Here is a 72089-nt window from a genome sequence, read left to right on the forward strand (position 1 = left end):
TTGGTAAAGTGGATGAACTGTTCAACCTCCTCGTAGGAGCACGAGGCAGCGCCGATACAGTCATCGATGTAGTGGAGAAAAAGGTGGGGTTTGGTGCCAGTGTAGCTGCGGAAGATGGACTGTTCCACATATCCTACGAAGAGGCAGGCATAGCTGGGGCCCATGCGGGTGCCCATGGCTACTCCTTTGGTTTGGAGGAAGTGGGAGGATTGGAAAGAGAAGTTGTTCAGGGTGAGGACCAGTTCAGTCAGTCGAAGGAGGGTGTCAGTGGAACGGTACTGATTGGTACGGCGGGAAAGGAAGAAGCGGAGGGATTTGAGGCCTTTGTGATGGGGGATGGAGGTGTACAGGGACTGGATGTCCATGGTGAAGATAAGGTATTGGGGACCGGGGAAGCGAAAATATGGAGGAGGTGGAGGGCGTGGTGTCCCGAACATAGGTGGGGAGTTCTTGGACTAAGGGGGACAGGACCGTGTCGAGGTATGCAGAGATGAGTTCAGTGGGGCAGGAGCAAGCTGAGACAATGGGTCGGCCGGGGCAGTCAGGTTTGTGGATTTTGGGCAGGAGGTAGAAATGGGTGGTGCGGGGTTGTGGGACTATGAGGTTGGAGGCGGTGGATGGGAGATCCCCTGAGGTGATGAGGTTATGGATGGTCTGGGAGATGATGGTTTGGTGGTGGAAGGTGGGGTCATGGACGAGGGGGCAGTAGGAGGAGGTGTCCGCGAGTTGGCGTTTAGCCTCAGCGGTGTAAAGGTCGTTGCGCCAAACTACTACCGTGCCTCCCTTGTCTGCCGGTTTGATAGTGAGGTTGGGATTGGAACGGAGGGAGTGGAGGGCTGCACGTTCCGAGGATGAGAGGTTGGAGTGGGTGAGAGGGGTGGAGAAGTTGAGGCGGTTAATGTCGCGGCGGCAGTTGGCTATGAAGAGATCGAGGGCGGGTAAGAGGCCAGCATGGGGTGTCCAGGTGGATCTTCAGTCCCTTCCACAATGGAACAAATGGTCACCAAATTCAATCTCACATTGTGTAAGGTTTAGGTGTTTTGAGGTATTAAATCTTACACTTAAATCTCCAAATTCCTAATTCTTAATTTATAATAATAGAGTTCTCAGTTGTGTTTGACCTAGCAATGTACAAGTAACATTCATGTACTTGTGAATCAAATGACCAGTTTTATCCTACAAGGTCAAAGATCCTTTGAAGATTGTCAGCACAGGTGATACCTTTCTCCTCTATCTGAACTGGTGTTACATTAAGCTGTATCAAAGAAACTGAAGATGTAGAAGATGGCAAACTACACCAAAAAAAGAGTTTTCAATCTCATTGCTAATTCTGAGTGTGTCTCATTGCTTTTTAGGAAGTGATCCAAATTAACTTTCCCCATTGGCCTAAGAATGAAGATCGGGCAAGGGATGTCACCACTTCTGTAACCATAGTCATGTAGGCTAAAGAAAAGTCCAAACATTTATTCCTTAAGCCCTAGAAACTAGCACTTCATTATGTGAGCAAATCACACATCCCTGAAGAGACAGAGGAGTTGTCCAATGTTACATCACCTTATCAATCCTGCAAACTGTCAAAACTGTTCAACAGTGAAGAGATCACCAGCTGGAAGGCATATTGTTAGCCCTGCTCCTGAACAGAAAGCGTCCCGAGAACCCTGGGTCCAGGTTAGTGAGCCCTGATATACTCTCCAAACAGTACCTCCCAACCTTGGCCTTGTTACCTGGAATATGAAAACAATCAAGAATAAACATGGACAAAAGAAGTGAATTCCAGAGGTGAGGGGAGAGGGACAGCCTTTCACATCGAGGCTGCATTTGACTGACTGTGGCATAAAGGAGCAAAACTGGAATCAATGTGAATCTGTGATGGAAGATATCATCAACAGGGCTATCAACCAGCACCTGCTCAGCAATAGCCTGCTCACTGATATCTATGTTGGTTTCTGTCAGGACCACTCAACTCCTGACCCCATTACAGCCTTGGTTCAAACATGGACAAAACAGCTGCATTCCAGAGGTGAGGTGGGAGTGACAGCCCTTGACATCAAGGCTGCATTTGACCGAGTGTGACATCAAGGAGCCCGAGCAAAACTGAAATCAATTGGTTTCAGAGACAAACTCTCCATTGGTTAGAGTGCTACCTAGCACACAGGAACATGTGATTGATGGAGGTCAGTCATCTCAGGTCCAGGATAGCTCTGCAAGAGTTCCTCATGTTCGAGGCTAAACCATCTTCAGTTGCTTTATCAATGACCTTCCCTCCATCGTAAGATTAGAAATGGGGATATTCACTGAAGATTGCACAATGTTCAACATCATTCATAACTCTGCAGATACTGAAGCAATTTTAGCTGACATATGGCAAGTAACATACACAACACATGAATGCCAAGCACTGAATATCTCCCTTGTCATTCAATGGCATTTTTGTCACTGATTCCCTAATATCAGCAACCGTTGACCAGACCAACCTATAAATATGTGGCGACATGATCAAGTCAGAAACTAGGAACTTGGCAGCAAGTAACTCATCTCCTGACACTTCAAAGCTCATAGATAGATAGGATAGTGAAGAGGCATTTAGTTTGCTTGCCTTTATTGGTCAGTGCATTGATTATAGGAGTCGGGAGGTCATGTTGCGGCTGTACTAGTCATTGGTTAGGCCACTTTTGGACTTCTACATGCAATTCTGGTTTCCCTGCTATCGGAAGCATGTTATAAAATTGAAAGGGTTCAGAAAAGATTTACAAGGATGTGGCCAGGGTTGGAGGCTTTGAGCTATAAGGAGAGAGGCTGCGGGGTGACCTTATAGAGGTTTATAAAATCATGAGGGGCATGGATAGGGTAAATAGACAAGGTCTTTTCCCCGTGGGGTGGTGGTGGGTGGGCGGGGGGTGGGGGGGGGGGGGGGGGGGGGGGAGTCCAAAACTAAAGGGCATAGCTTTAAAGTGAGAGGGGAAACATTCAAAAGGGATCTCAGGGACAGCTTTTTTACACAAAGGGTGATGCATGTAGGGAACAAGCGGCCAGAGGAAATGGTGGAGGCTGGTACACTTACAATGGTTAAAAGAATCTGGATGGCCATATGAATAGGAAGGATATAGAGGGTTTGGGCCAAATGCTGGTAAATGGGATTAGGTTTATTCAGGATATCTTGTCAGCATGGACTGAAGGATCTGTTTCCGTGCTGTATATCTGTATAGCTCAATGACTCTACCAGACACAAGTCAACATTGTGATGGAAGCCTTCCCATTTGCTTGGATGAATATAGCTCCAAAAACACTAAGAAGCTGACACCATCCTGGAAAAATCAACCCACTTGACTGGAACTACCATAAACATGTATAGCCTCCATCATAATTACTCTGTAGCAACAGTGTGTTCCATCTATAGAGTGCACTGCAGAAATCTTCCAAGGTTCCTTAGACATCACCCTCCAGATCCACTAACATTATAATCTAGAAGGATAAGGGCTGAAGATACATGGAAATGTCACCACCTGCAAGTTTTCCTATAAGATACAATCATACTGACTTGGAAATATATTGCCATTCCTTCAGTGTCACTGGGTCAGAATCTAAGAATTCCCTTCCTAATTATGATCTGGCACATTTCATCCAGAAGCAATGGAATAGGATCAAACTGGAGATAATGGAAGTGACTGATGTTGATTTGTTGGTTATGGAGGCTGGTGGGGAAGAAGGTGAAGGCATGGGAAATCCTATCCTGGTCTGGAAGGCAGGGGATTAGTTGAGGAACAAAGTGAGAAAAATGAGACAGACCTCCAGCATGGTGCCACTCGTCCACACAAAATTCCTTCACACCCCTTTCAGTGTGGGACCATTCAAGAGCCAACTCCTCAATTCACCCCAAAATGCATCAAAGGGGCCAGGGGAAGGGAAAGGAAGTGCAGGAGATGTAACATCTGGTCTGAACCTTCCCCTCTGCTCACTGACCAAGGGCCAAGATTCTCCTGCCAGTGATTCATGTCTGCTTCCTAGCCCACAATTAGGAAGACCAAACACAAAATTACTGATTATTTTGTGGAACATTTCCATTCAGTTTATAAGTTCAATTCAGTGCATTAGGCAGCTTAACTCTCAAATGTGTCTGTTACACACTGACCTCTCTGACCTCCATCTACTCGACAATTCTTTAGATGAACCTTAACATAATGTGAGCAGAAGAATCTCAAGATTAAGCATTATACAGCATTGTGGACTCAACAATTTCAGACTGTGGTGTTTGTTATCGTTTATTTTTTAAATGTTTGCATTGGTTTTGGCTTTATTCTTGAATTTTCTTTAATTTGTCTTCAAAATCCCTACTAGATACATCTTTACTCGTCCCATTTCCATTCCCTGCCCTTCATGAAATTAAAGGCTTTTGCCCGAAACATCGATTTTCCTGTTCCTCAGATGCTGCCTGACCTGCTGTGCTTTTCCAGCACCACTCTGATCTAAACTCTGGTTTCCAGCATCTGCAGTCCTCACTTTTGCCTAATTAATTCTTTTGCCTTTTGAATTCTATCATCAATGCATCATCTACCTCTAAGAGCTGACCACTGATGCCCATAATTGCTGCTGAAGCTACTGATCTGCCAGCGCTCTGAGTGGGCAAGAACTTTCAGAGTGATGGCTAGCACGACAGGACATTGCTTTTAATTGAGGGGTGATAGGACAGATGTCAGAGGTAGTTTCTTTATTCAGAGAGCAGTGAGGGCGTGAAATGCCCTGCCTGCAACAGTAGTAGACTTGCCAACATTAAGGGCATTTAAATGGTCATTGGATAAACATATGGAAGATAATGGAATAGTGTAAGTTAGATGGGCTTCAGCTTGGTTTCACAGGTCGGCACAACATCGAGGGTTGAAGGGCCTGTACTGGGCTGTAATGTTCTATGTCCTAAGTTAGCAATGGCTTGGCCATTCTGAATCACACAAAAGCCCTGGCTTGATTAGCTGCCACCCATCAATCACAGCTCCAGGTTCCTCCATCCATCAGAGTGGTATGCCTCTCCTCTCTAGCTACCAGCCCCAAAGGCTGTGATTCTGCCACATTAGATAACAAATAACATCCCCTATTTCCACAGAGCTCAGTCTTTCATTTTCAACACTTTTCAAAGTTCGAGTAATATCTTGCTTTTGTTTTCAGAGGGCGTCACGGTGGCGCAGTGGTTAGCACTGCTACCTCACAACACCAGCATACCAGGTTCAATTCCAGCCTCGGGTGACTGTCTGTGTGGAGTTTGCGCATCCTCCCCATGTCTGCGTGGGTTTCTTCCGGGTGCTCCGGTTTCCTCCCACAGTCCAAAGATGTGCAGGTCAGATGAATTGGTCATTCTAAATTGTCCGTAGTGTTGGTGGGAAAGGGGTCTGGGTCGTTACTCTTCGGAGGGTCGGTGTGGACTTGTTGGGCCGAAGGGCCTGTTTCCACACTGTAGGGAATCTAATCTAATCTAATCTAATAACAATAAAAGAAGAGAATGTCAATTGACTGAGAAATACACGGTCAGGCAGGGAATTTACTGCTGCTTAAAATGAACCAAGAGCATAAAACTGAGCCTAGTGGTAAACACAGTCACAGACAGAGATTCAGAAAGATGATCCTGGCTGAAGGTATAATGGAGGAGGTGGCATTTCCTCATGGCAAGCTACACTCATCTCACACAGAGCCCCTGAGACTCTTGTAATCTGATCAGCAATTTACTTTGGAGAGAGGACATTTTCTCCTCAGTTGATACCTTACCCTTCCATGCTCCATCCTGCGCTACTACTCTTACAGGACTGATGAGGAATACAGTGACTTTAACACAAGTTGTTACACAGTAATTCTGGAGAAAATAGCCTGACGGTCCCATAGGTTCAAAGATTGTGCAAAACAAGACCAACTCAATTCAGGAACAACTTGAAGTATATTGTCACACACTACCTTCGAAGTCGTCATCAGGTTTCTCTTGGTTGAGGCTTAAAGGCTGTCAGAAGGAGCTAACTTTAGCAATGATTCTTTAATTGGTTTGTACTCATCTTAGGGTGTATTATGGATGAAACCATTGCTTTTGGCCACCTCCTTTATTGGTCTTCTCCATCAGCACTTATTAAAGTGATTTGCAGATAACACCGTGACACATTGCAGCAAGATCCTATTGGTAATGTAGCTATTAAAGATTGAATCTGGAAAAATGCTTTCCAAATCGATTTAAATGTTGAAGTGACGTTCTTAGTCCAAGTATGCACTGGAGATAGGTTTTAAACTAGAGGTCAAGTTCTTTTATCTCTTGAACAGAAAAAAGTTAAGAAGGAATTTAATCCAGATTTTCAAGATTACAAAAAGATTTTAACACCTTATATTCTTCCAGCTATTTGACAAATTTGTAATAAAGGAGTTTAATCTCAGGATTATGAAAAGGAAAATGAATGAAAGAAATCTTTATACAGCGGGATATTACAACATGAAAAGGTTTACCATAAGTCAGTATTGAGGAAAAAGCTGTAAAATTATTTAAAGGGCAACTTGATAAGTCTTTCAAAAGCAAACAAAAAGAAACAAAGATTTGAAGAAAGCAAAAATAAATAGGATTAGATTAGGTAGCAAGTTGTTTCTGAATGTCCTCCTTCTGTCTAGTAATTTAAATCACTTTATGATTCTACGATACTTTTTAAAACTGACCTCTAAATGGCCAATGTAGCAATGGCTTTGGAAGGAGTTACTTCCCTAATGTCTAAAATCGTGCCTGGCAGATATCTTATTTACATATTTCTATACAAAGAGAGACATGATTATGTATAACGATTTGAAGGGATAACATGGGAAACAATTACATCGTTTAGAATGTGGAAAGGGCAGAGATAATGTTAAGAAAACTTCTGGGTAAGACTAAGGGGCATATTTTTAAGGTGAAAGAAAAAAGATTTAAAAAGAACTTGGAGGGCAATTTAATTCTTTTTACAAAGAGAGCAGTTCATGTGTGGAATGAACTGCCAGATGAAATGGTGGATGTGGGTACTGTTACAGCATTGTAGTCATTAAAGATTTAACCTGGAAGAATGCTTTCCAAATCAATTAAACTGTTGAAGTGGCATTCTTACTTTAAGTATGCACTGGAGATAGATTTTAAAGTTTCAAAGACATTTGGGTGAGTACATGAATAAGAACTGTTTGGAGGGATATGGGCAAAGGAAAGGCAGATGGGACTTGTTTAGTTTGGGATTCTGATTGGCATGGACTGGTTGGACTGAAGGATCTGTTTCTGTGCTCTATTACTCAATGTCCTCTTCATCCCCTTTACTTACAGGTTTATAAAACAGGGTCTCCTTATGGTTAATAAATGAAAACAAAATTAAGCAAATAAACAGTGCGATACTGACTCATGCAGACATAGAAATGAAGTTTGTTTGTACCCCTTGTACTGTATTTACCAAAATAAATTTTCAAAATGCAGTCCATGAAACGTGCTCCTATTTTGAGTTTGTCGGTATGTTTTTTTTGAAAGTGAGATTTACTATATCCATTTCACCATGGCTAACAGCTTTATTTTTCCTCTCTTTACCTCACTCGTTATGCAACAAAGACTCTTGGATGCCTTTTGCATGATAAGGTGAAGTGTTCAACAGTATCAGGATGTTCCAGCATTCGCATATATTTAAAGTACAACTCCACACTACTTCAGATGCTGCAGTCCAGGAACTGCCCCTGACACTGTGGAGATCGTCCGTTATCACTGAGGAAGGAGAACCTGCTCCTGGTTCGCAGACAGGGACCTGAAGATCCTGTTGGATGGAGTGGTGAAAACAGGGCCAGTCCTTTTTCCTGTGAGTCAACTCCCAGGATGTCTGGCACAGCATGGATCCAACTTTGTTTCACTGAGTGAGAATTGCAGGCTTCATTTGCTGCACATGATTTTCCTTATCCTTCACCAAAGGGAGCAAACACAATGTTCCCTTTTATCTTGCTGGCCCTGTAGCACCTCTGATCTTCCAGTCTCTCTTGATTTCTTATTAGTCCCTTTATGTAACTATTGACAGGCCCACTTTATTCAGAGCACATATCTTTGGAAATGTCAATGCCCTTGATGGTCAAAAACCCAGCTCATTTAAAGTCCAGAGTTACTGTGACCTGTATGAACCTGCCTCCTCCATTCCCTCCCATTCAATAGGAGATTGCACCCTCCCATCTACAACTATCCCTTACAATTATCTCCTTACATTGTAATCATGCTCTTCATGTCCCAGCACAATAAAGCTCATCCCTACGCTGGGGTTACCTGCTCTCTCCAAAACTTAGTGGCCTGCCCCCTAATAAGGCCCTCACTGTTACTGAACGAATCCACAAAACTGACTACAGCTTGTCCTTTGAATGGACTTGGCAAGACAGACCACAGAGCAATCCCCACACCTATCTCAACAGGATCCCAGCTGTACCTGTGACTACTGTACTGGGTGTATTGACCTGCAGAACTGATCATCATCCTATCCCCAATTGAAAGGATTCTGAGGTTGCCATTTACGACCTGAAGTGGGAAAAGAAATGGGAAAGCTTTCAAGATGTCAAGAATCTAATTTTTTTATGCTTACTGTATTTTCCATTATTTCTTACCATTGTTCACAGCGCAGCAGGGATGGTAGGTTCTGTGCATAATGTTCTTACATAGATAGATTGCTGTGTATCACATCTACTTCATCATATAACAAGTAACAAAAGATTGGAAGAGCATTAAAAAATGCAGTGCATCAGAGAGTATCTAATTAAAAAGGGTTAATTCTGGAGGCCTGGAATCCCAATTGTAAAACTGCCACAAGGCAGTACATGTCTGATTTAAGCTACCAAACATAAGATCTGATTCTCTGACTGGTTGCCATCTTCCCAGTGGGCAAGTAATGTCATGGAGTGAACTAAAAATGCACAAAGCATCTGTAAAGAACCAGAAATAAATTCCATTAGATACAGACGTGTGCTACATTATGGAGATATGTTTGTGTCAAATATTAATTTTTAATTCGTCTGAAGACAGACACTGGACTTTAAAACAAACCAGCTTTAAACCAAACAAAGAGACTGATGGTAAGTAAAATTTAATACTGCAATTTGCATTACCATGTGGTCCACATGCCAGTCCATTGGGATAGAGGTGGACGGTCTGTGGAGATCCATCAGAGACAGTAAACCCTTGGCAAAATATAAACAGCTTTCTACTTGCCTTATAAAAATGGAAATATTCACAATATTCAACCATGGAAGAAGGTAGCTTTCAGAAGTTAATCCCTTGGATATTAATAATAACCACCTCGACCATAACAAGCAATGATAAAGATATAGACATGAGCTAATTAAAGCTGCTTTTTATAATACACAATGGATTTTTCAATGGCTGATGGTAGAGAGAAGCTATGTGACCAACTCAGCTTTGCGTATCTACATGAAGTGGGGCTGGTAAAATGAACTAGCAACAATAAGGAAGCGCTGCTCCCTTCTGTCAGATGGGGCCTGGTTTTGCTGAATTGGATTGTGGACAGCAAACAGAGGTATCTACAGAAGGACTTCAATTTCTATAGCACCATTTCCAAAAGGAGAGGGACATACTAACTAGAACTTTAATAAGTGCCTCAACTGAGAATTAAGCCTTTGGGATCTGTAACCAGCTAACTTTTATGATTTATTTGTCATTTGAGTATGCACTTGGTTAAAGTAAACCTCCTTTAATTCTATCGTTTGTATCTTTGTGCAATTCGTTTGAGTATGTGTATTTGCAAAAGATTTGCAGAAGTCAGGACGTATTTTTATCTGAATGGATGTTAGCATAATAGAACCACACCCTTATTTAGTTAACTCAAGAAATTCTGCCTGGTAAGTTCTTTATCTTCTGTACATGAACAGATAAATACAAAATGAATTGGCAACTGTGACTCTTAAAATTCTAAACACCTTGTTACAATAAAATGAGGAGTATTATGGATCAGATCAAATCCCTCAAAATGAATGAAGAAGATAGCCTAACTTCTTATTTTAGAGGCAAGTGCCAGGTGTTGTGTTCTGGATACAATTCGATTGGTCAAATACCAGTTTTGAAGCAAAAGATAATATAGTCATACACGGTTGTTAAAATACAACGAAAGAAAGAAGAAATTGGAATGACTTAACTCTATTGGAAAATTTTGGTGCATTATTTAATACTAAACAGTAACTGTTCCAATATAGTAACATCACATAAACACACCTTTGGCAAAGGCAAATTCAGTAAAATAGCTTGTGTCACATGCAATTTTTTTAGATTAGATTATTTACAGAGTGGAAACAGGCCCTTCAGCCCAACAAGCCCACACCGACCCGCCGAAGCGCAACCCACCCAGACCCATTCCCCTACATATACCCTTTCACCTAACACTACGGGCAATTTAGCATGGCCAATTCACCTAACCTGCACATCTTTGGACTGAGGGAGGAAACCACATAGAAGTGGGGGGAATGTGCAAACTCCACACAGACAGTTACCCGAAGGTGGAATGGAACCCAGGTCTCTAGCATTGTGAGGCAGCAGTGCAAACCACTGTGCCACCATGCCATCCATTAAAGAGAACCCCATCTTTTAGCTGTAACACAGAGAGGAACAAAAGCTTCTACATCCAGCTTTAACACTCCAGCAACAACTACTACTAAAAAGCTAAAGCTAAATATTCTGGTTCTGTGGGAGATTGACCCGACCCATTCAGGCTTTTATTGTTCCAACTTCAGAAAAAAATTCCAAAGCTTCACAAACTGTTCAAATAGACAGCTCAGTGTCTCTGTCTTAAAACTTTTCTCAAAAATAAACAGGACAAAATACACCTTTTAAAACCATAGCATCATCACATGGGGGGAAAAGTAACGGAATTGTTCCATCCTCCTTACCTGGTTGTTACAGGTAACGAAATTTAAGGCAAAACATTTATTGTATTCAATTTTCTAAAAGCCTACGTAAGTGTATATTCAATATCATTGTAGCTGGAGTATCGGGCTCCCACAGTATGGAATAAAATGACAAACTGTTACTGCCCAGCCTTGATCTCCTTGTGTCCATGTCTCAATGATACCCACATTGTAACTGCTGATTTCAATCTGTGCTACAGGCTCATTTACCCTGTTCCGTATACTGTGAGCATTTATTTACAACTTCCTTAGTCTTACATTGACTGCCTCCCTTCTCATCGCGTCCCCTCATCTGCTGTGCCTGAAGTTAGATTCCTGAGTGTTTTCACACTGTCTATCCTATTACCTAGATTGGGAACTTTAATAAACTCTGCTGAGTCTTCCCCTCCTTTAATTTCTTCCATAATTTTCCATGCACCAAACTCACCTTCCTATGCCTGACCTGATGCCTGATGACATGAGACTTCATGGACCTATATACCCTAGGAAGACTCCTAGGGTATCTCCCTCCTAACACTATACCATTGTGCTGTTACCTCTGCTGGGCCAATCCCAATGGTGGGACAGGACAGACCCAGTGATGGTAATGGTGTTGTTTTTCTGAGACTTTGAGTATAAGGTATGATCCCATCAGTTTGACTGTGTCAGGCTGTTGCTTTACTGATCTGTGAGACAGCTCTCCCAATTTTGAAACTAGCCCCAGACATGAGTCAGGAGAACTTTGGGCTCAGCAGGGCTGTTGTTGCTATTGTCTTTCCCAGTGCCTTGGTCATTGCCAGACACTATGTCTGGTTTCATTCCTTTGTTAATTTGACAGTGAGAGAGCGAGAGAGCAAGAGAAAGAAAGAGATGTCTATCCTGGCCAAATACTGTTGACTGAAATACAATTAATTTTTGCAATCCTACATTTGACTTTACTTTTTTTCAATCTGGATCATCCACAGACAAGTCTTTCATCCCAGCATATCCAATTTCTAGGAAGGTGTTAAATCAAAAGAGCTACAGGTATGAGTGACGCATTTATTCATTTTGATAAGAAATTAAGTTTAGTTTCCACGGCTCTTTGTCAGTCAGGCTCACTGTGTGGTGTACTTGCATATACTGGAAGCTACAGGTATTATTATACAGGATCTACTTTTTGCAGACAGAAAGAACATAAATACATCCTGTTTATGTCAACTCAATAAAATGCAGAACAGCTATTGTCTAATCATTTCTGAGGACAATTGCTTGACCAATCAAGGGCAACTTGCCTACTTTAAAATGCTAACAAAGCTTGGCAGTTAAATGCCAACCATCATCATTGATGCACTCTCTATGGCAACAACTCTACCAACCACTTGTCAACCAATCAGCACTCATCTCTCACTGTGTAAATTTTGTTTACACTTTACTTTGGTTTTTCGTCCGAATTATCCTGATGACTGCCAGATGAAAAGGTTTGACAAAATGTGTCTTTTTTTCAGATGAACTCAACACCACCTTAACTGATTGCTATGTTGTATTGATACTTGTCATTCTTCCTTCCAGTGGAAACTTTCCGAGAGTAAAATTAATTCTGGCCTTTGGGAAATCATTTCTGAGGAACGGTGCTGGAATGGCAATTTTTGTTTGTAATGCCAGGTTCATACCAATAAGTCTGCTGGTTTCTGTATCAATCTGAACCTGTCTACAGAAAACTATTTACGCTGAGGTACTTGTCATAGAGCTTCCCTGACACTATCATTAATTTAATTGCTCTTTCGAGTACAACCAGTGCCTAGTGACACAGAATATTCTACCTTGTGTTTTATGTCTTTCGAGCTATCTTTACAATGATTTATATCCCCTTTTTCCCACATCTATCACTACGACTATAGTTGAGGTACAATATGAAGTGTCTTTGCAAGGCTTAACATTATACAAGATTAAAGAATTTAAGAAACTCAATTCCAGATCCAACTGTGTTCACTGGTATTGAAGCCATCCCCACAAAGAAAGACAGTTGAGATTTAATACACAAGCAACAAAGTGGCTGAAATATCGCCACAGAGGCCAGTGTCTCATCACCAAATTGCCTTTTATTTACATGCGCAGAGTCTTTGACACTGATTCAGCTCCCTCAGAGCCAGCAATCAGAGTGAACAGAACCTCTGACACTTTTGATTATCTGTCAGCCAGGGCTCCATGATTGGGGAGGTTAACCTGGTCCTATCAGGGAACCCATTCTATGATATCCATCTGGCTAACCTCATTACAATCACTACAGTGGTCATTTGGATTCACATTGCCAAGTGGGAACGGAGCATGTTTGCAGTTAAAAGCCTGCAATGTCTTTGCACCATTTTCCTAAAGGTGCACCATGCTGACGTGGATCAGTAGTGGCCTCAAGTGTCGCAGTTTGATAGACATTCTGCATGTCCCAGTAGGTTTTTAAATATTAGGTCCTTTAGCCTTCACCTTTCATGTCCATTCACCTGCCCCATACCCTTTCCATACTAACTCATACCTGTGGCTGCTCATGCCAATACCAAACTCATAACACATATGTACTCAGTCACCCAGAAACTGTAACAAACACTACATTGGACAAACAGGCAGAAAACTATCCATCAGGATACATGAACATCAACAAACCACAAAAAGACAAGACCCACTCTCACGAGTATCTCTACATACAGATGAGGAAGGACACCACTTTGACTGGGACAACACATCCATCCTAGGACAAGCCAAAGAGAGGCACGCACGAGAATTCCGAGAAGCATGGCATTCCAACCAAAACTCTATCAACAAACATTGACTTGGATTCCATATACCACCCCTGAGAAAAAGAACAGGAAATGACATCACCACAGGAAATGACATCACCACAGGAAACAATGCCGCCAACCCAAGGAAACATAAATACATAAATTAAAAGCAGGCCATACCACCAGTGCTTCATCCAGAGGCTCATTGATGATGTTATCTAGTATGGTGATGAAACGTCTGAAATTGAACCTTTCAGCTCAGCGAGCAAACCTACATCCAGAGCCTCAACCTGAGCTGCAAATCTTCTCAAAACTCGTTAACCTGGTGTGGTGTGACGTCTGTCAATGGGTTACAATGTAAAATAAAGAAAATGTTCTACAGATCCGAATAGACCCTGGGTTGAATCTTCTGGAGGCCTGAATGAAGTGGCCTATGACCAGATGTGTGGCAGGATCAACTGAGATCAAATAAATCTCTTGAAGAAGAAAAAGGGCGTAGGACCATTCTTAAGAGTGAAATCAAGAAAGAGGCATGAGATAGAATAGATTACTTACAGTGTGGAAGCAGGCCCTTTAGCCCAACAAATCCACACCGACCCTCTGAAGAGCAACCCACCCATACACTATGGGCAATTTAGCATGGCCAATTCACCTCCCCTGCACATTTTTGGACTGTGGGAGGAAACCCACACAGACACAGGGAGAATGTGCAAACTCCACATAGCCAGTTGCCTGAGGCAGGAATTGAACCCAGATCTCTGGTGCTGTGAGGCAGCAGTGCTAACCACTGTGCCACCCAGATATGATGACAAATAATCCAGAGATTCTACAAGTTCATTCAGAGCTTCTACAAGTTCATTAGGAGCAAAAGAGTAACAAGGGAGTGAATGGGGCCACTTAAAGATCACCAAGGTCACCCATGTGTGGAGCCACATGAAATGGGAGAGACACTAAATTACTATTTTGTGTCAGGTTTTACTTTAGAGAAAAACATGGAGGCTAGGGAACTCGGGAAAATAGATAATGTTATGTTGAAAATATTCCACATTACAGAAGAGGTGGTGCTGAGGTCTTAAAAAAAAAACAAAAGTTGATAAATCTCTGGGACCTGATCAAGTGTATCCTGGACATTGTGAGAAGTTAGGGAAGAAATTGCCAGGCTCTGAGCAGAGATATTTGTATTATCTGCAGCTACTGGTGAAGTGACCGAAGACTGGTAGGTGGCCAATTTTGTGTTTTTATTTAAGAAAGGCTGTAAGGAGAAGCCTGGCAACTATCGAGTGGTGAGTCTGACATCAGTCATGGGTAAGTTGTTGAAGAAAATTCTGAGAGATAGGATTTACAGGTATTTGGAGAAGCAAGGACTGATTAAAGATAGTCAGCATGGCTTTGAGAAATCATATATCACAAACTGGATTGAGCTTTTTTGAGGAAGGTATCAAAAAAGATTGATAGGGGCAGAGCAGTCGACGTTGTCTACATGGACTTTAGTAAAGTCTTTGACAAGATTCTGCATTAGTAACATTAGATCACATGGGATTCAGGGAGATCATGTCAATTGGATTCGGAATTGGCTTAACAACAAGAGACAAATGGTGGTGGTGGAGGGGGTTGTTTTTGAACTGTGACCAGTGGTGTTCCATAGAGGTCAGTGCTGGGTCGATTTCTGTTTAGCGTTTAAATAGGCAATTTAGATGAGAATTCAGGTGGCATTGAGGTGAGTAAGTTTATCCATTAATTGGTGGTATACTCATCAGTGAAGAACATTATCTAAGTTTTCAAAGGGCTCTTGATCAATTGGGCTAATGAGCTAAGGAATGGCAGATGGAGTTTAATTTGGATAAATGTGCGGTATTGCATTTTGGTAAAACAGACAAGAGCAGTTATACAGTTAATGTTAGGGCCCTGGGTAGTGTTATTGAACTGAGAGAGACCGAAGGGTTCAGGTACATAGTTCCTTGAAAGTTGCATCACAGGTAGACAGGGTGGTTAAGAATGCATTTAACACACTTGCCTTTATTGCTCAGACCCGGAGTTGGGACATCATCTTGAGGTTATACAGGACATTGGTGAGGGCAGTTTTGGCATACTGCATACAATTCTGGTCAGCCTGCTGTTGGGAGGATATTATTAAATTTGGGAAGGTGCAGAAAAGATTTACAAGAATGTTGCCAGGGCAGGAGAGTTTGATTTGATTATAAGGAGAGGCTGAGACTTTTTTCACTTGAGCATGGAAGGTTGAGGGGTGACCTAATAGAGTTTTTTAAATCACGAGGGGACAGATAAAATGAACAGAAAATGTCTTTTCCCCCAGGTGGGGGAGTTCAAAACTAGGGGACATATTTTTAAGGTGACCGAAGAAAGATTTAAAGGAACCCGAGGGGCAACCTTTTCACACAGAGGTAGTTCGTAAGTGGAATGAGCTTGCAGAGGAAGTGTTAGAGGGTGAGCACAATTGCAACATTTAAAAGACATTTTGATAGGTACATGAATAGGAAAGGTTTAGAGGGATATGGGTCAAATGCAGACAAGTGGGACTAGTTCAGTTTGGGAAACCTAGTCGGCATGGAATAGTTGGGCTGAAGGGTCTGCTTCTGTGCTGCATAACTCTATAACTCTATGATTGGGTGATTAGTCTGACAAGGCTATCTCAACATTGGCAGCAGGTTGTACCACCTTTTATGCTTTTCACAAGTAGTGTGGCAAGGTTCTTGCCAGGTAGAGGTAAAATGCTAATTGACTGGGACGAATGCTTGTGACACGCCTTGTTAATGTCCACAATGTACCTCATTAATATAGAGCCACCCATGTTACCAAACTCCCCAAACAAGTCCAATGCAAGAAAACTCAACAACAAAAGGAATAATCTGGCATATTCAGCTCAGCGCTTGCTTTGTACAAACTCCTTGTTGGACACTGGGTACCAACACCTCAGGACATGGTCCCCTGGCACTGGCTGGATACAACCCACATCCATGAACATGGGTATTATGTTCCAACCTCTTATGGTATTTCTCTGATCTATTTAAGGACCATTTCTGCACTTCAATGCTGCACTGGCAAACAGCAGTGTAATAGAAGTGGTTGCTGAAAATCTGAAACAAAACAGAAATTGCTGGTGAAACTCAGCAGGTCTTCTAGCACCTTCGCAGAGAAAGCAGAGTTACTGTTGAGTCCAGTGACCTTTCTTCAGAACTATCATTGTAATACATCTACAAGGAACCTTGTGAATTGAAAATGCTGCATCTCCAGTCTTTTCACTTGCTGTCATCGTGCTCACTCACTCTCAGCCCAGCTGGATGGTCACAGCACCCCTGTCATGCATTGCCTTGTCTGTTTGCACTTTGCCATCTTAGCCAGAGATATTAAGCTCACATTATTGCTGTCTTCTGTGCCACTTACAGCAGACACAAAGCCAGGAAGCTTCTCATACATGTTCGCAGACCTCTGTCAAGTAAAGGGGAAAACAGCCTTCACTCAAGTTTCCTCTCACAGTAGGAAAGGAGAGAGGGGTCAGTATTACAGGAGATGAAAGTGGATGGTGCAGCTATTACTGTTGTTTGGGAGGTGACCTCAGCGAGTGAGTGGGAAGCACAGAGGATATGCAGGGTGAATGGTGCCAGGGTAGGGATGGGTGAGGGAAATCTTGCAGGCAATTAGTAAAGCATAAGCCCTGGTGGCAGGAGGTCCCAGTAGCAAAGATAGAGTGAGTGAGTGGGTGTGAGATATCAGAGAGAAAATGGTGACACTAACCCCTGTGGAGTGGCGAGGGTCATTAATCGTCTTCCTACATTGTTGGGAATTTCTCCAAACTACTGGCACTGCTCAGGCAGACCCATTGTCTCAACCTGTTCCTGCTCACAGAACCTGTTTCTTCCTCTCGAGTCAATTTTCTAGTCCCCTTGTTCAGTCACTTTGCACTTACACCCCTGATTCTCCTCATGCTATCTGTCAATTGTAAAAGTTCCAGTTTTCTGGCACCAACTACCTCCTTTTCACCATGGTCTTGCAATCCCTCTCCAGAATCCCACATTACCAAGACGAAACATCCTCACATCTTGCTTCTTATAAAGGACCCTATTCCATTCCCCCAGTATCTCTGGCTCCATTGCGTCTGTTCCAATGATGCCACCTTGCACAATGGGGCCTCAAATATCCATCTTTTTCTTCAGCTGAGGATTCCCTGCCAGCATCAATGGCTCTCAGTCATGTCCAATCCATTTCCTGCCCATCTGCCCATACCCCTTCTCTTCCCCAAAACCTGTAGGGTCCCCCGAACCTCATTTCCTACCCTACCATCCCACCATATCCAAAGGATCATAAACCGCCATTTTTGCCAACTTCACCTGGATGCCACCATCACTTCCCCTTCACTTCCTGTAAGCATTCCACAGGGAACAATCCCAATGGGACACCCAGGTCCACATTCCAGACATCGCACCAACCGTCCTTGGCACCTTCCCATGCAATCACTGAAAGTACAACATTTGGCCATTTACCTCTTCTCTCCTCACTATCTCAGACACACCTTCCAGGTGAAGCAGTGACTTATCTGCTCATCATTTATCTGGTCTACTGTAATTTGCTGCTCACAATGAGGTCTCCTGTACACTGGGGAGGCAAATCACAGACTGGGTGACTGTTTTGCGGAACACCTGTGCTCCAGCTGTAAAAATGACATCAAATTTCCAGTTGCCTGCCTCTTCAGCACACCACCATGTCCCATTTTAATGTTTCTGACTCAAGCCTGTTGCAGTGTTCCAGTGAAGCCCAACACAAGTTGGAGAAACAACACCTCATTGTCAGTCCTCCGTTCTAACATTGAGTTTAATAATTTCAGAACATGAACACCCACCACGTTCACTACCCACCCCCAGGTCCTGTTCTGCATAGGTTGCTCCAGCACAGCCAACCCAATTTCGACCATTCACACTTTCCCTTCGCATTCATTCAACAGTTACTTCTCTTCTGTATTACTGCCAGCAACCACATGGACCACTTCACTTTTAATCTTCTCTCCCTCAAGGCACCATCTGATTCACTTGTTCTCTCCCTGCCCCAGTTTGTTCAAACCTTTAAGATGGCATCACCTACTCAGAGCTCCACAGTTCCATCCCGTTTGTCATTTCCAAATTCCACAATTCACCAAATAATATCATGGCTTCCTTGGTGCCCACTGCTCTCCCCCAACTTAGTCTCTACACATACACACACACACACATACACATACTCTGATGCTTCAATTTTAAATTGACCACTCCCACTCCAATATCTCCAACACTCCATCTTTAAAGTGTTCTGTTCAGTTATCTGGTCCGTCACATTCCTTCCTGCTTTCAAGGACTTCCTCATACTACTCTTCCAATGATTATGTTTAGCCTCACTGTCTTTCTTATTTTTTTTCCTGTGGCTGATAGTCATAGAATCCTTTCTTTCCTTTTCAGAAGGAATTCTGAGAGATCATGCTCAAAAAAGAAGCACGTTAATGACTTCACTTGGTAGCAGCACACACAATCCAGGTGATTTGATCATTCAGTAGATCATTGCTGGAAGACCAGCATTACATTCTTCAAGCATTGCTGATGGTTCCAGAGTAAAATCTCCACAGGTAGCAGCTGGTAACTGTTGTATGACCGATGTCGCTATGAAAATTATTGTGCAACTCACAGGTAGGATACTAAAGCAAAGATCTGGATAGCTCAGTTTGGGTGTTCATCTAACATAGTTGTCCATAACAGTCTTTGATATGACTTGACAATATAAAAGAAAGTGCAAGCATGCAAGAAGATGAATAACAGGATGGAATAATCGAAGCAGAAAGAGGTGGTGTAATGTATCAACTGTTCATTTCATTTAATTGGAGGTCACATTGAGTTTGCATGTCAAAAATACATAGGCTTGTTTCCTTAGCCTTCTTGTACAAAATTGGCTTTGATTCTCTTTCAGATAGGTTCATTGGTTTGAATTGCAGATGTTTTCATTGAAGTAATTATCGGGGGTTTAGTGTGCATGAACTCTGACAAGATGAGACCTACTGAATATCAGAGTAACAAATCTCAAACAGAATTAATAGTTGACTTCTCCATGTTTTATAACTCAGCAGAAATAGTTCTTTCCTATTTCGTGCAATCAATCAACTTCCTTTAATTGAATTTCTTGTAGGAAAGTGTGTGTTTGTTTACAAATTATGTTTTAAATACTGTTCAGTATCAAGAAAGTTGTGATGTTGACCTGAAAGAGCAACTACAGAGAATTTCCCAAACAGCCGATTTCAGTACCTTATTAGGAAAAGGTTGGAGACCACAACATAATTGAAGTTCTTCTGAATTCCTGGTATTTGATCAGCTGGAGTGATGTTTTGATCTCTTGAGGGCAATAGTATCGAATGATACAGAAAGGTGTCAGATGAGGATGAAGGCTACTAAACATAGGTATAACAATAAACAAAGGATTCACAGCAGAAAGCAGTGAGTAAATAGAGAGAGTTGCAAGGTTATGGAATGCTTCTTTTTAACTATGGTCTTAGCTTATCCTGCCATCTTCAAAGATTTGTGTGCATGTAACTTGTTATGGACCAGATCAGACCCCTCAGTATATTTGAAGAAGATGGTGTAGACCCTAACTGTTTCTTACTTTAAAGGTAGATGTGAAGTGCCATGTTCCAGACACAATGCAACTAGTCAAACTACAATTTATTCAAATACAAACCAAAGAAAGAGGGATTCAGAAATGCTTAATGATTGGAAAACTTAACTGAATGATAGATACGTACCTGTAACTAATTAACTATAGTAACATCTCATCAACACATCCCTTGGAAAAAAATGCAAATTCAGACACAGGTTCTGACATGCAGTTTTCCAATTCAGGAGAAAAAAAAATCAAAAGAAAATTCAGAGAGAGTAGCAGCAAGGAGACAGTCACTGAAGCTTCCCACTCAAGACCCAAAAGGCTTCTGCTGTTATTCAGAAATCCTGATATGTGAGAGTTGGGGTGGCGTGGTGGCTCAGTGGTTAGCACTGCTACCTCATAGTTCCAGGGGACCCAGGTTCGATGCCAGCCTCAGACAACTGTCTGTGTGGAGTTTGCACATTCTCCCCGTGTCGGAGGTGGCTTTCCTCCAAGTCCTCTGATTTCCTCCCGCAAGTCCAAAGATGTGCAGATTAGGTGAATTGGCCAGACTAAATTACCCATTGTGTTCAGGGATGTGTAGGTTAGGTGCATTAGTCAGGGGAAAATGTGGAGTAATAGGGTTGGGAATGGGCCTGGGTGGGTTACTCTTCAGAGGGTCAGTGTGGACTTGTTGGGACAAATGGCCTGTTTCTGGACTGTAGGGATTCTAAATAGGGTAAAAACAATGACTGCAGATGCTGGAAACCAGATTCTGGATCAGTGGTGCTGGAAGAGCACAGCAATTCAGGCAGCATCCGAGGACAGGCAAAATCGACGTTTCGGGCAAAAGCCCTTCATCAGGAATATGAAGGGCTTTTGCCCGAAACGTCGATTTTGCCTGTCCTCGGATGCTGCCTGAATTGCTGTGCTCTTCCAGCACCAGGGATTCTAAATAGCCAGGCTGCTTCCACTGTTCCAAACTTAAAGAAAAAAACAAGGCCTCACAAATTGTTTACTTTCTTAGAGACAGCTCATACCTCCGCTTCACAACCTCTCCAAAAAACAACCAGGACTAAATAACCTCTTCAAGTGACCGCACTGTCATAGCCCCAGGTATCTCTCCAAAGAAAGACCAAGGAATGGCCATTTAGCTCTGCTCACTATTGCTCTTTATACATATGACAAATCAAAATCCATCAATCTCAGATTTAATATTAACAATTGCTATTTTGAGGATACTAAACGCTAGTCTCAGTAATACCCAGTCCAGTTCTGGTCATGGAATCCCATGGAAGTTTAATACAGAGATTTTAATTGGTGGTCATTGCCTGTCACTTGTGTGATGTGAATGTTACTTTTCACATATCACACCATCCTCTGAATGTTGTCTTGGCCTTGCTGCATATGGACACAAACTACTTAAGTACTCAGGAGTCAGGAATGATGCTGAACATTGCACAGAGAGTCAATAGTGAACATCCTGTGGCTTGAGAGATGGTGCAGGAAGACTGTTTCAAATCTCCACTACCTTGTGTGTGTAAAAATGTCTCTTAATTTTATTTCTACAAACCTGGATGCATTTTTTAGACCATACCTCAATCCTAGATTGCTCTATCAACATAACTTTTTTTTGTCTGTTCCCTTTAATATCCCAAAAACTTTGATCAAATCACCCTTAGCCTGATAAAATTCCAATCAATGCAACCATAGTTTGTCAAATCTTCCCTTCAATGTAACCCTCCAAGTGCCGGTATTAGTCTTGTAAATCTCAGCTGCATTCCATCCAAGTTGAATATGTCCTACCTAAGGTGCGATGCACAGAACTTGGTCACGATGCTACAGTTGCTGTCTAAGCAGGCCTTCATACAGCAATAGCATGGTTTTTATCATCATGTATCTTAGTCCTCTGGGAATGAAGGTCATTTCTGATGAAGGGCTTTTGCCCAAAACGTCGATTCTCCTGCTCCTCGGATGCTGCCTGACCTGCTGTGCTTTTCCAGCACCACACTCTTGACTGGGAATGAAGATCTGAATTGTATAAAATTATGGGGTGTCTAGATAGATTGAACAAAAAGGCCTTATTTCCCTTTGAGTGAGGGTTCATAATATGGGGCAATAAAATTTTAAGGACGGTAAGAACTTTAAAGGGCATTTGATTATTTGCCTCGGTTCATTAAAATGTCATGAACAGCTATGCATTTGGACTGCCAAATGTGTTTCGATGTGCTCTTAAAAAGAATAGATCAAGGTGCTTTCTAAGTCCAAAGTGGATGACCTCATATTTGACTGCATCAAAATCCATTGCTATCATTTCTCTCATTCACTCAATGACTGCGACACATTTCATCATATACCACTTAGTGTTTCTCCTCATTCTGCTAACAAAAAATCCATTTCAAACTTAAAGTAATTTACCTGCTTTCCAGTTTTCCCCTCCTTCCAGAGAATTAAGAAAGTGTCCCTGAGGAAATGGTGGTCTATGAGTAATGTCACTGGACTACAGAGGTCTAGACAAAAAGTGGTAGGGTGATAGGTGCAAATCCAGCAGCTAGTGAAATTTAAGCTTAGTTAATAAAAACTTATATTAAACCCTAGTCTCAATAATACCCAGTCCAGTTCTAGTCATGGAATCCCATGGAAGTTTAATACAGAGATTTTAATTGGTGGTCATTGCCTGTCACTTGTGTGATGTGAATGTTACTTTTCACATATCACACCATCCTCTGAATGTTGTCTTGGCCTTGCTGCATATGGACACAAACTACTGTAGTGCTCAGGAGTCAGGAATGGTACATTGCACAGAGAGTCAATAGTGAACATCCCGTGGCTTAAGAGATGGTGCAGGAAGGAGGGAGGCAGATTTTTGGGTCACTGGGACCAGTTATGGGGGAGGTGGGACTATTACAAATTGGATGGTCTATACCTAGGCAGGATAGCAACCAATGTCCTCGGGGTCCTTTTGCTAACGCTGTTGGGGAGGGTTTAAACTAATGTGGTGGGGGATGAGAAGCAAATGAGGAGGTTACTGGTCAGTAAGGAGATAGTAACTAAAGCCTCTAAGGAACTAGATAATGAAGTCAGCATGACAAAGGGGAAGAGTAGGCAGGGAGAAGCTGATAAACACAAAGGGGCAGGTGATCTGAGGTGCATTTGCTTTAATGTGAGAAGTGTAGTAGGTAAGGCAGATGAACTTAGGGCTTGGATTAGTACCTGGGAGGATGATGTTATTGCTATTACTGAGATTTGGTTGAGGGAAGGGCAAGATTGGCAATTAAATATCCCAGGATATCGATGCTTCAGGCGGGATAGAGAAGGAGGTAAAAGGGGTGGAGGAGTTGCATTACTGGTCAGAGAGGATATCATAACTGTGCTGAAGAAGGGCATTATGGAAGACTCAAACAGTGAGGCAATATGGGCAGAGCTCAGAAATAGGAAGGAAGCGGTAACAACGTTGGGGCTGTACTACAGGCCTCCCAACAGCAAGCATGAGATAGAGGTACAAATATGTAAAGAGACTATGGAAAGATGTAGGAGCAACAGGGTGGTGGTGATAGGGGATTTTAAATTTCCCAACATTGACTGGGATTCACTTACTGTTAGAGGTCTAGATGGAGCAGAATTTGTAAGGAGCATTGAGGCGAGTTTTATAGAGCACTATGAAAATAGTCCAACTTGGGAAGGGGCCATACTGGACCTGGTATTGGGGAATGAGCCCAGCCAGGTGGTTGAAGTTTCAGTGGGAATAGCGATCATAACGTTGGGAATAGCGATCACAATTCCGTAAGTTTTAGAATACTCATGGACAAAGACGAGAGTGGTTCTAAAGGAAGAGTGCTAAACTGGGGGAAGGCTAACTACAGCAAAATATGGCAGGAGCTGGGGAATGTGGATTGAGAGCAGCTGTTTGAGGGTAAATTCACATTTGATATGTGGGAGGCTTTTAAAGACAGGTTGATTAGAGTGCAGAATAGACATGTCCCTGTGAAAGTGTTGGATACAAATGGAAAGATTAGGGAACCATGGATGACAGGTGAAATTGTGACAAAAACAAACTGCAGATGCTGAAATCCAAAGAAGACAGGCGGGAGGCTGGAAAAACACAGCAAGTCAGGCAGCATCAGGAGGTGGAGAAGTCGATGTTTAAGGGTGTAGCCCTTCTTCAGGACTGTGGGTGGGCGAGCTGCAGATAAAGGGGAAATTGTGAGGGCAAAATTCTGAGACTAGCTAAAAGGAAAAAGGTCTAAGTAACTGAAAACAAAAGAAGCTTTGGAAGAATATCGAAAAAGCAGGAGCAATCTGAAATGAGGAATTAAGAGGGCTAAAAGGGGTTGTGAAATACCTTTAGCAAACAGGGTTAAGGAAAACTCCAAAGCCTTTTATTTGTATATAAGGAGTAAGAGGGTAACTCGAGAAAGGATTGGCTCACTCAAGGACAAAGGAGGAAAGTTACATATGGAGTCAGAGATTCTTAATGAGTACTTTGCATCGCTATTCACTGAGGAGAGGGACATGACGGATGTTGAGGTGAGGGATAGATATTTGAGTACTCTCGGTCAAACCGGCATAAGGAGGGAGGATGCGTTAGGTATTGCAACATTTCACATGACAATCAGTCACCGCTTTTCATGACAAGTTGACCCCCAGCCACCACCATTTTCATAACTGGAAGCAGGAGGACTGCAGATTTTAGATCTAATCCACAGGTTGTGGGAGCACTTAGCTCTGTTATCCATCATAGACTTAAAATTTAATTCAAATCAACCCTTGACTTTCAAATTCAAATATGTTACCTACTGCTTGCAGTGGAATCCATTTGCCAGATTTTGTACATTTAATCTATTAATATTTGTTTATGGCTTCTATCTACACTACTTGGCAATTTGTGTTATTTAGTAAACTTGAGCATGCTTTTATATCTTGTCATTGAAGTTGATAATAAGTTCAATTAATAGTTGAGGCTTTATAACAATGGTGAATAGTTGAGGTTTTATAAGGATGGTGAATAGTTGAGGCAGGGTGTGTTGCAGTCTGACACATGGATGAACAGAGTTCCATGGATGGGAACTCGAGGACAAAACAGCTCCTGTTATCAAAACCCTACCCACCATTTTCAACAACCACTAAAGGTACCTTAGTGACAGTGAAGACCATCTACAAGATGCATTGCAGTAATACGTCTGGTCTTTTTTGACAGCACTCTCCAAACCTGCATCTCTCTCAATGACAAGCATACACCAGCTTTAATTGTAAATTAATCTCCTGGTGCTCCTTTATCGCGATCTAAAACTGGATCAAAATGCTTGAATTCTCTGTCTAAGCTCATTGAAGGAGTCATTTCACCAGACAGACTGATGTAGTCCAAAAAAGACAGCTCAATTGAGAAATTTACAAGGATGTCGCGAGGACTCAAGAGTCTGAGCTATTATGAGAGGTTGGGCAAGCTAGGATATTTTTTCTTTAGAGCATAGAAGACTGGGGTGTTGGTGGGTGGGGGTGAGGGATCTTATAGATCATGAGAGGCATGGATAGGCTCAATGCACTCAGTCTTTTTCCTCGGGTTGGGGAATCGAGAACTAGAGGGCATCAGTTTAAGGTTAGAGGGGAAAATAATAAAAGGGAACCTGAGGGGCAACTTCATTTTATACAGAGGATGGTATGCAAATAGAATAAGGAAGGAGTCAAGAAATTAGAATGAGTGATTGGGGTTGCGGCATTTCTAGAGTTATCCAGGAGTTGGACTAAATCTTAGTCTGGCTAATATTTCCTGGTTGTACATCCAGGTAAGTCTCTGAATCTAGCTCAGAGTCAGAGACTTTTCTGGAGAGTCCTAGAGGGTAGAGGAAACACCCTCCAGATGTTCAGATGACCTTCACACATCACAGGGGTCATGTTATCATGGTGTCTCGGGGGTCCTGATGAACATCTTTGATCATGCCTGATATCCCACAATTTGGAGACCAGAAGATTTATTATTTTTAATCTAGCCACTTTCTCCTTGACCATTCTTTCTGAATATATGTTACATCATACGATTATATAGTTATAAACAGCAGCGAAAGAGGCCAGACAGCCCCACAATCTATAAACGTTTATGTTGCATTTGTGCCTCCTACATTTTTTCTCATTAAAATCTACAGTCAAAAGCTAACGTGTCCAGTTTCCCTTCAAATGCTTCTGTATTATTCATTTCCATCACTGTGGTCACCTGTTCCAGATTCAGTCAGTTCTTTGGTTGAAGACTTTTTTCTGAATTTTATTTTGAATTTCTTGATAACTATGTTATTTTTTCTCTATATGCTCTCTATTAAAACCTTTAACATTCTAAAAACCTCTCTTAGGTCAACCCTCAACCTTTTTATGTTGGAGTAAAAAAGAGGTGCAATACGTACCTTACGTATCCACACACTCCTGTATGGTGCTGTAAATCTCCGCATCCTCTCCAGTGCCTCCTTACCCTTCTCATAATATGATGACCAAAAAACAGTATAAAATATTAAGTGCTGTCTATCCAACATTTGATACAGATCAGCATGGCTTCATTTCTTTTCAATTCTCCCTTAAGAAATTCAACTTTATGTTTAAATTTGAACCTGCAACATTTAACTATTATTCCTCTTATTTACATGAATGTGTTTTAGTTATCTCTGGTATGTATGACTCCTGAAAAGAATTGTTGTCGCTAACTTCCCATTATATTTTCGATACTTTGCAGCTTTTTGGATAGGTAGGTTTTACTCATTGTTCCACTTTTTTCTCCCTCATGTGTGCATCTGCTCTTGGACTGTTTATGTTAACCTTTTGATATGTAATTTCTTTGTAATACCATGCAATTGGTAGTGCATGTGTCATACGTTTGTTCAGTCAATCACCAGAGACCTTTAAATTCCACTTAGGAGAACATTTCTAATGGGTATTTGGACCAGAGCAGAATATTATGCATATTGTATTCTGGATATTTGCCAAATCTGTGTTATTTCAATGGTTTATGGGCTTTGGTTTTGCTTTTACAAATTGGCTTTCTTGCATTTTTCACCACTTCAGGGATTTGAGTGAAACCAGGTTAAACCTGGTGACCAAGAAACTGCAATTGTGGCTATGTTTAAACATTGATACCCCTCTCCAAATTCAGAGTCAAGAAATGTCAAAAAGAAAGAAATATGAATTGCCACAGAATCTCCGATGAATAAAACCCTAAAAGTTTGGAAATTAGCAGGTACGGCAGCATCTTGGAAGAGAGAAATTGTGCTAACGACTGGGACTTGTCCATTCTGGAGTTAAAGTGTGGCATCTGAAATGGTACCACATCCACCAGGTTTGGGTTTTCTGGAGTGATCACTCAATCTTCAGCTCATTTCAGACAAACATGTGAATAAGGAGTAGGCAGCCACTTAGCCTGGCATTCAAGATAATAATGGCTGATCTGATTTTGACTTCAATTTCACTTCTGTCAACTCCAGCTAACCTTTCACCCTTCCGTTTATGAAGAATCTATTTAGCACTGCCATTAAAATATTCAAATATTCTGTCTCCATTGTCATGTCAGCCTTAGTTCAAACATGGCCAATAGAGCTGAATTCTTGAGGTGAGAATTACAGCCCTTGACATCAACACTGCATTCAACCAAGTGTAGCATTGAGGAGCCCTCGCAAAACTGGACTTGATGCGTATCAGGGGGCAAACTCTCTGGTGGCTGGAGTCTTATCTGGCACACATGAAGATGGTTGTGGTTGTTAGAGGTCAGTCATCTCAGCACCAGGACATCTCTGCAGGGGTTCCTCAGGGTAGTGTCCTAGACCCAAACAGGTTCAGCTGCTTCATCAATGTCCATCCCTCTGTCATAAGGTTAGAAGTGGGGATGTTCACCAATGATTGCACAATGTTCAGCCCTATTTAGAATCCTCAGATATTGTAGCAATCCTTGTTCAAATGCAACAAGATCTGGACAATATCTAGACTTGGGCTGACAAGTGGCAAGTAACATTCACTGCACAAAAATGCCAGTCTATGACCATCACTAATAAGAGACAATCTAACCACCACCTCTTGACCTTCAATGGTGTTACCATCACTGGACTCCCCCACTATCAACACCCTACGGGTTATCATTGACCAGAAACTCAAACTGCACTCACCACATAAACACAGTGGCTACAAGAGTAGGTCAGGTGCTAGGAATATTGTGGTGAGTAACTCACCTCCTGACCCCCCCCCCAAGGTCTGTCAACCATTTATAAGGCATAAGTCAGGAGTATTGCAATGCAATACTCCCTATTTGCCTGGATGCGTGCAGCTTCAACACAACTGAACAAACGTGACATCATCCAAGCCAAAGCAGCCTGCTTGATTGGCACCACATTCACTCCCTCCGCCATCGACCCTCAGTAGCAGTAATGAGTACTTTCCACAAGATGCACTGCAAAAATTCACCAAACATTCTCAGACAACACCTTCCAAGCCCACAACCACTTCCAGCTAGATGGACAATGGCAGCAGATAGAAAGGAACACCATCACTTTCAAATTCCTCTCCAAGCCACTCACCATCCTGGCTTGAAAATGTATCCCCATTCCTTCACTGTTAATGGGCCAAAATTCTGGAATTCCCTCCCTAATGGCATTGTGGGTTAACCCACAGCAGGTGGACTGCAGCAGTTCAAGAAGGCAGTTCATCATCACCTTCTCAAGGGGAACAAGGGATGGGCAATAAATGCTGGCCACATCCCACAAATAAATACATTTTGAAAAATTGAGGAAAAGAATTCCAAAGGCCCTAGAAGAAATGTTTTCTGTTTATCCTCAGTCTTTCAAACAGTGGTCCCTCATTCTAGATTCTCCCACCAGAAGAACATCCTTTTCCCATCCACTATCTTAAGTTCCTGTGTTATCTTGTAGTTTCAATAAAGTCATCTCCTACTCTTCCAAACACCAACGTATACAAACCTAGTCTGTAGTAATTCCTCATAAGGCAACCCACCATATTAATTCCAGGTATCAATCCAGAACACAATGCTACAAATGTGGTCGTACCAATGCTCTGCACAATTCAAGCATTACCTCCGTACTTTTGCTTTCAGTTCCCCTTGTAAGTAGCAAGAGTGTTCTATTTGCTTTCCAAGTTACTTGCTGTGCCTGTATTATAAACTTTCCTAATTCATGCATGATCCCTCTGCATCCCAGAGCTCTGCAATCTCTCACCATTCAGATAATGTGACTCATTTTTTAATTGTTCCTGCCAAGATGGACAATTGCACAGTTTCCCACATTACATGACATTTGGCTGCTCACTTAGCCTCTTTAGAACTTCTTTTCTACTTTTGTGCGATCAGCCAGTTCTGTATCCAAATAGCTAGTTCTCCCTGTATTCCGTGAGATTTAAACTTGGTAATCAGTCCACCATGAGAAACCTTGTTGAACACCTTACTGAAATGACCAGGTAGAGCCCTTGTAAATCATGAAAGAAAGAGTAAATGTTGAAAGGATATTCAATGTGGACGATTGAGGAACAGCTTTAACATTTGATTCATAAGACAGCACCTCTGACAGTGTAACATTCCTTCAGATCTATGCTGGAATTTGATGCAACCAGTCAATTTGCATTCATGTCCTCAAATCCTGGAATGTTTTTGAACTAAGAATGTTCCAAATAGGCAAACATTCTGGCCCAGCTTGTGATAAAAAAGCATTTCTATTGATAGGTCATGATCCATGTCTTTAAACTTGATCCTTTAGTCTTTCAAAATCCTGGAATTATATTTTCTTCACCCTACAGTTTTAGCTAATGTCGTCCCTGAAATCTGAACATTAAGAGCTTTTTTCAGCTTTATTCTTGTCATGTTTCTCTTTATATTCTAAAACAAAAACTTTGTCGCTTGTCAAAATGATTTGGTAAATCCTCAACCCAAAGAAAATTAGATAAAGCTTATTCAGATTATTAATTGACAGGGGAAGGTGACTGTGAGAGAGATTCACTTCCAAACATGCAGTTAATACAAATCACACAGTGAAATGCATAGGCTCTTGATATTCAGGGCAAGTTTACAGGAATTATTCAATATAGCTGATCAGAGAAAAGGAGATTTTCTGCTGTTCAACCTTCCTGTATGAAACTGATATAATGTGATGCAGTTGGGTATTGATGATTTCACATTTTCTGCTCCAGTAATTTCAGTTCCTGTCTCAATAAAAAGGTTTTGGATTCAAGTGTGCTTAACTTTCTCTAAGTCCTGATAAAGGATTATGCCCGAAACTCTCTTGCTCCTCAGATACTGCCTGACCTGCTGTGCTTTTACCAGTGCCACACTTCATTGACTCTAACATTCTTTAAGACTTGTATCTTCTCTGGAGTTGCTTCCCATCTACATGCTCCTCCCCAGTGAAAATTACAGGCAAAGGAAAATGTATTTTCTACAAGGAGCAATGTATTAAGACACTTCATTTTTGCAGGGACACAACAACAGAGCTACACTTCCTCAAAAAGACCTCCACTGAACAATTACAGCTAACAAACCACTGAATGATTTGCTGTTACTGCCTTCTGGGCTGCCACATGAGATATCAGTAACACCAGTCAATTTGCAGTGCATGCTTGCAGTAAGCAGACAATTAATACCTTGTTTTATGGATTAAAACACTTCTATCAAATAGCTCATGGACAGTTGGAAGCAGTAAAATAAAGCACGGGCAATTCCTCGTTCAGCAATGACCTGCTCACTGATGTCCAGTTTGGGTTCCATCACAGCTACTCTGTTCCTGCCCTCATTACAACCTTACTTCAAACACAGCTCAAACAGCTGAATTGCAGAGCAGAGGTAAGAGGGAAGGCCTTTGGCATCAAGGCTGCATTCAACCAAGTGTGGGATCAAGAAACCATGCAAAACCAATGATCCAAAGGGAGTCATGGGGAAAACTTGCCACTGATTGGAGTCATAACATGCTCAAAGGAAAATGGTCATGTTTATTGGAATTCAGTCATTTCCAGGACATCACTGCAAGAACTGTGGGAGAGTAATGTCGTAGACCCAACCATCCTTTTATGCTACTTCGCCAATGACCTTCCCTCCATCAGAAGGTCAAAAGTTTACTGATGACTGCACCATTTGTGTCTCCTCACTCTCTGAAGTACTCCATGCACAAATCCAGCAAGATCTATTTCTGGTCACCCTGCTATGGGAAGGATATTATTAAACCGGAGAAGGTGAAGGAAAGATTTGCAAAGATGTGACTGGGGCTGGAGGATTTGAGTTATAAGGGGAGATTTGATTGGCTGGGACTTATTTCACTTGAGCTTTAGGAGGTTGAGGGGGGACCTTATAAAGTTTTATAAAATCATGAGGGGCATAGCAAAGATCATTTCCCTAGGGTAGGGAAGTTCAAAACTGGAAGGTATAATTTTAAGGCAAGAGGCCCTTTTTCATGCAGAGGGTGGTTCATATGGGAAATGAACTGCCAGAGGGAGTTGTTTGTGCAGATACAGTTCCACAATTTATAGAGTCACAGAGCCATAGAGACGTACAGCCCGGAAACAGACCCTTCAGTCCAACTCGTCCATGCTGACCAGATATCCAAAGCTAATCTAGTCCCATTTGCCAGCATTTGGCCCATAACCCTCTAAACCCTTCCTATTCATAAACCCATCCAGATGTTGCAATTGTACCAGCCTCCATCACTTCCGCTGGCAGCTCATTCTATACACACACCACCCTCTGTGTAAAAAAGGTCCTCTCAGGTCCTTTTTAAATCTTTCTCCTCTCACCTTAAAATTATGGCTTCCAATTTTGAACTTCCCTAAACACATGAATAGGAAAAGTTTAGAGGGACATAGGCCAAACATAGGTAAAAAGGACTAGTTTAGTTTGGAAAAAGTGATCAACATGGAAGAGTTGGACTGAAGGGTCTTTTTCCTTGCTGTATGACTCTATGGAGAATGTAGGGTTTGAGCAGACAAGTGGTAACATTTATGTCATGCAACTGCCAGGCAATGACCATCTCGAACAAGAATCTGACTATTGTCCCTTGACATTCAATGGCATTACTATCATTGGAACATCAATTGTCACCAACCTGGGGTTATGATTCACCAGAAACTGAACTGGACCAGCCAAATTAAAAAATAAACTACTGTGACTACAACAGCAGGTCAGAGGCTAGGTATCCTGCAACACTAACTCAATTCCAGACTCCCTAAAGCCTGTCTACCACTGTAAGGTACAAGTCAGGAGTGTGACGGAATGTTCCTCATTTGTCTGACTGAAGAAGCTTGACACCATCCAGATCTAAGCAACCCCCTTGATAGTTTGTAGGTGTGGTGCTGTTCTGTTCCTCACTGCTGATACTCATTAGCAACGGTGTGAAACACCTCCAAAGGTGCAGTGAAGAATTCACCGAGGTCCTTTAAGCAGCCCCTTCTAAATACTTCACCCCTGCCATCCAGAAAAATACAGGCAGCAGGTACGTGGTAACATCACAACCTGTAAATATGCTCCATACCACTCACTGTCCTGAAATGGAAATGCATCACCGTGTCGCTGGGTCAAAATCTTGGAATTCCCTCCCTCGTGGCATTGGGGGTGTTTCATACAGCACGAGGACTGCAGTGGTTCAAGGCAGGAGCTCACCAGCACCGTCTCAAGAATGACTAGGGACAGGCAATAAATGCATCAACCCCCACATCCAGTAGTGGGAATAAAAGAATCCCTGGCGAGAGTGCTGACGATCATCAAGTTGTGCTGTGTATTTCATATGTTTGTTCTGCAGCCAGAATTCGACATGTAGTACTTAAATGAGGAAAGCCGTCCAACATGTGAGGCAAGGTTCTTAAACCTCCAGACCTATGGCATAAAATCCACATGCAAAGTTTGAAATGCCGTGTTGCTGCAGCTTGTGTTTGAATTTTCAAGATTTTCAAATCATGTCTCATACCAGCTTTCTGGTGTCATTTCTTGAAAACCAAGCTTACTTAAGGATGGCAGCACAGTGGTACAGTGGTGAGTACTGCTATCTCATAACGCCAGGGACCTGGGTTCAATTTCAGCCTTGGGTAACTGTCTGTGTGGAGTTTGTACATCCTCCAACAGTCCAAAGACAAGTGGGTTAGCCATGCTAAATTGCCCATGATGTGCAGGATAGATGGATTATCCAGGGAAATGCAGAGTTAGAGGGATAAGCTAAGGTAGGTGGGATGCTTTTTGGTGGGTTGTTATGGCTTTGATGGGCTGAAAGGCCTGCGTCCACACTGTAGGGATTCTATGATTTTCTTGCCATGATGGGATTCTGAGCTCCTAAACAAGCGGAAGCTAGCTTTGAAGAGCCAAAACACTTCAAGCAATGCAGACTTATGAGTTTGATATCATCCTGAGGTTTCCCAGCCTTCGCATGACACTTTTGAAAGTGAGGTGGCCCCACAGTGCAGCTGTTAGGGGAAGTCCAAAATATAATAACATGCTATTGACTGTTCTTTAAACCTCAAAGATTCCATTTAATCGGCCTGGACCCATTTCCTAAGCTAAAGCAAAATGAGCAGCACAAGCTTCAATCTGCTCAGCCACGTGCTGTCCCCCCAGGGCAGATGGGATGGACATGGAGATCAAACTCCAAGGAGATGTGACACCTCAGTACAGGGCCTACAGACGGAGAATCAGCTTCCTCTGCATTTACAAGCACCCATTCCTCAGGCGGCTCAAGTTTTCACAGCAAGTTATTGTTGAAATCTGCAGCTTCCTGTAACAAGACCAGCATCCCAATGGGTCGTATGGGTCCACACTGCCATTAACTGGCCAGGGGTCTGACCCCAGAGGGCAACCTTCCTGGTATCAGGCTGTTCCTAAAGGACAGAAGGCAGGAGTGGAAGCAAAGTGGCTTTTGAGTGTGAGCACTGGACCATTGGTAGCAGGGAAGGAAAACATTTGCGGATGGTGACTGTGAGGTGTAAGTATAAGAATCAGTCAATCTCTCTCGCGCGCACACACACACACACTCCTCACAAAGGGATTCAAGTGTACAGTATAGGAAGCCACAAAATTGGTACAGCAAGCAATTAAGTAGGCAATTGGAGTGTTGGTCCTTATTTCAAGGTAATTCAAATACAAGAATAATTACGTCTTGCTACGGTAGTAAAACACTTTGACAAAACCACACCAGGAATACAGGGGGCATTTTCAATTATAATCTTTCAGGAAGGATGTACTTGCCTGGGGTATGCAGGGTGGGGGGTCAGTGAAATGAAATGAAGGACTGGTTGTTCAGTCATGGGAGTTGTTTTACAATGAGAGACTGTGTAAACTGGGCCTACACACTTAGTTCAGAAGACTGAAAGATGTTCTCATTGAATCATTGACAATTCCAAAAGGAGTTGAGAGTTTGGACCAAGAGGGAAAGGTAAAACAGAGTTCAATGATAAAGATAAAGGAAGGGGAGTGAATCGTTTAGGACTGAGCGGAGGTGAAATTTCTTTACTTAAAAAGCATTGTGAATTTTTGGAAATCCCTATCCAAGAGGGTGAGAACTGTTCAGTATACTTCAGATGGAAATAGGTAGATTTGTGGGGGGGAGGAAATCAACATATGGAGTAGATGGGAAACTGGAGCTGAGGCAGAAGATCCATGATCATGATGAATGGTTGAGCAGGCTCCTATTTCTTATATTCTCAAGTACCTTTAATTAGAAAGGTGGCAGTATTGATATATCATTTTGCCTGTCCTTCCTACTTGGCAAGTTCAGTTAAAGAGCTGTGGCAAAGCCGACTGCATGGTCCCAACATACTAATGGCCCAATTCTTTAATAGGACCTAAAATGAGAAACCTCAACCCATAATTATTAGTCCAAGCCTTTGGAATACTCATCCAGTAACATATAATAAATATTACATTACCACACCAAGGGGGAATCTGATTGAGTCCTTAAAGCTCCAAGATAGGTGGCACTATTGCATAGTTAATTCTCAGGCTTCTTTTCTGTTGAATTTTAAAATGTACCAAAAATGCTTAAAAAGACTTCAGACTGGTTTTCATCAAATGAAACGTGCTGCTGCTTTTCACTGGAGAGAATGAAGATGAGAAGAAAGTAGAATTTTCTCAGCAGTTCCATGGAGAAACCCACATTATTTGCAATGAATACTTTATGAGCTTTATATGATAGTGGTTAGTCCAGATCACCACTCTTTAAAATATATATATTTAACATAATCTATTTTAGATAGTTTAGGTTTCCCTAGTCCACTGCTTGCAAATTGTTTTTGAGGAGTAAAAGCAAACAGTCTCCTTCATTATTTTCTTACTCATCTTATCCAACGAGCTTCAAGCGTTTTCACCTTCCACCCCTCTCAACCCCAATCTCTAATTATTCCCTTACTGCTTCTCCCACCAACACTCCCCTCCAATACACATGGCCAGCCTTCGAGTGAGAAATATTTTTATTGTCAACACCATCTCAGAGACACTTTCTTCAACTACAAATGTTTACACAATGAACAGCATCCCCATACTTCCATATTTCCATTCTCTGCCATTACCAGTCTATCCATTTCCAATCACACCACTGCCATACTCAACTGCATCCTCCAACAGTTCCCACCTTTTTTTATTATTCATGGGATGAGGGCGTTGCTAGCCAAGCCAGTATTTATTGCCCATTGATAGCTGCCCAGAGGGTCGTTAAGCGTCAAGTACATTGCTGTGGGTCTGGGGTCACATGTAGGGCCAGACCAGGTAAAGACGGCCGTTTTTTTCTCTATAGGACATGGGGAACCAGATGGGTTTTTCCGACAATTGACAATGGATTCATGACCATCAGACTCTTAATTCCAGAATGTTGTTGAATTGAAATTCCACCATCTGCTGTGGCAGGATTTGATCCTGGGTTCCCAGAATATTACTGGGGTCTCTGGATTAACAGTCCAGTGATAATACAATCAGGCAAATGCTTCCCCACAAGCCAGCAGTTCTCTTTAATTCTTTCTGTAAACCAGTATCCATGTGCCTGGTGCTTCCAATTCCACCACACAACCGTTCTACAAAAAACTTTATACTCCTTCTATCACGTTTTCAAAACCACCAGTGCTCATCAGTATCTATCACAAATGAATGGGCAAAGAAATCACAGGGTGTTTCCTGAAATGTATTTCCCACAAACATCATTCCTCACAGGGACCTCTAATTCCCGTGCCTATTATTTGATCTTTTCAAAGTTTAATACAATATTCTGAGTACATTAGGTTTATTCTAGCCACAGATTGCAATTGATCCAAGCAATTCTTTGGCAAAACATATGATTATAAACTCAAATGTTCAAAAATATCAGAACATCAAAAGATTGTTGAGACAAAGGTGTTCTTAGCTCATTATTTTATTAAACTAGAAATATTGTAAAATGTTCCAGTTTAAAACTAAGTTATCAGGGATACTTCAGTCTGAAATAAGATATAGGTTAGTTTATTACAGCTAATCCTGTGAACATTATTCAAGTAAAAGTGATTGTTATTAGCTGAAAATACAGACAATCATTAAAAGTGGGTGCAGATAAAAGTTACTGATGAGATGAAAGTATAAATTTGTTACAGGTCTGGTTTTCCTGAAGAACTCTCTTTCTGAGGTGAAAGCTTTGAATCCAGATGTCAGAATTTGGCAGCTGCAAGAACTTCTGCAGTTGAATACTTGGAGGTTTCTTGCAAAGGTAGACGGAACAGACTGGGTTCTGGACGGATGTGAAGGCACAACTTGCTGTCGAATGAGATGGAGAGCTTACAGTGCAGCTTGAAAGCAGCAGCTGTACACTGCTTACTGTAAATGAGAGAGAGAGAGAGAGAGAGAGAGAGCATTTCGAAATAGAGGCACCCTTTCTCCCAGTTGTTCAGTTGCTGAAGTAAAAATGGCTTTGCAGCTTGGTCACCACTGTATTAGAGGAGAGCTCTGAGTGGCAGCCTCTGATGGCAGACAGAGAACCTCATTCTGTCAGGAAGACTGAACACTTCCCCCACACCCCCAATCTACCACTGGGAACCCACCTGCAGGCAGCCCCACTCTGCCCCATTGCCTCTGGGAACCGAGAAAAGTATTTTCCGCAATGCACTGCATTGGATCCTCAGGTGGCCTCACAGGCAAGTACTAGTTCATCCTGAGTCTGCTCAGCTTCTGAGGTCAAGCACTATCAGACTGGTAGGCAGTGCGAACCCAGACACTGACTGTAATAAATGAACAATTAGCAAACAAAGAGCAAAGAACAAAGAAAATTTGCAGCCCAGGCACAGGGCTTTCGGCCCTCCAATACTTAGAGGTTTCTTGCAAAGGTAGATGGAACAGACTGGGTTCTGGATGGATGTGAAGGCACAACTTGCTGTTGAATGAGATGGAGAGCTTACAGCGCAGCTTGAAAGCAGCAGCTGGACACTGCTTAGCATAAATGAGAGAGAGAGAGAGAGAGAGCCTGAGCCAATCCAAATGTACTGTCTAAACCTGTTGCCCAATTCCTAAGCATCTGTATCCCTCTGCTCCCCACCTCCTCATGCATCTGTCCAGATGCATCTTAAATGAATCTACCATGCCTGTCTCTACCGCCTCTGCTGGCAACGTGTTCCAGGCACCTACCACCCTCTCTGTAAAGTACTTACTGCGTGTATCCCCCTTAAACTTTTCACCTCTCACCTTGAAAGCATGACCTCTCATTATTGAATACTCCACCCTGGGAAAAAGCTTATCTCTATCTACCCTAAATCAGGTTCCCCCCCATATTCTTTTTTCTAATGAAAACAATCCTAATCAACTCAACCTCTCTTCATAGCTAGCACCTTCCATACCAGGCAACATCCTCGTAAACCTTCTCTGCACCCTCTTCAAAGCGTCCACATCCTTTTGGTAATGTGGCGACCAGAACTGTACACAGACCTCAACTTTTAATTACTCTGAGCTGCTACCATCGCTTGTGGATGGATACTCCTGCTGACTCAACCACTACAACCACCCGCCACCTCATTCAGCTCTGGGGCTGGATAGAGTTGCCCAACAATGGCAGAGTGAAATTCTATAATCCTGCCACCAAGCTGGAACGTTCACCTCTGCAAAGCTTTCATGAATCCTTAATTGCGATTTGGAGGCACCAGTGTTGGACTGGGGTGGACAAAGTTAAAAATCACACAGCACCAGGTTATAGTCCAACAGGTTTATTTGGAAGCACTAGCTATTGGAGCGCTGCTCCTTCACCAGGTGGTTGTGGAGTATAAGATCGTAGGACACAGGATTTATGGCAAAAGTTTACAGTGTGATGTAACTGAGATTATATATTGAAAAAGACCTGGATTGTTTGTTAAGTCTCTCATCTTTTAGAATGGGCATGTTGGTTTCAGTTCTTTCATATGTAAATCTCAGAACTTACTTACAGTTACATTCTCAGGTGAACTTTAACAACAGGTGCCATGCCGGCCCAGATAATGCATTAAGCTGTGAGGTGTCCTATGTGAGGCTGTCTGTGCCCCAATGTTCAGACTGATTCTAATCTAAAAAAGGGATTTACAGAATCTTACTTGGATTCATGTAGTTTTTGAGCAAATTTAAATGCAAGTCTGCAAGTACAAATTCACCCCACAAACTTATATGTGTTTGTGTGCATGTGGGTGTGTGTGCGTGCGGGGCGGTATGAGTATCTGTGAGAAAGTGTGTGTATGTGTGTGAGTGTGAGTGTGAGTGTAAAGGGATATAAGTCTGTGAGAGGGTGCATGTGCGTGAGTGTGGGAGTGTATGTGAGAGCATATGAGAGAGACCTTTGTATGAGAGCACATCTGCATGAGTGTAGGGGTCTGTAGGTGTGTGTGTTCATCTGTGTATCTGTGCATGTGTGTTCGTCTGTGTGTCTGTGTGTAGTGCAGTGGGGTCACCTGTAGTGTGACATGAACCCAAGGTCCCGGTTCAGGCCATGGATACCGAACGTAGCTATCAGCTTCTGCTCGGCCACTTTTCGTTTTTGCCTGTCCCAAAGTCTGCCTTGGAGGATGGTCACCCGAAGATCCAAAGTCAAATGTCCCGGACCGCTGAAGTGTTCTCCAACTGAGAGGGAACACTCCTGTCTGTTGATTGTTGTGCGGTGCCCATTCATCTGTTGCCGTAGCCTCTGCTCGGTCTCACCAATGTACCATGCCTCAGGGCATCCTTTCCTGCAGCGTATGAGATAGACATCGTTGGCTGAGTCGCATGAGTAACCTGCCATGTACATGATGAGAGGTGTACCCACGTGTAATGGTGGCATCCATGTCTGCACTCTGACACGTCTTGCAGCGTCTACCGTGACAAGGTTGCATGATGTTGTCCTGAGAGCCGGGCAGTTTGCTGTGAACAATGATCTGTTTGAGGTTTGGTGGTTGTTTAAAGGCGAGACGTGAAGGTGTGGGAAAGGTCTTGGCGAGGTGCTCATCCTCATTGATAATGTGTTGCAGGCTGCGAAGAACATGGAGTAGTTTATTGGCTCCTGGGAAGTTCTGGACAACAAAGTGTACCTTGTCGGTTGCAGCTCATGTCTGTCTCCTGAGGAGGTCATTATGGTTCCTCGCTGTGGCACGTCGGAACTGGCAGTCGATGAGTTGAGCATCGTACCCCATTCTTATGAGGGCATCCTTGAGCACCTTCAGGTGTCTGTCACATTCCTTCTCATCTGAACAGATCCTGTGTATGCATAGGGCTTGTCCATAGGGGATGGCTGTTTTGATATGTTTCAGGTGGAAGCTGGAGAAATGTAGCATTGTGAGGTTATCCATGGGTTTGAGGTAGAGTGAGGTGCTGAGGTGCCCATCCTTGATGGAGATGTGTGTGTCCAAGAATGAGACAGATACTAGAGAGTAATCCATGGTGAGTTTGATGGTGGGATGAAACTTGTTGATGTCACTGTGTAATTTTATCAGTGACTCCTTGCCATGGGTCCAAAGGAAGAACATGTTGTCAATATATCTAGTGTATAGTGTTGGTTGGAGGTCCTGCATAGAGAAGACGTCTTGTGCGAACTTATGCATGAAAATGTTGGTATATTGGGGTGCAAATTTGGTCCCAATGGCTGTTCCGTGTATCTGGATGAAGAACTGGTTGTCAAAAGTGAAAATGTTGTGGTCGAGGTTAAAGCGAATGAGTTGTAGGATGGTGCTCGGAGATTGGCGATTGTTGGTGATGAGTACTGAGGCTGTTGCCATGATGCTTTCATCGTGGGGGATGCTGGTTTAGAGTGCTGAAGCGTCCATTGTGTCGAGGAATGTTCCCGGTTCGACTGGTCCGTGGGTGCTGAGTTTCTGTAAGAAATCTGTAGTGTCGCAACAGAAGCTGGGGATCCCCTGTATCATGGGTTTCAAGATTGCTTCGACATAGCCAGAGAGGTTCTCACACAGGGTCCCATTGCCTGATATGATGGTGTATTGGCTTTGTGTATCTTCAGAAGGCAGTAGAGGTCGCCTATGTATGAAGTACGTGGGGTGAGAGTGCGGAGGAAACCCTGAAGGACTGAATCCAAAGTCCTGACCAATGTGTTTTGTTCAAGGGTGTGCTGTTTGGTTGGATCAGCCAGTAGTTGCATATATCATTTCTGGTTGTTCAGTTGTCGGTACACTTCCTTGCAGTAATCTGTTCTATTCTGAATGACAATGGCTCCTCCTTTATCTGCTGGTTTGATGACAATGTGATTAGTTTTGAAAGCATGGATGGCGTTGCGTTGTGATCGGGTGATGTTCTGCTCTTCCTTGTGGGTGCGGCTGATGAATCTGGTATTTATATATTTCCTGACGGTTTGGGCATACATGTCAAGCAGCGGCCCTCCGGTGGGGTCCAGGTTGATTCCTTCTTTGGTACACCCCTCTACGGATCCCTGTGATGACTGTTCCGGTTCCTTGGTGGGCTCATTGGGATCACTGCTGGCATCTTGAAAGAATTCCCTGAGTCTCATTCGTCTGATGAAAACCTCCATGTCTGCCACAAGACCCACGGGGTCCATTTTGGTGGTGGGGCAGTTATCAGACCACACCCTTCAACTGCAAGAGATTGAAGTTCTTAGGAGTGGTCTCAATTTGTGTCCCACCACCAAAATGGTCCCGAAGTGTCTTGCAGCAGAATTTACATATGAAAGAATTGAAACCAGCATGGTCATTCTAACAGAGGAGAGACTTAACAAACAATCCAGGTCTTTTTCAATACATAATTTCAGTTAAATCACATTATAAGCTTTTGCTATAAATTCTCTGTCCTACGATCTTATACTCCACAACCCCCTAATGAAGGAGCAGCGCTCTGAAAGCTAGTGTTTCCAAATAAACCTGTTGGACCATAACCTAGTGTTGTGTGATTTTTTATCCGTTAATTGCTTTTAACTTTGTAAAGTTACTCCAATTAACCTGCTAAAAGGAATAGACTTTTTCACCATTTTTGCAATGACTGAGGCTATCGAAAGAACACATCCTCTATAGCTGCTGAGGTGCAAAGACAGCATTTAATAAAAAGTCACAATCCTTGCAACCCGGATTATTTATTCAGCACTTTAATAATGAATTTTAAAGCTAAGTATTTTTAAAAAACGGTTTCTGAATTAGGTAGAATCTTACATCTGTTACAATATTAAAAGCTACTTGGAAAATAAGATGGTTAGAAGAAACATGAACATACTGGTGATGATAATAAAGCCCTCCAGATACAATAGGTGTCTCCAATTAGGTAAGAAAGCAAGAGTCAAAATTAAAACGATGGGTAGGGAAGGGGGAACTAAGATCAGTAAGCTAACCTTTGGTCCTCATTATCCTTTCACATTATATAAACTGTGAATACACTTACCTTCTGTAGTCTAGGAAACCTTTGCCTCACCTTCTCTCGACAAAAGGTTAAACTCCAGATATGACAGGATTGGCTTTCTTCATCAGTTCCAAAGAGTCTACGACAAGTTTGTTTAATTGGATTTGCCTTTCAGTCCGATGGAAAGAATCACCTTTTGGTGGGGCCCTCCTGCAGAAACACATTCAATGCAGCATTTGTATGTCACATTGCTTTGATTCTACACTTGCATCTGCCATAAGCCTTCCACTTTAAGGGCAACCACCAGCCTTTAAGAGTTGCTAGCATTGCATATCTTGACTCCTCCTGAGCCTTGCATATCCCAGCTAAGCGCACAAAAAAATTGTTTCAATGAGGTGAACAAGGCTGGCAGCTGAATTTGTGGTGTTGCTGCATCCACTCCAAATACTTCCACATTTTTGACCTTGATAGGCTAATAACCAGCTTAACATGGCTATGCTTAAATCCAGGAATTACTGTTGTTGATATCATTGCACTAATTAAAAACGCTTTATCCATCTGATCTTTTAACACACTCTAGTATGTTAATTTTAAACTGATTAGCACCTCTACTAAAATTGTTTTAAGTGCCCTGATGTTTCAGCAATTTAGTTATAAATTATTAGGTTTGCTTTTGAAAGCATGTTACATTGCCTGAAAACAAGTTAAACAATTTAGTCTCAGTGAGTGAAGCTTCCCTGTATGTATGAAGCTCCTCGATGCTGCCTGAACTGCTGTGCTCTTCCAACACCATTGATCCAGAATCTGGTTTCCAGCATCTGCAGTCATTGTTTTTACCTTCCCTGTATGTATGCCTATTGAGAGTGAAATACAGTTGCGCTGGGGTCCACAGTAAAGGTAGAAGATCACCTCGTCAATATACACTTGACACAAGTAAGTGGCATGGAGACCAGCAGGATAAGTATCACGTAAAAGCTGTATTTGAAAGATAGGGCTTTGGTGAATCAGGAAATTCCAAATGTATTTAGGATTAGTCTCTTTCTAAAGTTAAGTTTTGTACTTGTTTTTTTCAATGCTAGTTGATGATGGATAACATGCCTATTTGTGGCAGCAGCAGAATTAATGAGGTGACTAGTTAGAATGGTTACCTGGTTAGCGTGAACTGAATGAAAGCCCTGGAACTCTTGCTTGTAAAAACAGAGGCGGCTTTGTCAATGTATGGAGTAAGTAGCATAGAAGCTAGTTTCAATGGAGCAAAGGTTCTGCAGAGTATGACAGTCAGGAATGAGGTGAATGTGGAAGAGGAGTTGTGCCAGTCTTTGACAATACAACAGGAAGTCTCAGAGGGGGAGTGAGAACTAAGAGCATTAACTAGATGAGCACGTTAGTGATGTTATTTACTGGAAATTGAATATTCAAGGACATTTGGCGATTTGAAAGCATGTCAAAAGGAATGTTGAAGATTTTTTAATATTTGTGTGAGAACGATACAGTAGTGAGAAATGACCTTGGCTTGGAAGATCAAGGTATAGAATCAGTTTGGATCATGATATGAAATGGCAAGGGACAGAAGCGACTGATGAGGGTATAAACCAAGAAACTCCAGGCTGCAAAATATTAGGTGTTATTCTCCAACCTATAGATTGGGCAAATCAAATTGCAAAGGTAGCCTTTAGAAGGAGTTCACAAAATATGTTCAAAACAGCTTCATAGAATAATACATTGTACAACTGACCAGGAAACAAGCCATTTTAGACTTGATAATGCAAATAATAGGTTGAATAATCTCATAATAAAGTACCATCTGGAGGAGAGTGATCACAGCACGTCGAATGTGACATTCGGTTTGAAGCTGAGACTCTTGGATTTGGAACCGTTGCCTTAAACTTTAATATGAAAACAGAGTTGGCTAAGATAGATGGCAAAATAGATTAAAAGGTAAGATGGTGGCTACGTAGTGGCAGATATCCCTAACTACCAGCAAAGTTACATGACATTGAGAAAGAAGGACAATGAAAAAGTTGAACTTTCTGTGGCTAGCTAAAGAAGTTTAATGTGGAATCAAATTAAAATAACAAGTGCACAATATTGTGGAGATTAATGTCTGGTCAGAGGATTGGGAAAATATTAGGTACCATCCAATGATAACAAAATAAATGAGTACAGAAAGTAAACACTCCTACATGTATCCACTTGAGTAAAAGACAAGTGTCGAAGATTAAGTATTTAGCCAAAACAAAATAGTTGACTTTTGCATGAGTAATAGTTTTGGGGATTACAGGTGCAAAGCTGGTCCCCCCAACCCTGCTCCCAAAAGTATAACAAAGATAGTCCAAAAGTAATTTTCCTATTGAATTTTTATTTAATATTACATTAAATCTTGGTTTTCTACCACAAAATTATTTTTTTTCTCTATAAACCTGGTGCATCCTCCACAGCTGACTTTGAAATCTCTAATACCATTATTTTCTTGCTGTTTGTTCTGAGGCAGAGTTTCAGAAAAGACATATAAGTTTGAATTTTCATTGTCATCGTTTGCAATTTAATTTTCCAACTCTGGCTACATGCTAAATTTCTTCTATTTGCAGATTTGTTCTTGGGGAACTGCCTAAGCTGTGTGGAAAGCTTCCTCCAGCCTCTAATGTTTGTCTCTGCTACCTTTAATTCTCTAGCAGCTATGGAATTATTTGTCTGCTCTGCAATCTCTGTGAGCATAAGTTTGAACTTCGCATATCTTCACACTAGCTTCTTGATGCCCTATTTACAAATTGGAAGGCAGGATTTGTGCACTAAAAAGCTCACCAGGCAGGTAGCTACAACACTTCAGGAGTATAAACATAGTAAACTGGACAGCCACCTTGCACGGTGTGTTGTTCTAAGATTTCTATAAATGAGGATTTGTGCGTCAGAAGGATTTTGACTTTGGCAGTGAATAAAAAGAGTTTGGATCTTTTGGTCAAAAGTTGGGGGCCATTCTATGCATGGGGTATGTGAAAAGTGAAGGATCCTTTTGGCAAAAGTCAAGGTTTAAACTCTTGTATAGGACTGACCATTGTTCAATATATATATGACATATTACATCAAAGAGAGTAGCAAGCATAATCGTTGGTCCTTTACCAAATAAAATTGGGAAATTAATGTTGAAGACATTTCATCCCCTGTCCAGGTGACATCCTCAGTGCTTGGGAACCTCCTGTGAAGCGCTTCTGTGATGTTTCCTCCGTCATTTATAGTGATTTGTCTCTGCCGCTTCTGGTTGTCAGTTCCAGCTGTCCGCTGCAGTGGCCGGTATATTGGTCCCAGGTCGATGTGTTTGTTGATAGAATCAGTGGATGAGTGCCATGCCTCTCGGAATTCCCTGGCTGTTCTATGTTTGGCTTGTCCTATAATAGTAGTGTTGTCACAGTCGAACTCATGTTGCTTGTCACCTGCGTCATCGGACCCAATATACCGGCCAATGCAGCGGACAGCTGGAACTGACAACCGGAAGCGGCAGAGACAAACCACTATAAATGCCAGAGGAAACAACACAGAAGCGCTTCACAGGAGGCTCCCAAGCACTGAGACAGGGGACGAAATGTCTGCAACACAAATTCCCAGCTCGGCAAACAGAACCACAACAACGAGCACCCGAGCTACAAATCTTCTCACAAACTTTGGGAAATTAATAATAGAAAACAAGACTATAGCAGAAACTTTGATGAAGAGCTTTGTATCTGTCTTTAATGGTGGAAGATGCTAAAAGCGTTCTGAGAATAGCAGAAAGTCGAGGACAAACTGGATGGAGGAATTTAAAACAGTACTTTTTCTCTTCCGATGGTGACGATGAGAACTAATGGAATATTACACAGGCTGGAGAGTTTTAGTTATGAAGGGAGATTGGATGGTTGTTTTCCTTAGAGCAGCGGAGACTGAGGGGGGACATGATAGAGATGTATAAAATCATGAGGGGCATAGACAGTGTAGACAAGAAGAAAATGTTCCCGTTGGTAGAGGGCTTAATGACCATCGCCATTGATTTAGGTTAAGGCACGGGAACTTCAGAGGGTGTGTGAGGAAAAAAAATGTTTCACCCAGAGAGAGGTGGAAACCTGGAGCTCAAGATTAGAGTGGTGCTGGAAAAGCACAGCAGGTCAGACAGTAGGATTTTCCTGCTCCTCGGATGCTGCCTGACCTGCTGTGCTTTTCCAGCACCACTCTAATCTTGACTCTGAAGCCAGCATCCACAGTCCTCACTTTCGCCTAGGAAATCTGAAGCTGGCTACCTGTAAAGGATGGAGGCAGAAACCCACATAACAAACAAAAAGTACTTAGATGTACACTTGAGTATTAGTGCTGAATAATGGGGGCTTGTTTTTTGACGAGCACAGAATTGATGGACCAAAGGGCCTTTTTCTGTGCTGTAGACCTCTATGACTCTTAAGAATTGAATACAGAAGTAGGGAGGTTACGTTTTACTTATAGCCCACTGTTACTTATTTAAGGAAGGTTGTAAATGCTTTGTAGGTAATACAGAGAAGGTTTACCAGACTAAATACCTGGAATAGGTAGGTTATCTTACGCGGATTAGTGTGCAGTTGTATCCGTTGTAGTTTATAAGAGTAAAAGCTGACTTGATTGAAACATATATGTTCTTGAGGGTTCATGTCAGAGAGTGTGTAAAACTTGTGGGAGATTCTAGAATGAGGATTCGCTGGGTTGCCCACTGATGATGGATAACTTATGCAATATTCATATATCCTCGGCATTCACTTTCTCAGAAGGATGTGGAAGAAGAGTCCTCGAGCATTATTAAGGCAGTGGTAGCTAGTTTTTTGACAACCAAAGAGTTGAAACGTTATCGGGAATAGACAGGAATGTGGAATAATGAGATCAGCCATAATATTCCTGAATGACCAGATAGGCCTTGAGATGGTGAGTGGCCTACTCTGTTCCTAATCCATATGTTGCCATGCAGATTTGTATTTAAGCTTTCTTTCTCTCCCTTCCCCCACTTCTTCATTTTGACTGTGCCAATGCCCAGCTCATCTGGCCTGCTCCCTATCATCCATTGGCCAGGTTCTTTAAAATCCCAGGACCATGAGGGGCCAGGACCCAGAAATGCACCAGAGGCCAGGTTTCTTATTAGCTCGCTGATGACATCATCATTGTCAGTCAAATCTCAGATGGCGATGAAACAGACTACAGATGGGAGGTGTAAGACCTGGAAAAATTGCGCACTGAGAACAACCTAGCTCTCAATGCCTGCAAAACCAAAGAACTGATTATTGACTTTTAATAGGATGTCACTCATGACCCCTACACATTAATAGCACAGAGTTGGAACGAGGGGAGAGTGTCAAGCTCCTGGGAGTGGTCATCCACAACAAGCTTTCTTGGACTCTTCATGTGGACGCACTGGTTACAAAGGCCCAGTAACGACTCTTTTTCCTCAGGCAGCTGAGGAAATTTGGCATGACGGTGAATACCCTTGTCAACTTTTATAGGCATGCCATCGAGAGCATTCTGTCTGGATGTATCACTACCTGGTATGGCACCTTATCATTCAAGATCGGAGACGGTTACAGAGAGTGGTGAACTCAGCCCGGACAATCACAAAGGCCAACCTCCCATCTATAGAATCCATCAACCAGGCCCACTGTCAAGGAAAGGCCACCAGCATTCTCAAAGATCCATCCCACCTTGCCAAAGCTTTTCTACAACCTCTACCATTGGGGAGAAGGTATAGAAGCCTGAACACATGTGCCAGGCACTTTCATAACAGTTTCTACCCGGCTGTTGTTAGAATACTGAATGGACTCACAAACTCTTAACATTCGCCTGTACCTGTGTTTTTGTTTTTGCCGTTATTTATCTATTGCTTACTTATCTATGGTACTTAACTCTGTGAACTGCCTGTATTGCTTGCAAGACAAAGTTTTTCACTGTACACGTGACAATAAATTCAATTCAATTCAATTCATTGAAAATTTCAGTCTTGCTGCACCATCAATAGGCATCAGAGACGACAGGAATAGAAAAAAAAAGTTGGTTAATTAAGAAATAACTGGAAAATATCTTTCTGACCAGTGAAGACAATCAAACTATCTCTGAGGACTGCAGTAGTAGTTATTTCCGTCATTCTCCTAACATTACGAAGCTGAGATGCCCACAGCTCTCAAGTGACAATCACTTCCATTTCCTAAAGTTGCAAAGGTGCTGCAAAGTTGATGACCCTCTCATTTCATAGAACTTATTAAAAACACCTACTCATTCTGTTTTGTTCATTGCCAATTTTTATTCATTCTTTCTTTTCCCAGATCATTCCGGGTAGGTCTGGGATCAGGCTGGGTGACACCAGAAGATTTGGAGTACACTGGGTTGAGCCAGAGTCCTGACTTCCTTCTATCTTTCCAAGGAATGAATTGGGAATGTAGTTGGCAATATCTGTGAACAAGGCAGGCAGCCACTGGAATGTTACTTTATCTTGGGCTATGGTGGTAGCTCAGCAAAGTATGGCACGAGTGTGCATAGTGACAAGTCATTGATGGCTGAAATCGGCATGATATCACCAGGATAAGGAGGAAAAGCCAGCTGTAGCAAAAGGCTTGTGTTGTCAGCAGCAAGTGTTTGCCATAAATAGTGTAGATTATGTTCAGAGAAACCTACTTTCTGCCCTTTTATCGAGGAGGTTTGGACATCTATTTGGGGGCTATTGACTTTACATCAAGGAGCATGCACAAGAAATGGGGCCAGATGTTTCAAAGCTGAGTGAATGACTGAGGAGGAACAACAGCATCCTTCACGTAGCAGGCACATACCAGGGTACTATTAGACCAGCGGCTGCAACGTGAACCACAGCCAGAGGCATCTGGACACGACAGAGAGATGGTCCCAGGGCAACACTTAGATGGTCCTACCTTGTATAGAGGATCTTTTGGCCATGCTCAGCTTCCTGGACCTTTCAGAACTGTATTGTCAATTCAAGTGTTTTAACCTTTGCAAACTCTTAGAGCCAGGCACAAGACCAACATGACAAAATCGTATTCCATTGCCTTTGGTTGTCACGGTGACCATAGTTCTTAGTGTTTTGAGTAAGAGTTCAGCTGGTAACATTTGCTGAATTGCATAACCTGCCACACACAACTGCACCAGTATCTTGACAAATATTTGATTTTCAAGGACATAAAGTACTTTAATTCTAAAATAGATGCACTTAGTCAAGTCTACTTGAATAAAGGCCAAATACTGTAGATGTTGACAATCTAAAATAAAAATGGAACATTGAGTCCAATATGACTCTTCATGAACAAGTGTCACATCAGACTCAAAACGTAAACTTGGTGTTTCTCTCTTTGCACATGCGGTCAGACCGGCTAGGTTTCTCCAGCAATTTCTTTTTTTTTAAGATTTTGGTTTCACTTGCCGGACTGGATTTCCTCCAGTCCAGACTCTGATGGGCTGGGCCTGTATGGTGGTTAAGCCTCTACTGGGACAACAAAGTGTATAGTTGCTACATAAGCACCACTAGAAAATATGGCAGGTGTGTGCCCAGAATCCACAGGACATGAGCAGGAGGCTGGAAGAACACAGCAAGCCAGGCAGCATCAGGAGGTGGAGAAGCCAGCGTTTTGGTTATAACCCTTCTTCAGGACTCCACGGAACTGTGTAATGCCTTTGTCCTTCAATAGTCTCAGATTCCTCAGATTTTCACATCCTCTCATGACCTGTATGGATGACTCCTCAGTGACGAGAGTTTCTCCATGAAGACTTAGTAGCTGACGCTCTGGCATCACCACGTGAGACGCGTCACAGAGCCTTCTTCTGACCACTGGAAGATACAATTTGTGTTGGCTACGTTCTCCATCTGTTGGGGGTTCACAAGCAGGTACCTTAAAGAACAGTGAAACTGACATGGAAGAACGTGAAGAGCTCCCAACTCTAGTGATGGAAGTGGGCAGAGAGGGGAGCGTCCCATTACAGCATAATGATACTGAGATGCCACTGCCATGTATTGACTCAGAGCAATACACCATCCACATCCAGGCATCCATCATCTTCACCCATTGCTCACATCCAAACTGCCAACAAGTGAGTTGAGGGCCAGATTAATAGAGCAGGAGGCAGCAGAAATGCTGGTGTGGGTGGAATATCGATATGGGGGCAAAGGTGTTGCTTTCTGATTGGCACAGGGTGCCTGTTCATGCAGTGGCAATGCTGCCAGGTGTCACTGGTGCCTTGCACAATAGTACCAAAGACTTGTGCTCCAGAACTAGCTATAGCCCTTGCCAAACTCTTCCATTACGGTGGCATTACTGGTTTCTGCCCGGTAATGCGTAAAATTGCCCAGGTATGCCCTGTCCACTATAGTTAAAAATCACACAACACCAGGATAGTCCAAGAGGTTTATTTAGAAGTACTAGCTTTTGGAGAGTGTTCCTTCATCAGGTAGTGGGGCAGGATCATAAGACACAGAATTTATAACACAAGATCATAGTGTCATGCAACTGATGCGATGTATTGAACAAATCTAGATTGCTGTTAAGTCTTCCATCTTTTAGAATGGGTTTCAGGTTTCGACTCATTAATATGTAAATCCCAGAACTTCTTTCAAGTCTCATTCCTGAGCTAACTTCAGGTTTTATTAAAACCTTGACATCTCAGCTTAGACAATGCAATAAAGGTGTGAGGTTAGAGTCTGTCTGTATCCCAATCTTAAGTCAGACTTATTACATTTCCAAAGTAGGAATTTTAAAATGTCACATAGATTGACTACCTGCAGATTGTGTGCTTTTTGAGTAAAATAGAATATATCTGCAAATGCAAATTCACTTCATAGACTTATATGTGTGTGTGCATGCATGTGAAGGAGAGAGAGAGACTGTGTGTGTTTGTGTATCTGTGTGTATATGCGCGCGCTTATGCACATGTGTGGGAGAGGGTGTGAGTCTGTGTGTATATGTATGTGTGAGACTGTGAGTGTGTCTGTCTGAATGTGCATGCATGCGTGTGAGTGTGTGTGCGTGTGTGTGTGTGTGTGCATCTGTGAATGTGTGTGTGTGTGCATGTGTGTATGTGCGTGTGAGTGTGTGCGTGTGTGGGAGTGTGTGTGTGTGTGAGTATGTATGTGCTTGTGTGCATCCCAGTCCAACACCGGCACCTCCTCATCCTGTCTACAATAAGCAGACAAATCCAACCCAACCAGTTGCTGCTGTCTCAGTTTCTTCTTCATCATCAGCAATGCGGTGGAATAAATCGCTTCCCGATTCTCAGTTTGGATGTCACCAGCTCCACTAATCTGCTGATCCCATTATGGCCATGGTTCAAAATATAGACAACAGAGCAGAATTCCAGATGTCAGGTGAGAGTGACTGCCTGTAACATCAAGGCAGCATTTAACCGAGTCATTGTCCATTGTAAGGTCCAGGACTACATGCTGAGGAATGCATTAAGGTTTGGAGCAGCTGTTGCCAAGACACAGTGGGGTAAAACCACCATCTAAGGTTGTTCTAACAAAGTACAATGGATCAGTTTTCAGACCCTCTCTTTGCCTCAAATGCATGTAAATTGTATCCTGCATGAGTAGAAAATGCATTTGGTTTTACAACTGCAGAGAATGTCAGATTCCAAGTGTGACTTTTTATTGAAACGCAAAGACTGTACAGAAATGAAGGTTAGGGAGGGTTTAAAGTAGTTTGGCAGGGGGGGTGGGAACCAGAGCTACATATCTGAGAGGGGGGGTAGCTGTAAATGGGGCAGTGACAGGATGTAGTGAATCTATTGGGAAGGCTTTTCATGTGATGAAACAAAGGGATCGGTTAAAGTATGTCTGCTTTAGCGCAAGGAGTGTCAGAAATAAGAGTGATGAATTTAAAGTATGGATCAGTACTTGGGACTACGATGTTGTGGCCATAACGGAGACATGGGTTTCACAGGGGCAGGAATGGTTGCTTGATGTTCCAGGGTTTAAAAAGAATAGGGAGGATGGAAAAAGAGGAGGGGGTGTAGCATTGCTAATCAGAGAGTGCATCACAGCTACAGAAACAAAGGTTGTTGAGGAAGGTTTCTCTCCTGAGTCAGTATGGTTGGAAGTTAGGAACAGCAAGGGAGCAGCTACCTCATTGCTAGTTTTATACAGACCCCTTAAAAGCAGTAGGGAGATCGAAGAACTCATAGGCTGGCAGATTTTGGAAAAATGCAGATATAACAGGGTTGTTGTTATGGGTGACTTCAACTTTCCCAATTTTGACTGGAACTTCCTCTGTGCAGATGGTTTGGATGGAGCCATTTTTGTCAGGTGTGTTCAGGAGGGTTTTCTTACTCAGTATGTAGATAGGCTGACAAGGGGAGAGGCCATTTTGGATTTGGAGATCGGCAATGAGCCAGAACAGGTGTCAGATCTCGCGGTGGGAGAACACTTTGGTGACAGTGACCACAACTGCCTCACATTTACCATAGCCATGGAGAGGGAAATGAGCAGTTACCGAGGGAAGATATTTAATTGGGGAAAAGGAAATTATGACGCTATCAGACAGGAGTTGGGAAGTACAGATTGGGAGCAATTGTTTCACAGAAAGAGCACAACAGATATGTGGAGACTGTTTAAGGAGCAATTGTTGTGAGTGATGCATAAATTTGTTCCTCTGAGACAGGCAAGAAGGGGTACGTTTAAGGAGAATTTGATGAGGAGAACAGAAGAGAATCTCATCAAAAGGAAGAAGGCAGCCTAAGTAAGGTGGAGGAAGCAAGGGTTTGGCACAGCTTTAGAGGACTACAGACTTGCTAAAAAGGAGCTCAGAACTGGACTGAGGAGAGCCAGGAGGGGGCACAAAAAGGGCTTGGCAGGAAGGATTAGGGTGAACTCAAAGGCATTTTACTCATACAAGAGGAATAAGAGAATGATCAGGGAGAAGGTGGGCCCAATCAAGGATAGCGTAGGGAACTTTTGCGTGGAGTCTGAGCAGATAGGGGAAGGCCTAAATGAGTTTTTTGCTTCAGTTTTCACTAAGGAAAGGGAACTTAGAGGAGCTGGGAAATAGGCTTGAACAGATCAAGATTGAGGAAATGTATGTACTGGAAATTTTGGCAAACATTAAGATTGACAAGTCCCCTGGGCCAGACCAGATTTATCCTAGGTTGCTTAGGGAAGTGAAAAAGGAAGTTTCTAAGCCGCTGGCAATGATCTTTGCTTCCTCTCTCTCCATGGGAATCATTTCGGGTTAGGAGGGAGGCGAATGTTGTTCCTCTTTTCAATAAAGGGAATAGGGAAGTCCCTGGCAATTATAGGCTAGTTAGTCTTATGTCTGTGGTCAGCAAGGTTTTGGAAACAATTCTGAGGGATAGGGTTTATGACTATTTGGAAAAGCATGGCATAATTAAAGGCAGGCAGCATGGCTTTATGAGGGGCAGGTCATTCCTCACAAATCTTATTGAGTTCTTTGGGGAGGTAACGAGACTGGCTGATGAAGGTCGAGCAGTGAATGTGGTGTACATGGACTTCAGCAAGGCATTTGATAAAGCCTACCACATGTTAGGTTCATTCATAAAGTCAGGAAGTATGGGATACAGGGAGATTTGGCTATCTGGATTCAGAATTGGTTGTCTGACAGAAGGCAGAGAGTGGTTGTAGATGAAAAGATGGAGGTCAGTGGTGAGTGGTGTACCACAGGGCTCTGTTCTTGGGCCTCTGCCCTTTGTAGTTTTTATAAATGACTTGGTGAGGAGGTCGAGGGGTGGGTTAGTAAGTTTGTTGATGACACAAAGGTCGGAGGTGCCATGGATAATTTCAAGGGCTATTACAGGCTGCAGCGCGACATAGACAGGATGCAGAGCTGGGCTGGAAAATGCAGAGCTGGGCTGGATAAATGGGAAGTGATGCATTTTGGAAGGTCGAACTTGAATGTTGCATATAGGATTAAAGACAGGATTCTTAGCAGTGTGGAGGAACAGCGGAATCTTGGTGTTCAAGTGCATAGATCCCTCAAAGTTGTCACCCAAGTGGACAGGGTTGTTAAGAAAGCATATGGTGTTTGCCTTTCATTAGCGGGGGATTGAGTTTAAGACTGCGAGGTTTTGTTGCAGCTCTACAAAATGCTGGTGAGACCACACTTGGAATATTGTGTCCAGTTCTGGTCGTCCTATTATAGGAAAGATGTGGAGGCTTTGGAGAGGGTGCAAAGGAGGTTTACTGTCGCTGGGTCAAAGTCATGGAATTCCTTTTGAAAGAGCATTGTGGATTAACACTGCAGCAGTTCAAGAAGGTAGCTCATCACCGACTTCTCAAGGACAACTAGGAGCGGGCAATAAATGTTAGCCAGCCAGCAATGCCCACATCTCATGAATGAACAAAAAAAATTGAAAGAAACAAACAGTATGTATAAAATATAGATCCATGATGCCAATCAGTGGCAATGACAAGATATGATGTGAGCTTGCTCACGCAATGTTGGAAACCTAATGTTCTCATTCTATGACATAAAACCAAACGTAGGTAAAAACAATGACTGCAGATGCTGGAAACCAGATTCTGGATCAGTGGTGCTGGAAGAGCACAGCAATTCAGGCAGCATCCGAGGACAGGCAAAATCGACGTTTCGGGCAAAAGCCCTTCATCAGGAATAAAGGCAGAGAGCCTGAAGCGTGGAGAGATAAGCTAGAGGAGGGTGGGGGTGGGGAGAGAGTGGCATAGAGTACAATAGGTCAGTGGGGAAGGAGATGAAGGTGATAGGTCAGGGAGGAGAGGGTGGAGTGGATAGGTGGAAAAGGAGCTGGGCAGGTCGGACAAGTCCGGACAGGTCAAGGGGACAGTGCGGAGCTGCAAGTTTGAAACTAGGATGAGGTGGGGGAAGGGGAAATGAGGAAACTGTTGAAGTCCACATTGATGCCCTGGGGTTGAAGTGTTCCGAGGCGGAAGATGAGGCGTTCTTCCTCCAGGCGTCTGGTGGTGAGGGAGCGGCGGTGGAGGAGGCCCAGCACCTCCATATCCTCGGCAGAGTGGGAGGGGGAGTTGAAATGTTGAGCCACTGGGCGATTTGGTTGATTGGTGCGGGTGTCTCGGAGATGTTCCCTAAAGCGCTCTGCTAGGAGGCGCCCAGTCTCCCCAATGTAGAGGAGACCGCATCGGGAGCAACGGATACAATAGATGATATTAGTGGATGTGCAGGTAAAACTTTGATGGATGTGGAAAGCTCCTTTGGGGCCTTGGATAGAGGTGAGGGAGGAGGTGTGGGCGCAGGTTTTACAGTTCCTGCGGTGGCAGGGGAAAGTGCCAGGATGGGAGGGTGGGTCGTAGGGGGGCGTGGACCTGACCAGGTAGTCACGGAGGGAACGGTCTTTGCGGAAGGCGGAGAGGGGTGGGGAGGGAAATATATCCCTGGTGGTGGGGTCTGTTTGGAGGTGGCGGAAATGTCGGCGGATGATTCCCAATTCCCAATTCCTCCGCCTCCGCCGTATCTGCTCCCAGGAGGAGCGGTTCCACCATAGAACACACCAGATGGCCTCCTTCTTTAGAGACCGCAATTTCCCTTCCCACATGGTTAAAGATGCCCTCCAACGCATCTCATCCACATCCCGCACCTCCGCCCTCAGACCCAACCCCTCCAACCGCAACAAGGACAGAACGCCCCTGGTGCTCACCTTCCATCCTACCAACCTTCGCATAAACCAAATCATCCGCCGACATTTCCGCCACCTCCAAACAGACCCCACCACCAGGGATATATTTCCCTCCCCATCCCTCTCCGCCTTCCGCAAAGACCATTCCCTCCGTGACTACCTGGTCAGGTCCACGCCCCCCTACGACCCACCCTCCCATCCTGGCACTTTCCCCTGCCACCGCAGGAACTGTAAAACCTGCACCCACACCTCCTCCCTCACCTCTATCCAAGGCCCCAAAGGAGCTTTCCACATCCATCAAAGTTTTACCTGCACATCCACTAATATCATCTATTGTATCCGTTGCTCCCGATGCGGTCTCCTCTACATTGGGGAGACTGGGCGCCTCCTAGCAGAGCGCTTTAGGGAACATCTCCGAGACACCCGCACCAATCAACCAAATCGCCCAGTGGCTCAACATTTCAACTCCCCCTCCCACTCTGCCGAGGATATGGAGGTGCTGGGCCTCCTCCACCGCCGCTCCCTCACCACCAGACGCCTGGAGGAAGAACGCCTCATCTTCCGCCTCGGAACACTTCAACCCCAGGGCATCAATGTGGACTTCAACAGTTTCCTCATTTCCCCTTCCCCCACCTCATCCTAGTTTCAAACTTGCAGCTCCGCACTGTCCCCTTGACCTGTCCGGACTTGTCCGACCTGCCCAGCTCCTTTTCCACCTATCCACTCCACCCTCTCCTCCCTGACCTATCACCTTCATCTCCTTCCCCACTGACCTATTGTACTCTATGCCACTCTCTCCCCACCCCCACCCTCCTCTAGCTTAAATCTCCACGCTTCAGGCTCTCTGCCTTTATTCCTGATGAAGGGCTTTTGCCCGAAACGTCGATTTTGCCTGTCCTCGGATGCTGCCTGAATTGCTGTGCTCTTCCAGCACCACTGATCCATAAAACCAAACGTAGCCCAATCCCTCCATTTTAAAGCAAGGTTGAGTTACAAACTGTTGAAGTCAGTCATGTGATGTATTAGTGACCAAATGGACTACAATAATTTAATTCCTCACTTGTTTAATAGAGTCAAAATTATTAAATTAAAACTTGATGAACCTACAACTTTATTAGACATTAACTTCTCTGACCCTCCCTGGTCAGACCCCAATACCCCTCCCTCTCCCCCAAAACATGGTATCTGACCATCAAAGTGTCCTTAGTGCAGTCTCAGCAATAGCCATGCACTGCAGCTGCTAAGCTGCTGACATTTGGGACTGCCAGTAAATTTCCCACTGGGTAAAATGGGGCGGGTGTCAGAACTCACTTTCAGTTCTGGTATCAGGACTTGACTGTCACCACGAAAATTCAGCACAACAGTTCTCAATTTGATGCCTTCACTCTCTTCAGTGATAGATGCTCCCACTCATTTATTGCTTTTAGCAAGGTTCTAAACAAGTGACCCTTTAAAAATGTAATTTCCTCAACTTTAATTACAAACTATAAATATTATCAGAAGTTGGAGTTTTGTTTTGGGAATTGCACAACAGAAACATTATATCCATTGTATAATTTCTAAGCCTTTTAGCTACTGAATTCCCAGCTTTCAGAAAGCGCCTGACCAAATGCAGTTTACTAAACTTTGATCCCACTCTAAGAAGTGAACTTCATCTTTAGAGTAGATGTAGAACTGTACTTGTTTGGCTTTACCTTTCCAAGCTTGTATTTCCATTTATCTGTAAAAAGACATGACAGAGCAATTAGTTTGACTTTTCACTTAAAATCAATTGATCTATATGGATCTGCATGTGTCAGGGCAGGTTATTGGTTAACATAATAGCACACTTATTGTTTTGATGATATAAGGTTATGTAAGTTATGTGACATTTCCCTTCTTTAATCCTGTTGTGGCTTTAGGCAGTCTGCATTACTGTGGCCGTGCAATTTACGTTTGCCAACTGTTCTTCACAATACCACAAATGTTTTGATGATTTAAAAACAATCACAGGCTTACTGATTAATTTTCGTTTCATCATCAGATTGAACAGATTGGTCTGCACATGTTGGAACATGCTAGATTCATATCTGAACTCTTCTTAACCTTTACAGCAAACTAACTGCCTTAGGGTGTGCTCAGTGGTTGAAGCATCAAGATCTTTTTGCAAAAACTCTAAACAGCAGCACATTTGGCTCAGATTAAAATCTGAATATTTGTTTTGGTTTTGTTGTAATGCCTTATGTGAAAAGCAAACAAAAAATGCTGTCTTTTTAAATTGTTTATTCCTGTACATATCGGGCTCACCCTGACCAGCTATTACACATGTAAAATATTCAGTGTTATTTTATAGGCTGTGGAACGATTGATTAAGTTCTCTAGTGTATAAGAAGGCTGACATGGATTCAAAGAGGAAATGTAAGACTTGAAGGTACAGCATTGCTGTGACATTTCACTCCATAAAAATGCCAATATTTTAATTCTGTACATAAATCACTTGCATCAGTTTAGTTCCATATCTCAGTCTTCACTTTTCCATACATGATTAGACTGTGCTATCTATAGCAGATAGGATTTTGTGTTCTTTTTGAAGGTTGCTTTTCATGTACTGTACCTCCCAGTAGTTTTAACACTTTGCCAAACCTGTTTGTGTTCTTTGTCTCAAAGTACCTTTCTGTGTGCCCTTTAAAAATGTGTTCATCATTGATAATGGTTTATCCATTTAAAGTGATGATTGATATGGGAAAAGATGTGTAGTGTTTGAAGGCAACCTTTGTCGATAAGAAGGCCAAATACTCAGAGTGTATTGGTTTGATTTTGCTCATTATAGGAGACCTTTCATAGTTTCATTGACTTGCTGTCTAGATCCTGTTACTTACCTGGTGCTTTCATTGTTTAAATGGTACAGACATGCACACTGGTCATGTTCTCACATTTGTTCTCAAACAGGAGTACTTTTTTCTTTTATATATATAGACAACCATGGAAGAATTGCTGCTTCCAATTTAGTTTTCAGAAGGAAATGTTTTTTTTCTGACATTTTCTAAGAAAGAGTCTTCTTTTTATCCTCAGCCTAATTTTCATCAATCAGAGTGTTATCTTACAATTACTGAAGTACAGTGTGATTTTTACCATTCTTTCCCTTTTAGATTTGGACAACAAAATTGAGCCCTGGTGAAGAAAAATCACTGCTGATTGTATTCATCCTATGTAAAATAAAGACAATCGCAAGCCAATTCCTAGTTCACTTAGATCCATCATACAAAATAGCGTTCATTTTGTGCAGAATGTCTTAGTTAGAACCATAAGGATTACTGGTTCAGGGAGTGAAAATTACTGAAACAGGAATAAGGCACATGCATGGGACAAAGTAGAAGGAACTTTATTCTTCATCTGGTTACATAAAGAGGGAGAGAGAAGTAAAGCACAGGAACAGGCCCTCCGAGCCTGTGCGGATCATCATGTCCTACCTAAACTAAAAAAAAACGCACCTTCTGCCTTTATTCAGCCCGTATCCCTCTATTCTCTCCCTAAGACCATAAGACCATAAGACATAGGAGCGGAAGTAAGGCCATTTGGCCCATCGAGTCCACTCCGCCATTCAATCATGGCTGATGGGCATTTCAACTCCACTTACCCGCATTCTCCCCGTAGCCCTTAATTCTTTGTGACATCAAGAATTTATCAATCTCTGCCTTGAAGACATTTAGCGTCCTGGCCTCCACTACACTCTGCGGCCATGAATTCCACAGGCCCACCACTCTCTGGCTGAAGAAATGTCTCCGCATTTCTGTTCTGAATTTACCCCCTCTAATTCTAAGGCTGTGTCCACAGATCCTAGTCTCCTCGCCTAACGGAAACAATTTCCTAGCGTCCACCTCTCCAAGCCATGTATTATCTTGTAAGTTTCTATTAGATCTCCCCTTCATCTTCTAAACTCCAATGAATACAATCCCAGGATCCTCAGCCGTTCCTCATATATTAGACCTACCATTCCAGGGATCATCCGTGTGAATCTCCGCTGGACACGCTCCAGTGCCAGTATGTCCTTCCTGAGGTGTGGGGACTAAAACTGGACACAATACTCCAAATGGGGCCTACCCAGAGCTTTATAAAGTCTCAGTAGCACAACAGTGCTTTTATATTCCAACCTCCTTGAGATAATTGACAACATTGCATTTGCTTTCTTAATCACGGACTCAACCTGCATGTTTACCTTTAGAGAATCCTCAACTAGCACTCCCAGATCCCACTGTACTTTGGCTTTACGAATTTTCTCACCGTTTAGAAAGTAATCCCTGCTTCTATTCTTTTTCCCAAAGTGCAAGACCTCGCATTTGTTCACATTGAATTCCATCAACCATTTCCTGGACCACTCCTCCAAACTGTCTAGATCCTTCTGCAGCCTCCCCACTTCCTCAGTCCTACCTGCCTGTCCACCTAACTTTGTATCATCGGCAAACTTCGCTAGAATGCCCCCAGTCCCTTCATCCAGATCATTAATATATAATGTGAACAGCTGCGGCCCCAACACTGAACCCTGCGGGACACTGCTTGTCACCGGCTGCCATTCCAAAAAAAACCTTTTATCCCAACTCTCTGCCTTCTGTCAGACAGCCAATCCTCAATCCATACCAGTAGCTCACCTTGAACACCATGGGCCCTCACCTTGCTCAGCAGCCTCCCGTGTGGCACCTTATCAAAGGCCTTTTGGAAGTCTAGGTAGACCATATCCACTGGGTTTCCCCGGTCTAACCTACTTGTCACCTCTTCAAAGAATTCCAACAGGTTTGTCAGGCACGACCTCCCCTTACTAAATCCATGTTGACTTGCTCTAATCCGATCCTGCTCTTCCAAGAATTTAGAAACCTCATTCTGAATGATGGATTCTAGAAATTTACCAACAACCGAGGTTAGGCTAATTAGCCTATCATTTTCCATCTTTTGCGTTGATCCTTTCTTGAACAAAGGGCTTACAACAGCGATCTTCCAATCATCCGGGACTTTCCCTGACTCCAGTGACTTTTGAAAGATCTCAACCAATGCCTCTGCTATTTCCTCAGCCACTTCCCTCAGAACTCTAGGATGTAACCCATCAGGGCCAGGAGATTTATCAATTTTAAGACCTTTTAGCTTTTCTAGCACTTTCTCTTTTGTAAAGGCAACCATACTCAACTCAGCCCCTGAATCCCTTTAATTGTTGGGATATTACTCATGTCTTCCACTGTGAAGACTGACACAAAGTACTCATTAAGTTCTCCAGCTATTTCCTTATCTCCCATCACTAGGCTTCCAGCATCAGTTTGAAGTGGCCCAATGTCTACTCTTGCCTGTCATTTGTTTCTTATGTATTGAAAGAAACTTTTACTATCATTTCTAATATTACTGACTAGCCTACCTTCATATTTGATCCTCTCCTTCCTTATTTCTCTCTTTGTTATCCTCTGTTTGTTTTTGTAGCCTTCCCAATCTTCTGATTTCCCAGTGCTCTTGGCCACTTTGTAGTCTCTCTCTTTTTCTTTGATAGATTTCCTGACTTCCTTTGTCAGCCATGGCTGTCTAATCCCTCCCCGGATAATCTTTCTCTTCTTGGGGATGAACCTCTATACAGTGTCCTCAATTTTACCCACAAACTCCTGCCATTTTTGCTCTACTGCTCCCTATCCAGATGCCTCTTAAATGTCGCCAATGAGTCTGCTTCCACCATCTCTTCTGGCAGTGTGCTCCAGGGTTCGACCACCCCCTGCGTGAAAAACGTCCCTCGCACATCTCCCTTAAACTTTCCCCCTCTCACCTTGAACCTGTGCCCCCTTGCAATTGAAACTTCAACCCTGGGAAAAAGCCTTAGGTTATCCACCCTATCCACCCTAACCCATACCTCACAATTTTGTAAACTTCCATCAGCTCTCCTTTCAGCCACTGTCTTTTTGTGAAAATAATCTTAATCGTTTTAACCTTTCCTCGTGGCCAATGCTCTCAAGACCAGGCAACATCCCGGTGAACTTTCTCTGCACTCTCTGCAAAGCTTCCTCATCTTTCTGATGGTGTGGCGACCAAAACTGCACACAATACTCCAAATGCGGCCTAACAAGGGTTTTATATAACTGCGACATCATTTGCCAACTCCTGTACTCCATGTCCTAGCCAATGAAGTCAAGCATGCCATATGCCTTCTGAATTACCTTTGCCACCTGTGTTGCCACTTCTAGGGAACTGTGGACTTGCATGTCCAGATCCATCTGTATGTTAATGTTCCTAAGGGTTCTGCCATTTATAGTATAACTTACACCTAAATGTGATCCTGCAAAATGCCTCGTTGTGCTATATCTGATGCAGGAGTTTCTAATTCCAAAAGTAAGGAAATTCTAATTATCTGACAGTACTTTTTGTCGTAATGAACATAAATATGGTCTGAATAGATAAAAACTGATAGAACTGCGGATGCTGGAAAACAGAAACAAAAATTGAAATTGCTGGAATCATTCAGCAGGTCTGGCAGCATCTCTGAAGAGAAATCAAGTTAATATTTCTGGTTTGAGGAGGAGAATTGAGGAGCAGAGTTCTGAGGAAGGATCATTGGACCCATAACGTTAACTCTGATATCTCTCCAGATATGCTGCCAGACCTACTGGGCATGTTCTGAATAGATATGTACTTAAAATATAATACAAACTTCATTTAAGGGCAATTCAATTGCAGGGCAGGATTCCATTCACAGTACTGTACAGGTATAACATGCAACCACGTGGGCCAGGAAGGTGCAGAAGCTGATCACAGAGTTTGTAATGAGAAGATTGTGAACTGGTACTGATATTATCTGCAGCCAGAGGAATGGACTGGCTCATGGCATGGTGGAAACTGGGGTAGACTGGGATGAGAACAGAGAGGATCCCCACGACAGAGAGCAGTTGTAGAAAGCATCAGAGGGCTACCAAGGCACAGGAGCCACCAAGGCCATAGTGACCCCTGTGACAGCAGAAGTTCAGTGTATGTCCTTCCATTACAAGAAATGGTGAAACTGAAGCACACAGGAGACAGCTCCAACCATTATTTCGTTAACTTGCAGAGTTGCTTGTTAACTTGAGGGAGCAAATGCTTTTCTCATTGGAACGAAGGAGGGTGAGAGGCATCTTGATACAGGTGTACAAGATGGTAAGAGGCATAGATAGAGTGGATAGTTAGAGATTTTTTATCCCCAGGGCAGAAATGGGGGCATAATTTTAAGGTGATTGGAGGAAGGTTTAGGGGAGATGTCAGCGGTAGGTTCTTTACACAGACAGTGGTGGGTGCGTGGAATGCACTGCCAGCAGTGGTATTGGAGTCAGATATGTTAGGAATATTTAACAACTCTTGGATAAGCACATGGATGATAGTAAAACGAAGGGTTTGTGGTACCTTAGAGTAGGATAAGAGGTTGGCACAACATTAAGGGTCAAAAGACCTGTTCAATGTTCTATGAATGTGTGTACAAGTCTGTTAGGTTAATGCCATGAAGGGGTAACCACTGCTTTTAAACAACGATGGTGAGATCCTGAATCCAGAATGGATTGGATGTAGAGTTTGGTTTGCCAGAACATCATTTTTAACAGTTTCTCATATAACTTTTTAGTTGTTAGTGGGCCCTGCCTGGACAGATATATCTTCTTAAATTAAAGATAACAATTTACCTCAGAGTATGCATTATGGTCCAACACCTTCCCTGACTTAAACATTGGGGGAAAGATGAACTATAATTTTGAGTGGTGACCACATGTTCAAGGGCTTTGGAGAGGAAAAGGAGGTTAGAGATTGAACAATAATTTTCAGGAAAAGAAATGGGTGTTTTGTTTTACCATGAGAGTGGAAAAGGAGGGATATGGCAGGGATAGTTCGATAGTTCTTGTGAACAGTAGGGACAACGAGTTTTGGTTTTTGATGTTGCACATGAGGGTCAGAAAACAGGGCCAAGAAGATTAGGGGGTGATTAGTAGTGGAGAACATGTGCATGGGGTTATCTTTGCATTCCTCGATTATCTGCCCAATTATTCTGCAAATACAATCCATGCAACTGAACTGGTAGCACACAAAACCAAGTCCCTGCCAACCACTTCAAAGATGTGCAATAAAATGGTTAGGTGCTCCATTCAAACACCCAAACCTAGGAATGGGTTGATGCAGATTTCAGTTGGGAAGGTGTTAGACCATAATGCACACTTTGGGGTAGATTCTGTTATCTTTAATTTAAGAAGATACATCTGTCCAGGTGGGGCCCATCAGAAACTTAGAAGTTACATGAAGAACCGTTAAAGATGATGTTCTGGCAATTTTATGAGTGAATTATGGGACAAGATTGGGAGGGTTTATATAAACTAGCTAACATCAGTCAAGTCAGCAAGTCATTGTGATTGATACAGGAATATTACTGGGCAGTAGCATAGTTAATGCTTTGCTGCAGTTATAGATGAACCCCTGTCAGAACCAAGCTAAAGAATAAACTTGGGAAGGCAATGAAGCTGCAGGGAGGAAGGAAACCCAAGTAATGACCATTCATCTGAAGAAAATACTGGCTCTGCTGGAAAGTCCCATAAACCAATGGGGTTGACCAAATACTTTGGGGTGGGCTACTCAAATAGCATATGCGCCATTTACAGAATCTGGTTATTACAGAAGTTATGCAGCAATGAAGAAGACTTACAGTAAGTCTACACCATGTCTTGGATTGGCAGGAGGTGCTGAAAAGCAATAACTGCATATGACAACCTCATGAACTCATGCCAACTATAGTTAACTTCCAAAGAATATCCAATCCTGACTGACTTGGTATAACCAGAGAATTGTCGAGATAGTACTCAGGATGCCAGTAATAGTCAGTCACAAGGTCAAAACTGGTGTTCTGGGGGTAAAAGATATTTGGAAGAGGAAGAACTAAAAGACATGTCACAGTTAACCTCAACGCACACAAGCGGTGATCTGATTGAAACATGCAAAATTTTAAGGAGTTTTAATAGGAAAGGATGCTTCCTCTGGAGAGAGATTCCAGCACTCGAGATCACTTAAAATGAGCGGCCATTCATTTAAAGACAGAAATGAAGAGATTATAATTTTCTTAGTGAAGGTGGAGAATCATTAGAGATCTTACTAAAAATTAGAGAGTTTTGAATGTTTTTAAGACAAATGTAGATAGATTCTTGACAAGCAAGAGGCTGAATGGTTTAGATTAGATTGGATTACAATGTGGAAACAGGCCCTTCAGCCCAACAAGTCCACACAGACCCGCCGAAGCGAAACCCATCCATACCCCTACATTTACCCCTTACCTAACACTAAGGGCAATTTAGCATAGCCAATTCACCTGACCCTGCACATCTTTGGACTGCGGGAGGAAACCGGAGCACCCGGAGGAAACCCACGCAGACACGGGGAGAACGTGCAAACTCCACACAGTCAGTCACCTGAGGCGGGAATTGAACCCGGGTCTCTGGCGCTGTGAGGCAGCAGTGCTAACCACTGTGCCACCGTGCCACCCACTATTGTGGATGGATGAAACATGGAGTAATCATATCAACTGAATGACTGAGCAGGTTAAAGGGGTTGAATGGCCTACTTCCTCTGCTAATGTATATGTTTGACTGTGTAAGGAATGAATGAACTGACTATTGTTGGTTTGGACAAAGTAAACAAGTGGACAACGCCACAAGTTCACTGCATCAGTTCCTGTCAAGAATGAAGGAGGGTCAATACCTGAACAGGCCTTGATCACTTTGGGGGAAAAAAAATCACATTATCTTTCTATTCTGCAAATAGCAGGGGAGGAGATAAGGAGCTTTATGTAAAATCAGGCGATTGTAAAATAACTCCACAAGGTCTGGTATCTCATCACCAAGACATCCTCTATTTACTCGTGCCTAGCACGTGACACTGACCCAGCTAGCTCAGAGCCTGCACATGGAGTGAGCAGAACTCCTGACACTCCTGTTTATATCTATCAGCCAGGTCTCCCCGATTGGGCCAGATTAACAGCCCTAATCAGGGGACTCATATTCTCTGAAGTCTACCTAGTTGCTCTTGTTCTAATAGCTACAATTGAAAAACCAAGGGTAAGAAGCGTGAAAGGTCAGGGCATCCAACAGGTTGTTAACTAAATCTATATCTGAGACCCACATGTGTGTAAGTGTAACTCGAACACTACGATAAAGGACAACATCAAAGCAGGATCACTGAAGTCAGGTGGAATTGGAAGGGGACTGGTCATCTCCGTATCCAAGACTACACTCAACACCAGTAATGACCATTCACATGGATGATTGATTGTAAGCTTCAGTCAAATCATTAAGAGATTTAAAAGACCAACAAACTAAGGTTGAACCTTAATGCACTTTCATGTGCTTTTTATTCCTTTAATTTCAGCGTTCAGGAATGTATGCGGGGAGAAAGGCAACGGAATTTCTTGCAACGTTCTGTGCACAAATTAGCTGCTGTACTTCCCAGCAAAAAATGGCTACCTTTCAAAAGTAGAATATTGGTTATAATATGCTTTAGAAGTTTGGTGGTCATGAAAGACAGCATATAAATGCATTTCTTTTCTTTCTTTAGCATAGACTGAAAATAGAAGCAAAGTTTGAACTGAGTAAACAGCGTTAAGGATGATCATACTTCTTTCTGGCTATTGAGGTGGATTTAAAATATCCAAGGATAGCAGACCTGGGTAGTATTTAATCTTTAACGAATATCATTGAGGATCATTTCAGGTCTAAATAGAAAAAGATCGGCTTGAAGTGAAAAGTGCTTGTTATTTTCTTTCTCTTTGCAGGATCAGGGCATTACCAGTGTGTGCTTGTAGGACTCAAGGGAGATCCAGGAGCATTACTTAAAGAGCAACAAGGCAAGACAGGCTTATAGCTGTGAAATAACAGCGCAGGGTATTTGGAGAAATGAAATTTTAAAAATTCATTATATCAAGCATATGTAAATCATTCTATTCTCACTTGAAACCGGAAGCTGAGGGATGGCCTGATAGAAGTTTACAAAATTACAAAAGGCATGGATAGAGTGGATCGTCAGAGTCTTTTTCCCACGGTGGAGATGTCAATTACTAGGTCAAAGGTAAAAGGAGGCAAGTTTAAAGGAGATGTGAGAGGTATGTTTTTATTCAGGAGGTGGCAAGTGCCTAGAATGTGCTGCCAGAGAAGGTAAAGGCAGATACAATAGCACACTTAAGAGGCATACTGACAGGTATATGACTGAGCAGAGAACCAAGGTATAGGGACCATGCAGCAGCATAGTTTAGAAAGGCATCATGTGTAAACCTTACCTTGGCAGGCCGATGGGCCCATACCTGTGCTGTTCTTTGTTCCTTGTTCACACGGAGAACTGAATCGAACTAGAAATGTAGTTGAACGTAATGGTTCTGAAAAGGTTAATGCTGAAGTCTGCATTCAGCTCTACTCAATCTGATAGCATATAAGGACTTGTCTCGGGGAGAGGCACAGCATCTCTGTATCTATAAACTGGCAGGAATTTAAAAAGGAGGTCCTCGAGAGTAGTAATATCTGGATTACTCCTGGTGCTATGAGCTAGTGAGGGTAGGAATAGGAGGATAGAGCAGATGAATGCATGGCTCAGGAGCTGGTGTATGGGAGAAGGATTCACATTTTTGGATGATTGGAAGCTGTTTTGGGGTAGAAGTGACCTGTACAAGAAGGATGGTTTGCACCTAAATTGGAAGGGGACTAATATACTGGCAGGGAGATTTGCTAAAGCTGTTCAGGAGGATTTAAACTAGTAAGGTGGAGAGCTGGGACCCAGGGAGATAGTGAGGAAAGATTTCAATCTGAGACTGGTACAGTTGAGAACAAAGGCAAGTCAAACAGTCAGGGCAGATAGGGACAAAGCAGAGAACAAGGTAGGACTGATAAATTAAACTGCATTTGTTTCAATGCAAGAGGCCTAACAGGGAAGGCAGATGAACTCAGGACATGGTTAGGAACATGGGACTGGGATATCATAGCAATTATGGAAACATGGCTCAGGGATGGACAGGACTGGCAGCTTAATGTTCCAGGATACAAATGCTATAGGAAGGATAGAAAGGAAGGCAAGAGAGGAGCGGGAGTGGCGTTTTTGATAAGGGATAACATTACAGCTGTACTGAGGGTGGATATTCCTGGAAATACATCCAGGGAAGTTATTGGGTGGAACTGAGAAAAAAGAAAGGGATGATTACGTTAATTGGGATTGTATTATAGACCCCCTAATAGTCAGAGGGAAATTGAGAAACAAATTTGTCAGGAGATCTCAATTATCTGTAAGAATAATAGGGTGGTTATGGTAGGGGATTTTAACTTTCCAAACATAGATTGGGACTGACATAGTGTTAAGGGTTTAGATGGAGAGGGATTTGTTAAGTGTGTACAAGAAAACCTTCTGATTCAGTATGTGGATGTACCTACTAGAGGAGGTGCAAAACTTGACCTACTCTTGGAAAAAAGGCAGAGCAGGTGACTGAGTGTCAGTGGGGGAGCACTTTGGGGCCAGTGACCATAATTCTATTAGATTTAAAATAGTGATGGAAAAGGATAGTCCAGATTTAAAAGTTGAAGTTCTATGGGCGGCACGGTGGCACAGTGGTTAGCACTGCTGCCTCACAGCGCCAGAGACCCGGATTCAATTCCCGCCTCAGGCGACTGATTGTGTGGAGTTTGCACGTTCTCCCCGTGTCTGCGTGGGTTTCCTTCGGGTGCTCCGGTTTCCTCCCACAGTCCAAAGATGTGCAGGTCAGGTGAATTGGCCATGCTAAATTGCCCGTAGTGTTAGGTAAGGGGTAAATGTAGGGGTATGGGTGGGTTGCGCTTCGGCGGGTCGGTGTGGACTTGTTGGGCTGAAGGGTCTGTTTCCACACTGTAAGTAATCTAAATTGGAGGAAGGCAAGAGCCTTCAAAAGTTGATTGGGCACAGATGTTTGCAGGTAAAGGGACAGCTGGAAAATGGGAAGCCTTCAGAAATTATATAACCAGAGTCCAGTGAAAGTATATCCCTGTTAGGGTGAAAGGGAAGGCTGGTAGGTATAGGGAATGCTGGATGACTAAAGAAATTGAGGGTTTGGTTAAGAAAAAGAAGGAAGCTTAAGTCAGGTATCGACAGGATAGATCGAGTGAATCCTGAGAAGATTATAAAGACAGTAGGAGTATACTGAAGAGAGAGATCAGGAGGGCAAAATGGGGACATGAGATAGCTTTGGTAAATAGAGTTAAGGAGAATCCAAAGGGTATTTACAAATACATTAAGGACAAAAGGGTAACGAGGGAAAGAATAGGGCCCCTCAAAGATCAGCAAGGCAGCCTTTGTGTGGAGCCGCAGGAGATGGGGCAGATATTAAATGAGCATTTTGCATCAGTAATTTGTCTAGAAAAGGTCATGGAACATATAGAATGTAGGGAAATAGATGAGACATCTTGAAAAATTACAGAGGAGGAAGTGCTGGATGTCTTGAAATGGATAAAAGTGGATAAATTTCCAGGACCTGATCAAGCGCATCCTAGAACTCTGTGGGACGCAAGAAAAGTGATTGCTGGGCCTCTTACTGAGATATTTGTATCATCGATAGCCACAGGTGAGATGCCGGAAGACTGGAGGTTGGTTAACATGGTGCCACTGTTTAAGAAAGGTGGTAAGGATAAACCAAGGAACAACAGACCAGTGAGTCTGACGTTTGTGGTGGGCAAGTTATTGGAAGGAATCCTGAGGGGCAGGATATACGTGCATTTGGAAAGGCAAGAACTGATTAGGAATAGTCAACATGGCTTTATGCGTGGGAAATCATGTCTCACAAACTTGATTAAGATTTTGGAATAAGTAACAAAGAGGATTTGATGGCATGCAGAGTGGTAGATGTGATCTATATGGACTTAAGTGAGGCATTTGACAAGGTTCCCCATGGGAGACTTGTGAGCAAGGTTAGATCTCATGGAATACAGGGAGAACTCGCCATTTGGATACAGAACTGCTCAAAGGTAGAAAACAGAGGGTGGTTGTGGAGGGTTGTTTTTCAGATTGGAGGCCTGTGACCAGTGGAGTGCCAATTGGATCGGTGCTTGGTCCACTACGTTTCATCACTTACATAAATGATTTGGATGGGAGCATAAGAGGTATAGTTAGTAAGTTTTTTGATGACATGAAAATTGGAGGTTTTGTGGACAGCAAAGAAGGTTACCTCAGATTACAACGGGATCTTGATCAGATGGGCCAATGGGCTGAGAAGTGGCAGATGGAGTTTAACTTAGATAAATGTGAGGTGCTGCATTTTGGGAAAGCAAATCTTAGCAGGACTTATATACTTAATGGTAAGGTCCTGGGGTGTGTTGCTGAACAAAGAGACCTTGGAGTGCAGATTCATAGCTCCTTGAAAGTGAAGTCGCAGGTAGATAGGATAGTGAAGAAGGCGTTTGGTATGCTTTCCTTAATTGGTCAGAGTATTGAGTACAGGAGTTGGGAGGTCATGTTGCAGCTGTACAGGACATTGGTTGGCCCACTGTTGGAACATTGCGTGCAATTCTGGTCTCCTTCCTATCAGAAAGATGTTGTGAAACTTGAAAGGATTCAGAAAAGATTTACAAGGATGTTGCCAGGGTTGGACGATCTGAGCTATAGGAAGAGGCTGAACAGGCTGGGACTGTTTTCCCTGGAGCATGGGAGGTTGAGAGGTGACCTTATAGAGGTTTACAAAATTATGAGGAGCATGGATAGGATAAATAGAGAAAGTCTTTTCCCTGGGGTGGGGGAGTCCAGAACTAGAGGGCATAGGTTTAGGGTGAGAGGGGAAAGATATAAAAGAGATCTAAGAGGCAACGTTTTCACTCAGAGGGTGGTATGTGTATGGAATGAACTGCCAGAGGAATTGGTGGAGGCTAGTACAATTGCAAGATTTAAAAGGCATCTGGATGGGTATATGAATAGGAAGGATTTGGAGGGATATGGACCAGGTGCTGCTAGGTTGGACTGGATTGGGTTGTGATATCTCGTTGGCATGGACGAGTTGGACCGAAGGGTCTGTTTCCATGCTGTACATCTCTATGACTCTATAACTGTTGTGGTGCATTAAACTACAACTTGTTTCAAGACAATAGACCTTCTCATTAGACTACCTAATAGTGTGCCCCAATGTTTTAGACTAAATCACAACCAGAAAGGGGATGTTGAGCATAGAAAAACATGGACTCTCAGCTGATGTGACCTGCATTGGAGGTGAAAAGGTAGAGTGGTGTCTTGTCTTCACACATCAAAAAAACCATTTTGAGCAGCTAACTATCAGGAATTCAACTCTAATAATGTAGATGCAGTGCCACAAGATATTGAATGACATTTCAATGTTTTGTCAAGGCAAGTGAACGTCTGATCAAAATCCATACGCCACAAATTGCAGCACGAACCTCAAACATATTTTTCTAATCAATCTATTCGAAGATGTTATCAGACATCATTAGAGCAAATGGGACTCGAACCCAGGCCTCCTGGATCAGGTGTAAGGACACTACCATAGGAGCTTGTCGCTTACTGATGTGTTCAGAGATGTCCTGGAACTAGCAGGACTTGAATCCTGCCTCCTAGATCAGAAATAGGGACACTATCAGTCTGCCCCAGAACTCTTTAAATGAAGGTCGATCCTAAATTTGAACCATCAGGATCTCTCACATCTCATTGTACAACACACTCCAAAGTGAGAATCATATGTCTCGATCAATAAGCCAAATGGACTCATTAACATCATCCACTGTTCAATCCATTACAACTTGTAACTCAACTACTACCAACCTCTATCAGTCAGGGTCATCCAGCTAACAGATGCACATGCTTGAATTCATTTTCACATCTTTATCCCAATTTCAAACATAACCCCACATCTCACAATTGCAGACACTGACCATGGCATGATAGTTGAGTTGATATCCCTAAGTTGAGAAAATGGCTGGCTGTTGACTGCTCAATATTAAATTGTAATGTTGTGCTGGTGACTGTCGGTGACATAATAGCCGCAGCATTACTTGTTAATTTTGACATGTCTAACATTTTTCTGAGTTCCAAGAATTGAAAAACAATCAAGGTATAGAATAAGTGTAGCTTACTTACTCCTTGAGAAGCATGCATTGAATTCTGTTTTATTCTGGTAGAGGGTCATAATGTGAGCACGTCATTTGTCTAATAGCCCTTCTTGTTACAGGATGCTATTGGATTCCTGATAAGTGCACAAATTACAACATCTAGGTGATATTTGATTCCCTGTGGCTTGGGAAGAAACCAGCTTGAAAAAGAAAAACTACTTTGCTGGAATAGCACAGAGAAAATATTTCACTCTTGTTATGTCCCTGTGGATGCCTGTGCTGTAAACAAGGAGAGCAAGTGTAGTTTTCATGACTGCAGTGTGGATGGTTTATTGTTCTTGCAAGCCTTCATGGAAATGAATGCACAAAGCAAGAAATAAAAACTTTATTTTGGCACTTGAAGTTATATATATCCTCTGTTTGAAATCCAGTTCCAATTTCGCTGCATTCCTTTGATTT

At 42.7% G+C, this 72089-nt stretch overlaps 1 pseudogene; it reads right to left on the reverse strand.

The window, feature by feature from the left end:
* Window positions 1-37377: 37377 nt before the first annotated feature.
* Window positions 37378-40454, reverse strand: LOC148150082 (uncharacterized; annotated as a pseudogene).
* Between the last annotated feature and the right edge of the window lie 31635 nt (window positions 40455-72089).

Source organism: Chiloscyllium plagiosum, unplaced genomic scaffold, assembly GCF_037043375.1.
Source record: "Chiloscyllium plagiosum isolate Xiang-an unplaced genomic scaffold, Cpla_swu_hap1 HiC_scaffold_4, whole genome shotgun sequence".
Classification (NCBI taxonomy): Eukaryota; Metazoa; Chordata; class Chondrichthyes; order Orectolobiformes; family Hemiscylliidae; genus Chiloscyllium; species Chiloscyllium plagiosum.